Source organism: Fukomys damarensis, unplaced genomic scaffold (assembly GCF_012274545.1).
Source record: "Fukomys damarensis isolate Sample0158 unplaced genomic scaffold, DMR_v1.0_HiC HiC_scaffold_30, whole genome shotgun sequence".
Lineage (NCBI taxonomy): Eukaryota > Metazoa > Chordata > Mammalia > Rodentia > Bathyergidae > Fukomys > Fukomys damarensis.
In genome coordinates this window covers 16,605,008-16,677,096 of record NW_022900942.1, presented here as the reverse complement: position 1 = coordinate 16,677,096, position 72,089 = coordinate 16,605,008, and positions in this window count along the sequence as shown.

Here is a 72,089-nt window from a genome sequence, read left to right as displayed (position 1 = left end):
TATGCCATCACCTGAACATTAGACAGCCTTGACATTTTTTCTGTAAGATTAATTAGTCCACTACCTTTAGTCTCTATCTCAGGCAGTCTCTGGGCATGAGCAAAATGTTGACAGTCTACCAAAACATAACACCCACAGTCTGGAATCTAACAGTGAATATAGTCTTTCATTCCCACAGAAACCTACTGAACCTGTTCTTTACCAGCAGCTTTTCTATCAGCATTCTGGTCTTCTTACCTCAGATAAGAATCTCCCATCAAGTGCTACTTAAAGTATTTTAGGGCTTCTTTTCAGCTACATTTCCAAAACCTTCCCACAGAACAGTTAGAAAGGCTCTTGAACTGCATGATCAGGTATAGACATAGCAACAACCCCACTCCTCTGGGGCCAAAATCTGGCTTAGTTATTTTCCTCATTGCTGAAACAAAATATCCAACATGCAAAACACAAGAAGGTAAGGTTTATTTCAGCTCACAGTTTGTAGAGGATTCAGTGCATAGTCAGCAGGCCTCAAGCTAGTGTGGCATGGCAGTGGGGCACCGTAGAGAAACAGTACATGACGTGGGAAGCTGAAGGTAGCAAAAGACAAGCAGAAACAACAGAAGCAGCAGCAGGAAGTGATGGTAGCAGCCCACACACCCAGGGTCAGGGCACCCTTAATCCCAGCATCACACAGTCTACATTCAACTACCTCTGAAAGGCCCCACATATGACCACATGAAATTTTGGGGATACATCTAGCTCTAAGCCACAACTTCAGGAGAGTGAGTTAAGAAAATTGTAGGTTCAAGCCCAACCTGGTCAACTTAGCCATTTAGCAAGGTCATGTCTCAGTATAAAAACAAAAAGGAGCTAGGGATATAGTTTAATGAGAAAGTTTGGATTCAATCTCTATTTTTAGGCATGTAGTTAGAAATTAGCAGTCCTAAGAGACAGAGTGACTCTATAACAGAACACTTTGACAGTTACAGTTAAATGAAAAAACAAAGTTGTCAGTGTATAGTCCACTTATGATCATTTATTAGGTCTCAAACCCAAAGACACAGGGTCTCTATTTCTATAACAATGTATGCAGCATTCCTGGTTGCCATAGCCTACGGCCCAATGATCTGAAGAAAGGAAAGTTTTGTTTAAAGACCCTCTTGTCTTGGGCTGGGACCTAATCAAGATCAGAACTTCTTGTGTAATTTTCTTACATAATTAAGGCTTCTGAGGGAACACTGACTATCTAAAAGGGACAAAGAAGACATTTTTCAATTCAAAGAAAAGACAACCAAGAAAAATATCAATAAGTATTACAGTACCATAGTTCCTTGCAGCCCAGGAATAACTCTTGTGTATATAAAAAGATAACCAGATTTCGACATGATACTGCCTACCTTCTCACTTGAAGGCAAAAATATCTCTATATTTGCTTTAATAAACTCTATTTATACTTCTGTCCAGGCACCAATACGTCTCTACCAAGTTATTTCATGAAATACACAAACAACTCAGGAGCTAGAGGTAGATTCCTCCTGATGTCAGAAACTAACCCTGTCTCCTGGTGACATTTGGTAGGGGAGGAGATGGAATGAATTCTACATCTTCTTCTTGGAGAAAAAAGGAAGATGTATGTACATGTGCGAAAGATGAAAAGATCCTTAGATCCTTTCTGTACCTCTTGGTAAAATTCCCATGTTAGAAGTCATCTGTTTTCCTGCGGGTAGTTGCATTCCTTACTGTACCCAGACTCCCTTAACCCCCAGAAGTAGACACAGGAGGGCAGGGAACCAGAGAAGGTGTTGAAGAGGAGAGGTAAGAGCTTTGAGCCATAGGGTTCACCAGTACTTCAAAGACACAGAGAAGATTCTCATTTTTTCCTAAACCAGAACATCTAGAGAAGAATCATCTTCCCGCAGAAATACATCCTGCTCTTTACACCCCACACAGCAATTGTTTATTTAGTGTTAAATCATGTAACGCAGTTCAATAATACATTTACTTTAGTGAGAACTAAAAAGAATTACTTGTTAAACCAAAGGAATGATTTCTGGAGAGAAATGATAGTGGTTTTCTTCAATTAGATTTTCTATTTGCTGAGCAGAACTTTTAATTATGTATTTTTAGTCAATACCATTCTTTCATCTAGAGTTTTAAGCACAGTTTAAAGATAACACAATACTTATCTCATTATAATGACATTTTGAGTAGCTTAGCTTTATGCACATAGATTGTAGACTAGATTTAAATGTAAGGCAGTTTTGAGTAAAAAACTTGAGCAATTGTAGCTCATCTTAATTCAAAGGACATTTACTATATGTGGAATTGTTACACTGACCTGGAGAATCTGCATTACACTTGTGTTTTTGACTGTGGGACTCAATAAATATCCATGGAAAGCGTTTCCTCTGATTCATTATTTTTCTTATATGTTTTATTCCACCTGATATTTATCTGGGTATTACAGCAAAAGTTAGAGGGATGCAAAAAAAAAAAAAGAAAAAGAAAAAAGATCACCCTCCTTGAATATTCTTGAATATTCTTGAATATTTTTGGAGGAGAGCTGGATGTGTAAATATGACATTTTAAACCAGCAAATAAATGACTTATCTGAAAATTGAGAGAATTACTAAGGAAATATAAGATTTGTAATGTTTATATTCTGGGCTTATTCAAGAGAAGTTTATTAAACATAATGGTTATGTAGACATAGAGTTTATAAGTTTATATTTATTCAAGAAGAGGCAGATGAACAAATTAGAAAAAGGTCTGATAAAATGGAGACTGTAACAGTCTAATAAAATACTAGGAAATACTAATACTAATGAATGCTAATTAAATACTAATGAATTAAGTTATATCTATAATATAGTAAGAGAAAGACAGCAGATGTTCTTAAAAAGAAGATTGAAAGTAGTTTGAAAAAAATTCACACATTGTCCTCAACCAACTTATGATGGATGGTGAAGAGTGACAGTGTGAAATGATGGTGGCCATTACATGATTCTACGGTGGAGTCAGGCCAGGAGACAGGGATGAACAGATCATACATTTTATACCGTAAGCAGTTTTAAAACATGAACACAGCTGGGGACTTACCTCACTGGGTCCATGCCTGCCTCACAAACATAAGGTCCTGAATTCAATCCCCAGGACTGAAAAAATAATGCAAAAAAAAATCCACAAACATATTATACAAAGCCTAGAATTTCAGGAATTGTGGCTGGAAATTCAGGAAGGGCTTGTGATAGAGGTGATGAGATACCTTGTTCACTGTGGCCTGAAATTTTCCTCTACCTCAGAGAAAAGAAGGCGCTCTGGATGAGATTAATCAGGTTACTCCTAGTCAGAGGTTCATTAAAGTTTGATTGCTTTGAAGGAAGTGTGCTTTGAGGCAGGTGAGGGTGGAAAAAGATGGTTGGATAAGATTGCTATTCGCAAATATGGAGGTATTGCTGTAAACCTCATTAATATGTGCAATCATTGTGTGTCAAAGGACAAGAAGGAGGAAGAGAAAAAAGAAGAAGAGGAAGACATTGTGGCTACACCTGTAATCCCATCACACTGGAATACTGAGACAAGAGGATCTTAAATTCAAGTGGAGTCTTTACTTACTTAGTAAGACCCTGCCTGAAAGAGAAAGGAAGGAAGGAAGGAAGGAAGGAAGGAAGGAAGGAAGGAAGGAAGGAAGGAAGGAAGGAAGGAAGGAAGGAAGGAAGAAAGAAAGAAAGAAAGAAAGAAAGAAAGAAAGAAAGAAAGAAAGAAAGAAAGAGGATGTTGCTCAGTCCAAAAGCCCTGGGTTCAATCCCCAGTACTGCAAGAAAATGAAGGAAGGAAGGGAGGAAGCAAGGGCTTTGAAACAGGATAAAATGCAAAGAAACACCCAGAGAAGAGTCTCACTAAAATTTAATTCGAAAACACTGTTAAAAGTTTATATCAGGGGAAACCTTTATCTTGAGGAGTGTTGACCTTCTCAAGAGTGCCTCAGCATTGTAGTGCTGGTTTTTATTATTGATGCTGTCTTCATAATTTCTATGATTCATAGTGTTATTACCAGTCTGGGCTCCATGAGGCCTGAGTTCTTGCCCATTCTATGCTGTGGGTTTTGTTTGCTGCCTGCAACTAAGCACAAGGAAAACCCATGAAAGTGAAAAAACGAATTTATTTACAACTTGGCCAAATTAGGCAGGATGGTTGACCCCACACACACATACCAGTCATGTGTACAGGAGCACTCTGATTTACATTAAAAGGACAAAAGCCAGCTAATATTCACATATAAGTTAGCTAAATTTTGGCACAGACACTGATAGTATTAAATTCTCCCTGGGAGTAGGAGTTTACATTCACAAGAGGAGGAAGTTGGAGAAGTAGCTTGCCTCCAAAAGAAAAAATAAATCCTAATTTTTAGAGTCTATTGTGTTATTTGGGGTTAAAGTTTTAGATATAACCTCAAGATCTTATGAAACATTAATTGATCTTCCTGATTAGCAGACCCTACCTAAATGTTTCTTTTAAGGAAAATGTATTTAATGCTCCCATTGTGGTATCTATATCTATATCTATATCTATCTATCTGAAGGAATCATCATGGTGACTAAATAAATAAAGAAAAAGATATTAGAATGAGCAGCACCTGCACCTTAACAGTCCAATGGAGAACCAAAGTGAAAGGGAAAAAAAGCCAGAATTTCTTCTCAGGTCCTAATATTTAAGCAGAATTTATAACTAGATAACATTTTATTAATATTAACAATTATTATTAATATTAATTTTTTGGGGGAGTAACAGGGATCAAACTTGGTTCCTTGTGCTTGTGAGGCAGGCAGCAGAACCACTGAGCTAAATCCCCAGCCCAATATAAATGTTTTTTTATCACTAATATAAAAGTACTAATTATTGAAGTTAAAAGCAAGACACTGCTCCTCTATTTGTATAATACCAATTTCATAATCTAGTAATTCAATGAAGTGAGTATGTTTTTGCATACCCATTTTTCAAATAAGATTTGTAACTCAGAACTATTAAGTGACTTACATAGAAACAGTAAACTAGAAGTGGCCAACATTAGTCACAATGGTGGTGCCATTAATTAAAATGGAAGTACAGAATGATCAGTATTGGGGTTAATGATGACTTCAGGTAGACAGGGACCATGAAGGTGCAGTGATATGGGGTCACCACACTGCCAGGTGGCAGGGAAACTTGATTGAAAATCTTGCTGCAAAGTGACTCTCAACTTTCAAGTGCTATTTTTTTATTGGAAGACATTTTTTTTTTTTAGTAGCCCTGAATATTGAACTCAAAACTGTCACAATGAGCTATGCTCCCAGCCCATTTCTTAATTTCACGTTGAAACATTGGCTACAGTGGGTTTTTGTTGTAGATCATCATTGTTTTCTGTCTTTTTGTGTATGTTACTCTCTCTATATCTCCTATTCACCATAGCACTCTCCTCTCGCTCCTGCTCATTTTGACTTCCTCCTCTCTCTAGACTTAAATACACTTCTAAAGCCTTCCATGTTTCTCAGAGCTGTGTGATGGCATATTCTATGGTTTCACTGTGCACAGCTCCTCTGGTAACAATTATCTTTCCCACACTGCACATGAGTTGACTCGCTTGGACATCTCTTCACCTTTCCTGGTAAATGTCAGTCTCCTGAGAACAGATCTTCTATCTTGGGTACTTTTGATGCTCTGATATCAGAATGTTTTCAATAGTCACAGGAGATCAAATAAAGTTTTCTTTTTTTCTCATTGAGTTTATTGGTATTTTTTAGGTATACAGTGCAGTTACATTCATCATTGGGATCTTGTACCTTTACATGACAGGTCTTGGTTCTTGAATAAACATTTATTAAAAGAAAAATCTAGAAAGTCCAAGACTTGTTAATGCTGTAGAGATAATTTGGAAGTGGCTGAACTAAAATACCTGGGTTGTATGATAATAAAAGACTGAAAAGTAGACTTTGATTTAAAATTAGAAAAAATATCTTAATATCAAGGAAAATTCATATATTTAGATATCACTTTACATTTTGACACTTTTGAAAAGAGTCTTATCAAGATTACTTCACTGGTATATTCAGGAAGGAAATGCTCCCATGAGAATGATATAGCTTAATTGTGTTACACTGTATATACTTTTCTCTTTTAAAAATACCCTGTACTGCTATGTTGGTTTCAATGAGTAGAGTTAAAAGCAGAACTTTCAGGACTGCTATTTTAAGAATATCTTTAGCACACTATTCCACAGAGGTGTACCTTCCCACTCCATTTCAATGAAACTATGGAGTTTGGTATGGCAAGTAGTTCATAGTTAATTATGTTTTTCTATTCTGTGGGTAATGTTGGCATTATAACTCAGAGCTGAAACAGAAGGAGAGGAGATACATTAATTGTGATGGAGAAAAAATGTCCACCCCTGAAAATGGTAAGAAAATCAAGGATGACTTATAGTATATCAGTAAGACAGGATGGAATTTAGAGTATGTCATAAGCCTTTTTTCCATTAAATTTATTGGTACATTTAAGGCAAAAAAATACAGTTACATTCATCACTGGGATCTTGTACCTTTACATGATGTATCTTGGTTCTTGTTTTACCCCAAACCCCTGCCCTCCCTTCATCCCCTTCATCCTTCCCTATTTTCAAAAACTGTTTTCATTTTTTCACATTTTTTTCATTTTTTAATTTTCTTTCCCCTCCATTTACCACTTCCCTTTTTGCCATTTTCTTCCTTTTCATTATACCATTTGAACCTTATTTACCCTTTTAGTTTTTCACACCAGAGAAATTATTTGGTATTTTCTCATGTGTCCTATTTATTTCACTCAAGAGTATAGCCCCAATGTGCATCCCCTTAGCTTTAAATGTTTCTAGTTTCTCATTCTTAATGGCTGAGTATACTCCATTTTAAGAGAAAAATCACTTCTTCTTTATCCAGTCTCCAGTTGATGGGCATTTGGGTTGTCTCCAAGTTTTAGCTATTTTGAACTGTGAAACTATAAACATGGCTGCACATATACCACTATGGTATGATTCTTTTAATTCTTTTGGAAAGATAACCAGCAGAGGAATAGCTGAATCAAATGGAACCTCTAATCCTTGTTCTCTGCGGTATCTCCATATTGAATTCCACAGTGGTTGTACCAGTCTGCACTCCCACCAACAATGGGGAAGGGTTCCCTTCTCTCCACAGCCCTGCCAGCATTTCTTATTGGTTGCTTTCTGGATAGCAGCCATTTTTTCTGGGGTAAAGAGGAATCTCAGTGTTACTTTCATCTGCACCTCTCAAATGACTGGCAATGCTGAACCTTTTTCATATATTTATTTGCTGCATTTACTTCTTTGTCTGATAAATGTCTATTCATTTCAGATGTTCATTTTTTTAATCAGATCTTTATATTTGGGGGGCCTGATTTTTATGAGTTATTTATATGTTCTGGATAGTAGTCTTTTGTCTGAGTAGTAGCTGGTAAAGATTCTTTTTCCCACATTGTAGGTTGTTGCTTAGCTCTGTTGGTGATTTCTCTTGAGCTGAAAAAATTTTTTAGTACAATGAGATCCCAGTTGTTTATTCTTTGTGCAATTTCTCATGCAGCTGAGGATTGTTCATAAAGTCTTCTACTATGCCAATGTCTTTGAGAGTTCTACCTAAGTTACTTTTCAGTAACTTTAGTATTTCTGTTTTGACATTTAATTCTTTAATCCACTTGGATTTTAGTTTAGTACATGGCAAAAGATAGGGGTCTAGTTTTAATATTTGACAAGCTAAAATCCAGTTTTTGCAACACCATTTATTTCCTCCAGTGAGGATGGTGGGCTGCTTTGTCAAGAATCAAGTAGCTGACTATGTCTACTGTTGTCTGTGCATGTTTTAATCTATTCCATTAATCCTCAGATCTGTTTCTTTGCCAGTATCATCCTGTTTTTATCACAGTGGCTTTGAACTATAGTTTCAAGTTGGGGACTGTGATACCCCTGCCATATCTCTGTTGCCTAGAGTGGTTTTTGCTATTCTAGATCTCTTCTGGTTCCAAATGAATTTTTGAATTGTTTCCTCAAGTTCTGTGAAATATGTTTTTGGGATTTCATTGAAGATTCCATTGAATCTGTATAGAAGTTTTGGAAGTATGGCCATTTTCATTGTGTTGATTCTTCTTACCTAGGAGCAAGGGATAGTTTTTTTTCCATTTTCTTACATCCTCTTCCATCTCTTTTTTCAGAGTGCTATAATTTTCAGTGTAGAGATCTTTTGTCTCCTTCATTAGATTGATTCCTAGGTATTTCATTTTTTAGATGTTATTATGAAATGAATTGTTTCCCTAATTTCTATCTCAGTGAGTTCATTATTTGTGTACAAGAAAGCTATTGATTTTTGAGTATTGACTTTGTGTCATGCTACTCTACTGAATCTGTCAATTTAGTCTACCAGTCTTTTGGCAGAATTTTTTTTGATTTTCTACATAGAGTATCACATCATCAGCAGACAGTGACAGTTTAACTTCTTCCTTTCCTGTGTTTATTCTTTTTATTTCTTTTTCATCTAATTGCTGTGGGTCATGTTTCTAGAAATATATTGAACAGGAGTGGTAATAGTGGACATCCTTGTCTTGTTCCTGATTTTAGTGTGAAAGTTTTTAGTTTTTGATCATTTAGAATGATATTGGTTATTTGTTTTTCATACATAGCCTTTATCAGTTTGAGATAAATGCCATCTATTCCAATTTCTATAGGTTTTTTTATCCTGAATATGTGTTGAATTTTGTCAAATGTTTTTTTCTTTTTCAATTGAGATGATCACGATTTTTATCATTAATTCTGTTGATATAGTACATTACATTTTTTGATTTACATGTGTTGAGCAATCCTTGTATCCCTGGAATAAATCCAACTTGGTCAATGTGTATGATCTTCTTGATGACCTTCTGTAATCTGTTTGCCAGTATCTCACTGAGGATTTTTGCATGTATGTTCAATAAGGAAATAGGCCTGTTGCTCCCTTTTTTTTGGTTGGGTCTCTCCCTGGTTTTGGAATCAAAATTAATTCTTGCTTCTAGGAATGAATTTGGAAGTAATGCTGCCCTTTCAATTTCACTGAAGGATTTAAAGAATAGTGGTGTTAGTTCTTCTCTAAATGTATTATAGAATTCAGCAGTGAAGCCATCAGGACCTGGGTTTTTTTTTATGGTAATGTTCTAATTACATTTTTAATTTTGCTGAATGTAATTTGGGTGTTTAGATTTTTTTATCTTCTTTGTTCAACATTGGAAGTTCATATGTGTCTAAGAATCTGTCCTTTTCTTCTATATTTTCCAATTTATTAGAGTATAGGTTTTCGAAGCAGGTATTGATCCTCTGCATTTCTGGTGGATCTTTTGTGATTTCTCCTTTTTCATTCCTAAATGCATGAATTTGAGCCTTTTCTTTCCTTTTTTTGATGTGGTTAGCTAATGGTTTATAGATTATATTTATTGTTTTTGCAAGACCAACTCTTCGGTTGATTTTTTGTAGTGCTTTCTTAATTAATTTCTGCTCTGATATATATAATTTCCTCCCTTGTACAAGCTTTCAAGTTTGTCTTGCTCTTCTGTTTCTAGGAGTTTAAAGTTAAGTATCAGGTTTTTATTTGAGCTCACTCTATTTTCCTAGTATAGGCATTTACTGCTATGAATTTCCCTCATAGGACTGCTTTGATTTTTGTCCCATAAATTCCTGTCTGTTGTATTGGCAGTATCATTTAATTAATGTCTTATTAAGTTTCCTCGGTGAACCAAAAGTTGTTCAGCAGGGTGCTATTTAATTTCCATGTGCTTGTGTAGTTCGTGTAGTTTCTTATGCTATTGATCTCCAGTTTAGTTGCACTATGAATTAATAATATACAGGGGATAACTCTGATTCCTTTGTATGTACTTAAGCTTGTTCTATAAGCTAACATGTTGTGTATTTTAGAGAATGACCCAAGTGAAGCTGAAAAGAATATAAATTCTGATTTTCTGGGGTGGAACAGTCTGTAGACATCTACTAAGTCCATCTGTTCTAAGACTTGGTTCTGTTCTGTTATTTTGTTGTTGAGTTTTTGTCTAGATGATCTGTCTATTTGTGTGAGTGGGATATTGAGGTCCCCCACTACAATTGTATTAATGATTATTTCATTATCCATATCCATAAATATTTGTTTTATATAGTTGGGGTCATTATTTGGTGCATATATATTTACAATTGTTATTTCTTCCTGTCGTATTGTTCCCTTTATAAGTATGTAGTGGCCTTCTTTGTCTCTTTTAATTTTTTTTAAAATCTGTTCTGTATGCACAGAGGATAGCTATCCCTGCTTTTTGCTGGGCTCCTGTTACATGGAGAAGTGTTTTCCATCCTTTCACTCTCAGTCTATGAATTTCTTTGAGGATTAAAGTGGATTTCTTGTATACAGCATATTATTGGATTTTGCTTCTTAATCCGTTTTGCCAGCCTATTTCTTTTATTTTTTACTCTAAAATACAGATTTTTTATTTTATTTTATTTTTTATTGAGTTTATTGGTGCATTTTAGTATACAATACAGCTACATTCATTAGTGGGATCTTGTACCTTTACATGACAGGTCTTGCTTCTCATTTTTTTCCTCTTGTCCCTGCCCTCCCTTCACCCCCTCATCCCCTTCCCATTTACAAACACTTTATTTCCATCTTTTTTATTTTTTCTCACATTTTTTTCTTTTCCCTTATTACCTTTCCCCTACCCTTCCCACTTTCCCTACACCTTAACTCCTTTTCTTCCCATTTCACAGTGTTAGTTATCTCATTAGGATCTTATATACTATTACAGTTTATTCCTTTGATTGGTGCATTGAGGCCTTTAACATTGATGATTATCTCTTATCAGTTTTTCATTGTCATGTTATTTTCCTGTTGTTGGTTCTTTTATTTTTTCCCTCTCTCCCTTTAATTTCTTGCCTTGCCTTGTATAGATATCCTCTGTTGGCCTTTATGGAGTTATGGTCTTCATTTTCTTTTTCCATGACACTGTTTAGAAGTGTTTGGATTGCTGATTTGGTGTTTATGAAATTTATCTGGTGTTCTTTTTCATGAAAGCACCTTATTAGCACAACAGTCTAAGTTGGAGGCTCTTTTCTTTTACAATTTGAAATACATCTTTCCAAGGGCTGGGGATTTAGCTCAGCAGTTTGGTGGCCCCCTTGCAAGTGCAAGGACCTGAGTTCAATCCCCGGTACCCCCCCAAAAATATGTGATGAATACCTTAACTAGTTTGATTTAATCTTTTCACAACACATGATGTTGTATATTATAAATACACAGAACTTTTATTTGCCAATTATACCTTTTTATGTAATCACTTTCTTTTAAAGCTAATAGCAATTGAAAGAAGGAAGAGGAGAAGAAAGGGAAAAGAAAGAAAGAAAATAAATTCAAATTAGGATAAGAACAATTAAAACAAGAACAAAAGGGGAGAATAATGGAGATCAAGATGGGAGAGAATGAGAGAGAGAGAGAAGATAAGAAAAAGAAGATTAAAAGGAAACAATTGAGAAAAGAAAAAGATAGGTAAAATAAATGATTAAAGATAAATGAAACATATTACTTTGAAGATTAAAAATACAAATTGAAATAGAGGCCCTCCTTTAGGGTATGCTTCTGTTGAAACAATAGACAGCATGGGCAGGAGTGTGCACTTCTAAGCTAATTAGTCTCAGCAAGCCAGCAGATGTCCCCTGAGATTCAGCTGATTTCAGGCTGCAAGGCCCAAGTTGAGATCTCTGTCCTCCTGCTGTGTTGAGCTCTGCAAGATTCTACTGCAGTTTCCAGCTGTCTTTCCCTTGAAGTTAAACCAAGTTTTGATGTAAGGTTCTGGTCCCTCTGACTTACCAACTATTGTGGTGCGGCGTGCCTTTATCATAGAAGCCTCAGAGAGGCTTTCTTTCTCTTGTTTGCCAGGGGGTGAGAGGCATGAACACCTCTGTATTGGCACCTGTGTGGCTGGGCTCCTCTGTGTTTCCAGGTTCAAGGGGCATGGCTAAGCCTTTCTTTTTTTTTTTTTTTTTTTTTTTTTTTTTTTTTTTTTGGTACCAGGGATTGAACTTGGGTCCTTGCTCTTACAGGCAGGCCACCGAACCGCTGAGCTAAATCCCCGGCCCATAAGCCTTTCTTAAAAGAATTCTTTTTCCGAAAAACTTTAATGGAAGTCTTTTTCCAGGACATTTGGGCTCAGTCACCCTATATTTAGACTCTGCATCCCAAAAGAATTGAGCAGGACATAGAAGTAGTAAAAAATGGTAAAATTTATTAAAAGAAAGTATCCTCTATAGAGTGGCCAATGAGAAAAATTAACAGCAAGACTGACTCAGGATAACACTGTCTGTTCTAAATTTCAGATTAAAGTATTCTTGGGATAGTTCCAAGTAGGATGACCCAGAGATGGCAGCTGTTATTATTGATCATACTCCCTCAAGAACAGGGGCAGGCAGAACCAGAGATGGCAACAGCATTGAATTCTGGGATAATATTCTTTTGTTTGCCTAGAATTTTGAGAGTAGTCCAGGTGGTAATTAAGTGGGCTTTCTTCCAATCAGCTGTGAGTCTCTACACCCAGGTAAGAAGGGGAGTTTGTGAATTTATAAGGGGCTAGAGAGAACCATCATGATTGCTAAATCCCAGGGGTAGGGATCAAAATTTCAATGTTAATGATATAATGACTGTGCAGTTACCCTTGTTTGTTGTGGCAAAGTGGAACAGTTCAATGTTATAGCCAAGTGTTATACCACGGAGGCACAGCCAACTGTTAGTGTTACAATTTGAAGAATCCGATGGTCACTTGAAGAGGTGGAGAGAAACTTTATTATGCCAGCAGGCTCAGAGGAGTTTGTACTGGAAATCTGAGCATTCTACCAGAAATGAGAACATCCTTCTTTAGGAATCTATAGGGTAGGTGAGCATGCTCAATGAAGCAGGGAGGAGGAGTTATGGGACAGTTTTACAAGGGGTGGAGTTTAACAGAATATTCTCATAAGGGGATGGAGCTAACTGAGCATTCCTGAGAGGTCATGAATTTCATAGAGTTGCAAAACATTTTGATACATTGGGCAGGAGCCCAATCGCACAAACTGTAATATTTCCAAAACAAAATATTCTCTGAAAAAAAAATGGAGGCAAGGCAAGGTCCTTTCTTCTTGTATAGTACTGCTCTATAAGTTTACTCTGAAGCAGTTTGAACATGCTTCTTGGTCAAGGAAGTATGACAATGGCAGGATCATATATATTAGTTACTTCTGGAATATTAAGGTAATATGGCAAGGGTAGGACTATATTTATCAGATTCATGTCAGGATGTAAGGAAATATGACAAGAACAGGGTTCTCTTCTGGTCTCCAAGAGCCAGAAGAACCCTGCCTGTTGTAAGTTTAAGGCCAAGATAGCCTCATTAATTGGAATAATGGTCATGCTGCCAAATCAAGCAATTACTTAACCCATGCTATTCCTTACTCATCATTACTTTATCTAATTATTATTTTTTTCTCACTCCCAACCATTTTTATTTAATAAAATATTCCTATATTATGAGTGAAAAAAGTGAGAATTAAAAAGGGAAATGTACCAGTAGAAAGACAGCAACAATTTACAAATCTAACAAAAGAAAGAAAATCTGACCAAAAGCCCATATTCTAAATCATTATATTCAAATAGTTTTCTATGGTTTGATTGAAAAAAACTCATTTAAATTGCTGTTACAGCAGAATTATATTGAAAATATTTAGCAAAAGGTAATGATGGTCTTTTACTAAGCAAGTTCTTGCTCCTTCTAACAAAGTATTTGTTTCCACAGTGAATTTCTTGTCAGACATCTCCTAAGAGGAGCCTTGGGGTGGCAATCGTGTAAGTTGTTCCTCATGAATGGGAAACCCAATAGAATGTAGGTGAATTTTATGGTGATTCTTGGCAGTGTCAATTAAAGTCCACCAAGACTAAGTGAAAAAAGCACATGAGGAATAGGTAGAGGAACCTATAAAGGACTCAGGGTAAATCAACAAAAGTATCTAGGAAGAGAGTTTTGTTTTGGTTTTTTTTTTTTTTGGATCTCACTGACACAGACAATATCACTCTCAACAATTGTCAGCTAGGAGTTGTACCAAAAAAAGAGATGAGACTGGTAAGAGATATGTGTAGCATTGGGTGGTTCAAAACAATAGCTACTTACCAACTAGTAAATATTTCAACAGCCAGAACAGCTATCTGGTGGGCATCCCAGATACAGTGTGAAGGTCTCTTGTGTTTGACTATTTCTTTCTCATCAAGGAATATGTTGAGCCCCTTAGTTGATTTCTCTTTTGTTACAGTTAAGATTTATTTTCTTCTAAAGTTGCTTTCTGGACTCCAAACAGACTAACACCTAATTATCTTCTTACTCTTATGTGTAATTTTTTTTCAATTTTTGTACTTATCTCCACCCATATAAATTTGATTACAATGTAAAGGTGTTTTCCTGTAAGTAAGCTGTACTAACTGCTGGTTTCCTACTGAGAAATGCCTCCACTCTCTTCTAGTTCAACCTGTAGCTTTCTATTTATATATGCTTAGCTGACATTCTTCTTGGAATGCAGATGTATGGAGATTTAAATTCTGCTCCTACAGAATGGGTGGAATTACATTGGGGGAAGGGTAGCACATTATTCACAGAGAATTCTAAAAACAGATTCCCTCATTACAGATAAATGTGACAAGAACCACCCTGCCTATGTTACAGCTTTAATACATTGTCTGCCCCTTTATTTGAAGCAGCTCAGAAGTTTCTCAGTTGAAACTGATCATTGCACTCATGTTCTGGTATGTGCCACAAATAGTATCATTTGGGGTTGAATTACATTCTTGTAAAGCAGTTGAAAAATATCTAATTTGTGTCCCTTCTAAGCCTCCACCATATTTCTGCAGTCTGTCTCATATTGAATCATTTTTAGTTCCAATTTCAGTTCTTGGATTGATATAATTTAATTTTCTTGTTATAGTAATAGAGCCTATAATGTGAATAGCCAATTTGTTATGGTTTTGTTTGTTTCTTAGTTTGATATCTGCTTTCATCTTAAGCTCTTTTACTTCCCTAGTTTATAAACATATGCCTCTCTTCTCACTTTCTTAAGCTTGGATCCTTTCATTAGGATTCTCATTTTACTGCCCTGTCTCTCTGTTTTCTTTTTTTTCCCCATTCCCCTGACCTGTCCTCCCCCCTCCACCCTTCCCTATTTGCAATGATTTTCTTTCCATTTGTTTCCTTTTATCTTTCTTTTTTACCATTTTCCCTATCCCTCCCATTTGCTCAATACCTCTAGACAGTTTCTTCCTGTTACAAAATATCAATTATATATTTTGATCCTTATTTACACTAGTTTTCAGCTTGTTTTCTTTTTTTCAAATTTTTTGAAAACATTTCTTTTACAGAGGCAGTGAGTGAACCATGAGCAGACCAGTGAGAGGCAGAGCCAGGTGGAGCTTGGCTGCTACATGTCCCCATGCATTTAAGCAGCAAGCAGAGCCATGCACTCAGAACACCAGCCCAGCACCCTACCACCACCACTTCTGGCCTCCTCACTGCTGCAATACCAGGATCCACACCAAAAAGGCTGGGTGGGGGGTGGGGGGTAATAAGACCATTGTCCTGAGCTCCAGAAGATAGAGCAGAAGTGAACAACAGAAAGTGCATCTCTCAGGCTCCTTGATGAAAACTGAAGCCCACTGGAAGAGTGAAGAGAATCTCTGCAGTAAAGGCACTACAGACCACCACAGTTGGTAAGTTGGAGGGATAAACACCTCCCATCAGAACCTGGACTATCTTCAGGGAAAGGTCAGCTGGAACCTGAAGAGTTCAACCATGCATGAGGTTAGGAAGCTCAAATTGGGCCTTGGAGCCAGAAATTAGCCTTAATCTCAGGGATCTGCTGTTGGCTTGCTGAGACTAATTGACTTAGATCTATCTGCACACTGCTTCTCACATTGTTTATTGTGAAAGCAGATAAATATATCCATTTTTATTTTTTATTTTTAAAATCATTTTTCTTTTGCTATTGTTTTTAATTTTAATTTATTCTACTCTTATTTTTTTCTTTTTTCTTCATTTTCTCTCTCTCTCTCTCGCTCTCTCTCATTATTCTTCATCTCTCTTTTTGTTCCTGTTCTTGTCCTAATGTGGATTTCTTCTTTCTTTTTCTTTTCTTCTCTCTTTTTCCTTCTCTTCATTGTCATTAGTTTCAAAGGAACGTGAATACAGTTTCTAGTTTCCCTATCGTTACAGGTTGTTCAAGTCTTCTCTTTGATCTTTTGTGCTATATCTTCCTCTTCTCTTTAACAGTTTCCTAGAGTTTGTGTGATCTCACTGCATCCTTTGGCCTCACTTCTAACCTTCCCTTATCCTTCTACCTCTCTGTCCCTCTCTCCCCAACTCCTTCTAAATCCTCATGTAATGGGTAAAATTTCTATATTGCAGAGTTTATTCACTATAAACATACTTTTGGCTGTTCCTCATTTTTTTATATACTCACACGGTTAAAGGTGATAGATTAATAAATACTGCAAATTGTCATTTTCTAAGCTGTGTTTGATGCTATTTTGTTGCTGATTTTATGAGTAGTCTAAGGTATTGTGATTGATCTAAACAGTTGTCTATCCTGGTATAATGAAAATGAGATTGACTCAGAATCACTAGAGACTCAAAACTTAAAAGATCAGCTATGTCTGGAAGTTCAAACTATTAACTCAGGAATTAAACCAAGGGCCAACAACAAAAATAGATATGAGAAGATATTTAAGCAAGGGACAAACACAGATTTCCCACTCACCAAAGGAAAATTCTTGGGTAAACGAAGTGGAAAACTGATAATCAACCATCTGGACATGCTGCAGTGATAGCACAGGAAATAACAAAACATGACTGAGGCTCTAGAAATATTCAAAACAGAGATAATTTCTGAGATAACACAGAGATTGTGAGAATGAAAGACATGATTAGAGACTCTAGAATAGGAACAGATATAAACAATAGATGAGTTCAGGACCATGATAGAAGTCATGAATGCCCATCATAAGACAGAAATGGAATCCATGAAAGAGATTCAAACACATATCCAAGAAATTAAAAACTTTATCAGGCTGGGGGTTTATCTCATAGTAGCACTCATAGCAGTGTTTCTGCTGCCTATGTCAAAGGCACAAGGTCCTGAGTCCAATCCCTGGTACCAAAATAAATATATAAATAAATAAAAAACTCTATTGAAAGTCTATGTAACAGACTGAGACAATCTGAAGCCACGATATCAGATATAGAGGAAAGGATGGAGGTTAGTGATCATGACAATAAGGATCTCTTAAAAATAGTAAGGGAACAATGAGAAATCAGTCCAACAGCTCCTAGATAATATAAAAGACTGATAGGACTCCATGAGAAAGAAGGAGAAAGTACAAATGACATAAAAAACTGTTCACAGAATTAATGACAGAAAATTTCCCAAAGAGAGCAAAAGAATTTGACATACAGATAAGTGAGGCATACAGGACTTCAACTATCCATGAATAAGAAAAATCTACACATAAACATAATAATCAGTGTTCTGGAAACCCAACAAAAGAACAAAATACTACAAAAAGTTAGAGAAAAGAAACAAATTACATGAAAAGAAAAGCCCATTAGAATCTCAGCAGACTTTTCAACACAAACCCTCAAGGCAAGAGCCTGGAGTGAGGTATTTCAAACAATAAAAGAAAACAACCTCCAACCTAGACTGATGTATCCTGCAATACTTTCTTTCAAAATTGTGGGGAAATAAGACACTTTCATGACAAAGAACACCTGAGAGACTTCATGAATACCAAACCAGCACTCCAAACAATTCTAAATAATATCTTGAAAAAGACAATGAAGATCACAACTACATGAGGCCCAACAGAGCAAATGCATCAGGCAAGGCAACAAATTAAAGTGAGATGGTGAAAAAATTAAAAAGAGCCAACAATAGGATAATAACAGGATGATAATAAGTCAATACATATTACTTATAACTATCAGTGCTAATGGCTTCAATTCACCAATCAAAATAAATAGATTGACAGAATGGATTAAGAAGCAAAATCCAACAATATGCTATGTACAAGAAATGCAACTAGTTCAAAAAGAAACTCATAGCCTGAAAGTAAAAGGATGGAACACATATCTCCATGAAACGGGAACCCAGAAAAAAGCGGGAGTAGTAGGTTTATTTGCATACAAAGTAAATTTCAAAACAAAACTAATTAAGAGAGACAAATAAGGCCACTACATCCTTGTGAAGGGAACAATCCAATGGAAGAGATAACAATCAAAAATGTTTATGCACCAAATATTAATGCCCCAACTATACAAAACAAATATTAAGAGACATGAAAAACCAAATAAGCACTAATACAAGTCCTGTGGGGGACCTCAAAACTGCACTGTCACAATAGATCATCTAGACAAAAAAAAAAAAAAATCAGCAATGAAATCCTAGAACTGAGCTAAGCCTTTGAACAAAAGGACTTGATAGACATCTACAAAGTGTTCCACCCTACAAAATCAGAATATATATTCACTTTGGTTGCACAAGGTTATTCTCCAAAATAGACTACATGTTAGCTCACAGAACATGTTTAAGTAAATGCAAAGGAATTGAAATCATCCCATATATATTATCAGACTATAGTGAAATTAAACTGGAGATTAATAGCATAAGAAATCACAAGAAGCTTATAAACACATGGAAATTGAATTAACACTCTGTTGAACAACCAATGTGTCACACAGGAAATTAAAGAAGACATTAGACAGTTTTTGTAAATAAGTGATGATGCCAATAAACATGCAGAAATCTATGGGACACAATGAAATCAGTTCCATGAGGGAAATTCATACCAGTGAATACCCCTACACTAGGAAAACAGAGTGAGCTCAAATAAACAACCTAATGATGAATCTTAAGCTCCTAGCAAATGAAGAGCAAGACAAACCCAAAGCTCCTACAAGGGAGGAAATTTTAAAGGTCTAAGCAGAAATCAATACAATGGAGACAGAGAATAATACAAAAAATCAATAAATACAAGAGTTGGTTTTTCAAAGAATAAATAAAATAGATAAACCCTTAGCTGATCTTACTGAAAAAATGAAAGTAAAAGTAAAAGCTCAAGTCCATGGAATTAAGAATGAAAAAGGTGAAGTCACAAAAGATCCAGCAGAAATCCAGAGGATCATGAATACCTACGTCGAGAACCTGTACTCTACTAAAATGGAAAATGGAAGAAATGGACAGATTTCTAAATACATATGAATTACCAAAGTTATCCAAGAAGATAAAAAAAATTCTAAACACCCTAATTACAATCAGTGAAACTGAAAATGTAATTAAATATTTATCAACAAAGATAAGCCCAGGTACTGATGGATTCACTGCTTATTTCTACAAAACTTTTAGAGAAGACCTACTGCCACTACTCTTTAAAAACTTCAGTGAAATTGAAACGGAAGCAATATTTCCAAATTCATTCTGGGGAGCAAGTATTACTTTGATTCCAAAACCAGGAAAGAACCAACCAAAAAAGAGAATTAATAGGCCAATCTCCCTAATGAATATAGATACAAACATCCTCATTAAGATACTGGCAAACAAAATATAGAGGATCATAGAGAAGATCTTACCCCCTGACCCACTTGGATGTATCCAAGGGGTGCAAGGATGGTTCAAAATACATAAATTGATAAATGTAATACATTATATTAACAGAGTGAAGGTCAAAAATGATATGATCTTATCTATAGGTGCAGAAAAAGCATTTGACAAAATTCAACATCCACTCATGATGAAAACCCTGCAGAAAGTTGCAATAAGTTGTCCTTATCTCAACTTGATAATGGCTAATCAACAGCCAACATTATACTAAACTGTCAAAAGCTGAAAACCTTCATGCTAAAATCAGGAACAAGATAAAGATGTCCACTATCACCACTCCTGATCAAAGTACTTTTGGAAACATTAGCCACAGCAATTATAAAAGAGAAAGAGAGAAAAGCAATAAAGATAGGAAAGAAGTCAAATTGTCATTATTTACTGACAATATGATGCTCTACATAGAAGACCCAAAAAACTCTGCTAAAAGACTTGTAGACTTAATTGACAAGTTCAGTAAAATAGCTGGATACAAGGTCAACATTCAAAATCAAGTCTTCTTGTACATAAATAACAGCCTCACTGAGAGAGAAATTATTGAAACAATTCCTTTCACAATAACATTTAAAAAATGAAATATCTAGGAATTAATCTAATGAAGGAAGAAAAATACCACTACATTGAGAACTACAACAGTATGAAAAAAGAGACAGAAGAGAATATAAGAAAATGAAAAGCTATTTCTTGTTTCTCGGTAGAAAGAAGTAATATAGTGAAAATTACCATACTTCCAAAACTATTATACAGATCTAATGCACTCCGTATTGAAATCCCAACAGTATATTTCACAGAACTAGAGAAAACAATACAAAAATTCATGTGGAAACAGAAGAGACCTAGATTAGCAAAAGCAATTCTAGACAAAAGAGACACAGCAGGGGGTATCACAATTCCCAACTTGAAACTATGCTACAAAGCCACTATGATAAAAACAAACAAACAAACAAACAAACAAACAAAAAAACAGCATGCTACTGGCAAAGAAATAGACCCAAGGATCAGTGGAATAGATTAGAAGATCCAGAAACAACTCCCATTTTACACAGCTACCTCGTCTTTGACAAAGGAGCCAACTATCCTTACTGGAGGAAAGATAGCCTCTTTAATAAATGGTGTTGGAAAAATTGAATTTCAACTTGCCAAAGATTAAAACCAGACCTCACCATGCACTAAAATAAAATCCAAGTGGATTAAAGATCTCAATATTAAAATAAAAACACTAAACTTGCTGGAACATAAATTAGTTAGAACTTTTGAACACACTGGCATACGAAAAGACTTTATGAACAAATCCTCAGCAGCGTGAGACCTAGCACAAAAAAGCAATTTGATTCTCAACTCATGAAAAAGCTTCTGAACTACAAGAGAAACCACCAACAGAGCTATGAGACAGCATACACAGTAAGAAATAATTTAAGAAGCTGTTCCTTAGACAAAGGTCTACTACTTATAATATATAAAGATCTCAAAAAAAAAAAAGCAGACTCACCTAAATATATAGACCTGATTCAAAAATGGGCATCTGAAATGAACAGACATTTCTCAAAGAAGTAAAAGCAGCAATAAATCTATGAAAATATATTAAACATCACTGGTCATTTGAGAGATGCAGATGGAAACAACACTGAGATTCCACCTCACCCCAGAAAGAATGGCTGCTATCATGAAATCAACCAATAACACTGGCTGGGTTGTGGGGAGAAAGGATCCTTCTTCATTGTTGGTGGGAGTGCAGACTTGGGTAACCACTGTGAAAATCATTATAGAGATAACTGAAACAATGAGTATTGGAAGTAGCTTTGACCCAGCTATTCCTCTACTGCTATCTTCCCAAAAGAATTAAAGGAATCATACCACAGAGATGTATGCTCACACACACTTTTAGTGACACATTTTGTAATAGCTAAAAGTTGGAAACAGCCCAATTGCCCATCAACTGGATACTAGCTAAAGAAGTTGTTATTTTATAAAATGGAGTACTACTCATCCATAAAGAATGCTAAACTAGAGACATTTATAGCTATATGCATGCATATTGAGGGCATACACTCTTAAGTGAAATAAATAGGACACAGATGTGTAAATACTGAATAGTTTCTCTGGTGTGAAAACTAAAAGTGTGAATAAGGTTCAAATGGTATAATTGATAATGTGAAATAAAAAGAAAATATCTAAAGGAGTAGGGGAACTGGGAGGGGTAGAATGTAAGAAGGGAAAAATAGTAAGAAGAGAAAAGAAAAACATGTGAAATGGAAAAGCATGGAAACAAAGTCTGTAAATAGGGAAGCTTGAAGGGTACGAAGGGAGGGTGGGGGAATGGGGAAAAATAGTAACCAACATACATCATGTAAAGGTAGAAGATCCTGAAGATGAATATAACTGCACTGTATACCTAAAATGTACTAATAAACTTAATGAACAAATATTTATTTTACAAAATCAGTGCCTATTGACAGTCCATTATAAATCTTACTTTTGGAAATCCTTGGTATGATTTTATTGTTTTTATCTTAGTGAAGAATGTATTTAAGATTATCCTTTCCTATTTTAACATAGGTATAACCAGTCTTTCAATTTAAGGGTTAAACAAAAAATTCATTAACTTTTTTTGGAGAGGCTATATTTTCATAAAAACCTGATCAAATCAGCAGTGTGGACCCAATAACAGGGGCAAGACCAGAAGAAAAAACTGACAGAAAGTATTTTCTGTTCTAATTCTCCCATCTCTTGTGATAGCCAGCCCAACTCCATCTTGTGCCCAATGCCACCTTGTACCTGTGCTTGAACAAAGTGCTTCCACTTGAACAAAGCACCCCAAATCCCCACATCCTGCTTGGCAGTAAACTTGCTACAGTTGAGGGATATTTTGTAGCTCACCTAATGTGTGTGAACCCTCCCCGACACACACACACGCACGAGCACGCGCGCGCGCACACACACACACAGACACACACACACTAACGTGGAATGGTTCTGCTTCTGTAAGATTCTTCTTGCTTTCCCTTCAGCCCCCCCCCGCAACTAAGATAACGGTTTAAAAGGAGAAATTGAACTGTTGCCCATTGCCAAGGAAATTTCCGTGCACTAGCCCCTGTCAGCTAGCGGCTACAATAAAGGGCTTGAGTCTGGCACAGAGTGTGACACGTCTCTATTGTCTGAACTTGCCTGTCCATAGCACTATCAGCCTTGCACTTCCCATGTGAATTTGTATTTTATGCCATACACAAAATCCAGGGAGGTTTTAGGAACTAGTTATAGACAGGGGCTATACCATCTTTGATCATTGGAGGCCAGTTGTTTTCCCAGTAACTACTGGCTCATGAGAATACAACTGGGGGATAACTGTGGTGGGGGGGGGGACAAGCCCTGTTCCTTTTCCAATGTTTCTTCAACCTTGCTACATCTACATGGCAGAAGGGAAACCCAAATGCTTTTCTATCATCAGTGATTCTATAGTTGAACCTTCAATGTGGCCACACTCCAGGCAAGTTAGATATATACAGGAGAAAATTTGTTTTGAAAGTTTTAGTATATGTGCTGCCGAAGGGAGCACTGTTTTGAAAGTTTTAGATGTATGTAGGTTTTCCAGGACACCCATAGAGTCAGCAAGTTATAAAATACTTTGTGTGACACCTGGCTTTAAATTTGACTAAAGAGGAAAAATAAAAGACACCTTGATCCCTGGAAGACAGTTCTTTGGGCAGCAGAAAAAAAAATTCTTTCCACTTTTATTTTGCTGAGTATAATAAACGTTATATTATCTGCATCTTCCCAAATGGTCGTGAGACAGATGAGAACGTAGGTAGCAAAAAGCAGGAAAAAGGTTCTTCTTATACCTGCCATTGTGCAGTGCATCATCTGGAATGCTCACTCTCGTCCAGGATGGATGAATTAAGACACAATTCAAAAGTGGTACAGCTAAATGTGGTAAATTAAATTATGTTTGGCATTCATCTTTTGAATGTGAGCCTGATTCTCTCTCAGTCACTGGGGTTCTTTTAATATCTGTGCATCACAGTAGGTCATAATTCTCTCTCACCTGGGATGTTCATATGAGGGACACTAAGGAGATGGCTATTGTGATAGTTTTCTTCCATTATTCAGAAGGCTGTGGAATTCTGGATAAGTTAAAAGCGCAGTTACAATGACACAAAATCTCTAGAATGGAACACATCCACAGAATTGAGCTCCAGGACCAGTCTAGATCTCTTTGGACTTGTGTTTGACAACTCCCATAACAGCTCAATCTCTCCAAAGAGCCAGATAATCTAATACCACTTAAAGGCTGTAATGTATTCCACTTAGTTTAATGTAACTAACTTTGGGCTAATTTAATAGACTAACCAATTAAGTAAATTATAAATATAATAAATCCAATTCTTTGTAGCAAGAATCTCAAAACTTTGTATAATATAATTTAGTGAGATTTCAGAAGCAGATATACAGTGACAAAAAAAGAAAAAAACCTATAAAATGTTCTAAATTTGTGGTACACTTTGGTTATTTTCAATTTATGTACACTGGAACATTCCAGTTATTAAGAGATTTTATAAAAAATAATAAATAATGTATAACTTGCAGGGCATGGTGTAATCCCAGCACTTGGGAGGCTGAGGCAGGAGGGTTGCTGTGAGTTTAAGACCAGCCTGGGCTACATAGTGAGTTCTAGGTCAGTCTCAACTACAGAGTGAGACCCTGTCTCAAAAAGCAAAACAAAACAAACAACAAAAAAGAATGTATAACAATAAAGTCAGTCAACCAAAACTTGTTTTTATAATTATAATCTTATTGTAAAAGTATAATTTATTAAAAATATTATTATAAAATTTTATAGATTTCAAGGAATTCTTATGAATGGTAAAATTATTCAGTTTAGCTTCAAAGGTAAGTCAACATATGTTTCTATATCAAATTTGTCATTTACACTTTAAACAAATGCATTTCTGAGTGATCATATTCTGAGTTATTCTGTTCCTGCTCAACTATTTGTTATGGATTAGATTAAAAGCCCTCCCCCCACCCCCCAAAAAACACACACATGAAGGCTCCTATGTTCAGAGCTGGAGATTTTGGAAAGTTTTTATATCATGGTAGAATGGATCTCATCCATGAGTTAATACTGATAATCTCATAGCAGAAGGTGCTGTTAGGAGGTGAGACCTGCTGGGAGGAAGTGAGTCACTGGAGATGTGACTTGGAGGGATACATTCTTGTCCCCAGCCTCCTATTTCCTGATTCTTCCTTGGTTCTCTGCTTGTTTCCTACCATGAGGAGAGCAGCTTTCCTCTGCCATGCATTTCCACCATAATATTCATCCTTTGGAGCCAGAAATCTATGGAGAGAAACCTCAGAAACTATGAGCCCAAATAAGCCCTCATTTCTCTAAGTTATGTATGTGAGGTGTTTTACCACTAAAACAGAAAAGGACGAATATAAATCTCTTCCTTGTGTTTATATTAACCCAAAATCTGTTGTCTAATGGAAGATTGATAAGGCTCTATTAATTGATTATTTGGGATATGTCATTTAAAAACGATTGCCCTTTTTTACCTTTTATTGTGATGACTTATATCTAGGTGTCCCCCAAAGCCTCATGCACTCATAGGCAGATCTTTTGGAAGATAATTAGATCATAATAGCTTATAGCAGACTTACTGTTAGAAGGTGCCCTAGGCAGAAGGGGTGAATCACTGAATGAACACATCTCCCTCCCTGCCTTCTCCCTTCACTTATTCTGCTTTCCCTCTGCCATGACACCCTGATTTGCAGCCACCCAACTAGGGACTGAAATGTCAGCCAAAACAAACCACTTTCCTCTTTTAGGCTCTGAGTGTGAGGTAAACAAACAAAGTGACTAAGACACGTTTTGTCCAAGGTATTGTAATAAAAGAGAAGAATCTGAACTTTCTTTAAGATAAGTGAAATGTTTTCATTATGTAACATGATTGAACAAATGTTATGTCCTTATTATCTGTTGTCAATGTTTTATATATATATATACATATTATTATTATTAAAGTGTTCAGGTGTTATCTTTTATGTATATTGTCCTTATTAATTTCAATCCTATTTTAACATAAATATATATTGAACAAAAGATAGAATATTTTATGGTATGGTTGTGGGGAGTTATTTTATATCATAATTAACACTAAAAAAAGAATAGATATCAGGATCCCTGAAAAGATACAAAATCTTTGAAGGAAATATTATGAAACAGGGCAAATGTTCCATAAAGAAGTTTAAAGAAAATTTATTCCTTTATTTTACAGTAAGAAATATAAATAACTTTGTTTTTTTCGAAGCTACAATACTTCTGCTAGTTGTCTACATTGATTTCTTTAGAAAGTATTCTCTGTTGCAGACTTTAATCTGAACTCTTTTGACAATCATTGTCATTTTTATAGTCATAACAAGAGTCAAGCTCAATTAGGCAAGGACTAATTAATAGCCACTTCCATGCTATGCACTAAAAAAGGTGTTGACAATTAAATATGTGTGTATATATATATATATATATATATATATGTACACAAACTTGCTCTAGTGATTCTCTGAATCTACTACAATTTTTCCAATAGACCATTTCAGTGTAATGTGAAACTATAATTTGAAAGTTTACCCAGGCATTAACAGAATAGAAACCTCACCAAACTTGAGAGATGTTAGAGAAAGCATTTTGAAAGAGAAAATGCCTGGTATATGTTCTTTAGAAATGAAGCGTATGGGGCTGGGTATTTACCTCCGTGGTGCTGCTGCCTGTCTTGTGAGTGCAAAATCTTGAATTTGATCCCTGGTACCAAAAAAAAAAAAAAAAAAGAAAGAAAGAAAGAAGGAAAGAAAGAAAAGTATAGTGACAGTAGTAGAAAGTGAGTGTCTTTCTTAGAACAACACCAAATATGAAAATAAAACAAACACTAAATAGGTAACCATTTCCTTAGCAAGAAATGTTTGCTAAAGCAAATAAATGGCAAATCAAGTTAATTAATTCAGTTATGTAAAGTACTTCTATCTTCTATCATTAGCATATATTCATCATTTTTATTAGTGTTCAATTGTCTGGTTATTCGGAAAGCAATGTAAATCAGAGTTAACATCTTTAAATAAACACCAAAATATTTATTTAACAATATTTTACAAATACTACCTCACTACCCCTCATATTACTCCTGGGAAGTACATATCATTGTGCTAATTTTATAGCTAAGGTAATTAATAAATAAGAAGTCTAAGTTACTTTACAGTAAATGTGGTTTACCTTTCAAATACATATCAGAGGGTTATATTCAAGCTTAAGAAGTCTCTCTCAGGTTCTTTCACTAAAATATCATATTTTATATTGAACATCCTAACTCACAATAAGATGGATAGATGAAGTATAGAACAGGGGCTAAACAATTATCTGGTGCTAGATAATAATTCCTAAGATTGGCTATGACTCTCACAGGCCGAGAGGAGCTAGGTATAATAAATGCAGTCTATGAGACAAAGAAAATTGATCAGAATTTCAAGTGTAGTCAACCACATTGGCTCAGATAGTAGCACAGAATAGACTTTTATAAGCAGTAGTGCCAAGTTATGATCATAAATAACCAAGAATGGACTTTATCATGTTTTAGCTTTTTGAAACCAGAAGGCAAATACATCTCCCAGGTTTTTCCTTAACATCTGGCCCCATTCATTTTTGAAGCTGTTTTGAATCTATTTTCTATATTATTTTGTCTTTGTGTAAACTAATGAGATCTTTTGTAATCTTGGTTACTTATTTTATGTTTGTGTATAAATCAAAGACTGAATCTCGTATTTACCTATTTTTCTTCTCAGATTTTAAAATAGTTCTATCCATGTTGCTTATACAGTGAAATTATATCATATGGATCTTTAAATTAGGTCAATGCAAAAAGAAAGAAAAAGGGGAAGGACAGAAGGAAAGAAAGAAGAAAAGAAAGAAGGTAGAAAAGAAAGAAAGAGAAAGAAAGAAGGAATATCTGAAGAATGAAGATGCTTCTTACATTCTGATCTGGTGTGCCTGCCCTAGAGTCAATATGAGAGAGGACAATTGAATCCATGTTTATTTTGGCCAGGCCTAGACTTTGTAATACGAGCATCTCATGCTTTCAATGTGATTGTACGAACTTAAACATACATACTTTTCTTATAGAATATCCTCTAAATTTAAGAAAAATAATTCATTGAGAGCCCAGTAAAAGTACAGTAATATATTCCAATGTTGGAGAGAAAATGGATGCTTCAAACTTACTGAGAAATCCTATGTTTGTGTTCAATTTTGAGATTTTCTGGGGAGTTGCAAGGAAATGCTAACTTTACACAATTCTCTCTCTAGGAGTCACTTGTGGATGTTAACTAATGTCACTGTGATTGGTCTTTACTCAACTAAATAGCTCTCAGGTGAACTAACAGAATGGACAAAAGTTAAAAGTTATGGTGGGAATAAGGACAGTATTAGAGCTATTTGTTGGGGAACCTAGAGATGTCTGAATCTGGTTTATAAGTAATGGATTACTCTTACAATTTTTCAAACAGATGTTTGTAAGAAATAAAATGGGTCCTAACCAACCTTCTTTTACATTTGCTTGTGTTATGATACTCCCTAATCAGACTCCAAGTTTAGCCCTTTTGAAGTACACAGCTATAGTTTGTTAAGTTTACAATCTCAAGCCAAACTCAAAACTTCTATGGGACAGGAGACCTAAGTGATGATGAAAATAATTGTTTGAGTGTTAGAAAAAAAATCAAGATGGTTGACCCTACAAGACCTTGACTCTGTTTCCTGATCAGCCCTGATAAAGGCTACAGGAAGAGAAAATATAGAAAAACATCAGATGCGATATTTTTATATATAGTATATAGCATGCATTTCCACAATCATCTTCCTAGACTATGTGAAATCATGAGGTTTCTAGATGCGCGGCTACAAAAACAATTTAGCTCTAAATTATTTCTTCACTCTAAAATATCTATCTTGATTTATTTTCTGTTATACTAGACTTGGTAAATTGTGAATAGGCTGCTAGTAAAGAGATACTTTTCTAATCCAGAAATGCCTTAATTACTTATAGTTGAAACACAATAACCAATAACCACATGTTAAAGCAGGAAAGGTTTATGTTTGTTCACAGTATGAAGAAGTTTTAGCCTATAGTCAGCTGGCTCCAAGGCAAGGTGGTGTGGCAGAAGACATCACAGAGTTTAAAGAGCTCATGGCATGGTAGGTTGGAGGCGCCAAGCAGTGAATCTCCCTTTCCATTTATTTTACATCCAGGCTACAAACCTACTGGTTAGTGCCACCCACACCCAGAACCATGCAAAAGTAATCAGTGTGCTGATCCCATTTTTATAGTCCCATACTTAATATTTACAGACCCTAGATCTAGCCACCAGTGAAAAGCCCCACCTATGAACAATGAGGTTTTGGAAGGATGTCTAGATACAAGCCATAGCAAAACATGAACTATGACTTCCCTGTGTTTCTAATATTGCATGTTGTACAATAAATTTCTTCACTATTTCTGTGTGTATTTGTTGTCAATACTGGTTTGGAATTCCATGACTACAAAGAAACTGGAAAAACTAAAAGTTTTGTGAAAATAACTCAATGATACAATGAAAGTATTTGATAATGGAATCATCTAATAAAACTAAAAACCATCCATAATATCTATAGAAAACATAAATATAAGTGATATGTCACCTTTTCATGGTGATATATCTTTTTGTATATTTACCTATGACCTCTTTTCAAATTTTAAAGCAAAGATTTACTCAGTTACCTTAGCATCATATAATAGGGGAATTTTGGCAAAGATTTAAGTAAAGAAGTGAGGTGAATAAAAGGAATTTTAAGATTAGGAATACCACCCTACATGTTCTAAATCTCTGCATTGGAAATCTGGCAGTAACTCTGTGATCCCACAGACTGAAAACTTTCTTTTTATTTTACACATTTACCTTATAATTTTTTCATACCAAGCACTTCATCATATAATATGGGTTTAATTGGCCAAAAATAAATAGATAATTTTTCAGTTTTTCAATTTTTAATTTCCAAAATAATAATCACATTTGTCTAAGCTAATGTATTTAGAGAGGACTTCAGAGCATTGACTAATGCTCCTGATGTAGGCATAAACCTGCTGAACAGAGCTGAGGAAATGGTGGTGGATATATCAGGGCAACACAGGCGGAAATAACTGTGGCAAAATGTAGAGCAGACAAGGAAATTTACCAGTACACTTCCCTTTGTTATTTACATATTTGTTATCTAAACCCTAACTATGAATTTGTTGTTAGATTTTATGAAAGGCATTTAGAGCTTGGAATCGTCTCCTTAATAAGTTTTGATTTTGCAGCCTTATCACTTTAAAGGTTCTGTAGCTTTGGTAGAAAATCTGTGTATGTGCTCTTTGACTTTGTGAAGTTTAGGGTTTAGACTTCTGTGAATTTTAACTCTACCCCTTGCTGATTGCTAAATGCTGTATTAAGTTGCCAGGGTATGTGACTTGATAATAGATTAGCAAATTCTTTTTGCTGAAAAGCTGTTAGCTTATTACGTTTTTGGTGTTTTGTATACTGGGGATTGAACTCAGAACCTTGCACCTATGCGGCAGGTGAGGTACCACTGAGCTAAATCCCTGGCTCTCTAAGCTTATTTTGTGAGATTTTGTATCACTCAAGGAGTAGAAGCTGAATCCACTGTTTTACATTTTTGCTGGCCCACTCTTGACATTATGCCCTTGATGACTCTTTGCCATTCTGAAAATGCTGCTTCATTTCTCTCAACAATGTGCAGAAAACCAAGAACTTAAATATCAAATAAGCAAATATCATAAAATGTTGCTAACTTACAAAAGCTGAAGTTCTTTATTTCTCCCTTTCATCTCAAGCTGTATTCCCAAAGTGAAAGGTACTGCGTAATTCCTTTTTGAAGAAAGTTGATTTAATAATTTTAAATTCTGCATGTGATATAGCCAAGATTTCTATCTTGTGAAGCTTCCAAATCCAGCCTTTCTGTACTGCCAAACCCTATCCTAATAAATGAATAAATAATAAATGAAATACCATTTCACTGCGAAGATAGATTTTTAGTTTTATTCTGATCCCTGGTTGCAACTCTGTATAAAGCAATTTAGATCACTACTTAAATCACAAATTTACTTTCTAAGCAGCATTTGTTGGCTATGCTTGCAAGATAATAAACACAGAAAGATTCTTTCCTACAGATTAGATTGCAATGTATTTGAATTTATGAAGCTGGTTCCTCACTTTCAAAATGAACCAGGTGGACTAACTTATATATAAGTTCCCTGCCAGGATCAAAATGCCATGATCATTTGATTTTGTAACGCAGACAAATTTTTAAGCAAAAGGTGCAAAACTCAAGCAAAAGTTGAAGTTAATAGAAAAGGTTACTTTTATTCTCAACAGTTTATTAATTTTTTTCTCTACTTTAATAGACCACCATGTTGTTGTTTTTTTAGAGCTATTGGTGATTTTTTTTCTCTGAAACCTGCTTTAAAATATTGTTTCCTTCAGACATGGGATTTAAAGCAGGAAAGTCTTCAAGATACTAAGTGATCAATTACCAAAGGTACACTTTCTTAATGGAGAAATAGTTTATGGTAGGCAGAAAGTAGCAAAGCAAGCAAATGACAAACTACAAATAACTAGCAGCAAGCCTCTTTAAATCCCTTATGCTGTATTCAGGCTCTTCACCCTTAGATTGGGAAGCACGCACCACCCTTAATTCTAGTATTGCACCATGAATCAATTACACACTCTAGATCCAGTAACCTCTGAAAAAGCCAAATCTCTGACTTGCATTAGTGTTTGAGGGCACATGTAAGCACAAGACATAACAGTTAACTCTTAAAATATGATCATATTAATGGTTCATATCCAATTATACTTAGGTCTGAAAATATAATTAGAGACATCCTTGACTTTATTAGAAAATTAGTTTAAAAAATAGGAGACAATGTAAAAATGGAAATAAAATGTTTGTAAATGGGGAGGGGAGGAGGGGGTGAAGGGAGGGCAGAGACAAGGGGAAAAAATGAGAACCAAGACTTGTCATGTAAAGGTACAAGATCCCAGTGATGAATGTAACTGTACTGTATGCCTAAAATGTACAAATAAACTCAATGAGAAAAAAAAGAAAATTAGTTTAAATTGGAAAGAATTTTGGAAAGAATTTTTTGTAGGGAGAACATAGTAGTAGATTGTATACAAACTTGTGACAATATTAAGATGTCATCTAATTATTAAGATAGTACCAAATATGTAGTTGTCAAAAATCACAAAGCAATCATAAATAATTTCAAGTTTATAGACAATTGTCAGACATGAGCAAAACTTGAAGAAGTTTAAGACTACAACTGCACTTGGTTACATTAGATTGTACCATGATTTACTATTTAAGATTCTAAGTTTTTACACCTAGGTTACTATTTGCATAAAATAAATAATTTTATTTATAAAACATTTCCACTGTCTACCTTTTTCAGTAAAAAAGTAAAAATAACATTTTCCAGGATACTGTTCCCTGGTAAATTAAAAGAACATAAGCATCTTCAAAAGACAAGGATATGTGATTAAATATGTCACAGATGAGAATTCTGTTTCCTCTGATAGTGGACACATTAGTATGCTTATCAGAAAGTTCCATTAGCATGTGCACACAAGAATTTAATTAGATTATTTTTCCATCCCAGGAGAGAGAGAGAGAAAAGATTTCAACTGAGACACAGAAGAAAACAGAATTGATATTTTAATAATTATCCTATTCCAACAGATAAAAACTGGTATTGTCTGGGACAAACCAAGATGTGTTCACGCTACGCAAAGTTAATCACTCGGCAATTAGATTGGCATATAGACAAAGGAGAACACAAATGGGAAATGTTAAAAGAATGATATTATAAGACAGTCATAAATATTAACATATAATGCTTAACTTAAGCCATATACTTTGTTTTGGTTTAGCGAGTGCTGGATGAAATTTGTCCAAACAGTAATCTGTGAGAAAGCCTGAACTAACTCCTGGATATATTTGTTGTTATTATTGCTTTTTGGTGGAAGAGATATTTTGTTTTCTTTCTTTTTCTTTATGCACACACACACACACACACACACACACATCTCCTACTGGATTAAAAAACTCTCTTTGAATGACCTGAATAAAATTTATTATATATGCATTCTAAATTTCAATAGTTCTTTTTAATTTTAAAGACTACCATGCTTTGAATGTGGTTTTAGTATGTGCCACAAAAGTGTGTGTTTTGTAAGTTTCTTACCAGCTTGGTGGTGCTGAGAGTTAGTGAGGATTTTATGAGGTAGAGCCTAGTAGGAGATTCTTGTCATGTGGAGGTCATGGTCCTTGGGAAGAATTAAGGTCATTTTCATGAGCCAGGGAAGCAAGTTGCTCTTAAAGAGCTATGGGTCCTTGTCACAATGCCATCCACAGTAAAGTAATGCCCCCCAGAGGCCCTTCACAAGAACCAATGCCACATCGACTGGATTTCAGCTTCTGAATATGTGAAGTGAGCATTTTTCTTATTAAGCTACAATGTTTCAAGTATTTTGTTATAGTAATGCAAAATAGATTAATATAAGGACGAAACAAAAAATATATTGTCTTGTGAAATGAGCTTAGACACATTCTTACCTTTCAAATTATCAGTGTAAGTTTCCTATCCTAGAAGCACATAAGCCAAAAACTTAAAAGTTCAGAATAAAAACTAGGGCATTTCTCTGCATAGATGTCTGAAATATGGATGGCCTATTCATAGCATTTTCCATTATAGATTTCAAAGCTATCTTAATAGCTTCATAATTTGCCAAGTTCCATATGCATAGAGTCATTTGTCATTCCTTGGCAGTTGTACAATTATATACTCTTTATATCTAGGGACATGCATCCAACCACTAGCTAATATTAAATTCAATATGCTATTCAAGTTAGATTGTTCCCGGCCACAATAACCAAATGACTGATTAAAAGCAACTTAAGCAACAAGAACATTTATTATTTCACTTAAAAATTCCACTGGTGATTTAGTCATAGGAAATTTTTCAAGTTTATCCTTTGACTATGGATTCTGCATTTCTTCTTGAAAGTCCAGAATACTGATTGTTAACCTAATTCCCATTCCCATAAGAATCAACATAATTCAGCAATTACAGCTTCAAAGGATTTATCCAAAGGAAGGTAGGAAGGGAATTTTTTCTTTATGAGGCACTTTTTATCAAATACAAACATTTACTAGCAACCCAATAGCAGACTTACTATATTTTATAAGCCAAAACTGAATCCATAATTACCATAAATTATTTACTATAAAAATGTAATTATATTACTACAATTCCACTTTTCTATCATGATTGGTGGTAAAAAAAACTTGCATTTTGTCAGGCAGAATTTATGAATATATGTAAAGTTCTATATCAAGGATGAAGAAACAAACCATTACTGTGGTTGTAGGTTGAAATCCACCTAACAGTTTTTGAGTATTTACTGTATTTGAGACAATTTGAATTTGTTCGTATAATTTATATCTCTGAATCTGCACAACTGCACTAATGTTTATCCTCATTTAGTACAGTTATAGAGTATGTGTTACTAACTCTGACAATTTACCCCAATACGGTAGCATATGATGAAAATTCCACAATGATTCACATTGTAGTGTTCTCTGTGAAACAGAAGTAATCATGCTGAAAATTATAACCAAGGAACATGTCCTATGAGAAGAAACAACTGCAGAGGAGTAAAGTTTTCATGTTGGTGTACTGGTTGTTTCTGTTAAAGAAAAAGACAGTATTATTAACCTAAAGTAAAATGACTAGCTATTTCAGAATTAGAAGAAATTCTACCATCCACAGAACAAAACCTAATTCAATTTGGAAAATACTCTAATATTCTGGGAAAGAAAATTATATTTTTCATGTTCATTGCTGGTTAATTTGTGGTGGATTTATTTATAGGATTAGGATGACTAGTAATTTTAGTTTGAAATATAGTCCTCAACTTTTGATAGGTGGTCATGATTTTGACATTAGAATGGTGCTTAAGCAATATACACTTCAGTACAAACTGTATTTTGAATTTTGATATTCTCTGTGGCTAAAGATCTGTAGCTCAATATTATATTACATGCCAGGCACCACAGCCAGCCACTGGGCCTAGGCAGCTACTCAATCAAGAGGGTAAAGAGTTATTATTCCACAGTGCACTGTGTTATAGAATGATGTTCTGTAGGTTTAATTAATTTTAGACTTACAGTATTTTGAGTTTATGATGGGCTTACCAGAATGAAAACATCATATCAGAGGGAGTATCTAGTAGGCTGATGAAAAAGAGGCTGGTTTTTCTCTATTAATATTATAAATGTTTCTTCTCTTATATGAAATTTAATAAAATATTTTCTTATATTTTGAATATCTATAGAAGGCAAGTATTATGTATTCTAGCATAATTTCCTTAATGTTGATTCTATTATATCCTTGAAAACATAAAAGAGCAAAATTTCTTCACATTTGTAAGAATTGAGATTCTTGGGAATCATGTTAACACCTATGTCTACTGTCAGAGTATCTTATTACTACTTTGGATTTAAATAAGAGCCAGTCTGTTTCTTAATAACCCATGATCCTATTTTAGACACAGGTTCAATATCCTTACAATTTCTGATATTTTACTTCTTCCAAAATATTGCTTCAGATGATATCCTTGGCAACTAAAACACTCTTGAAATGTATTGGGAAAATCACCAAAAATACATTATTTCATCTTGTTAAAAATAAGAGGAATTTGAAATAATGAACAATTAAATTAATTTGAATAGGTACTGTTAATGAGTTGTGTGGGAAATATCTTCAAGTCAGAAGCAATAGTTAACAGTGGTTAGGTTAATCCAGTGTTAGTATAAATATTTTATACATCATAGGCTTCTGTATGGAAAGACACTGAGGAATTACCATTCCCTTTATTCACCATAATGTTTCTATTTATCAGAGTGCTAGAGATGTTTTCCTTAAAACTGAACTAGAGAAAAAATGTTAACCTGGTCATGAGTTTCTTTTTTTATTTCACTCTGGCATCTCCTCGAGTAACAATTTTGGTTGATGATTGACATTTATTTATGGAGTTCTATTAACATATGGATATTTAGGGGTCATTTCAGACTTGCACAATCTCTTTACCTGCTTAAACTGATATATTATTAATATATTCTAGCTATTACCTTGGGGTTCATATGTTGATATGAAGGTTTGCCTCTCTGTAAAACTTATGCTTATTCAGTTTGATAAGTTAGATTTAATATGCATTTTGGAAACATGAGAGCAAACATTTGAGGTACCCACTAAATTCTGTTTTTCAACACTACACAAATAACCTCATTCTCATTTCATTATTCCTCTACTGAACTCATGTCATATCTTTCTCTTTTGAAAACTGTTAGTCAAAATTGTCTTCAAAGAGATATACCATTTAAAGCCAACTTATGCTGATGCTTTTTGAAAGCTCTTGCAGTCACCAGTGTGAGTAGTGCTTCTTCGAAAGAGTAATCCCTTTGTTCCCAATGGAATGATACTGTCAGATTCTTTGGGGAACAGGCTGCTGATGGGATCACTTGCACAACTCAATCAGAATTTATAGAATTCTAGTAGAGGAGCAGATACGCTCCTGAGACACGCATCTATGGTCAAAGGGAAGAATAATTTGCATGGGAATGAAGGGAAGGATGCTTAAAGCATTTGTTTGGGATATTGTTGATGAACATTTTAAAATTTGAGCTTCAGTTTCTAGTTTTGGTTTTTTATTTTACAATGCTCAGTTGAAAAATAAAATTGCTTATATTTGTCATACACCAAATGATTTTCTGTACGTATACACTGCCAAATTATATTATATATCCATCAGTCTTCCTACTTGCCTTAAGTGTATGTACTTACCGTTAGGACACTTGAGCTGTACCCTTCCATAAAATGTCTAGAAAACATTAGGATTTTATTAACAGCAGTCACCACATTTTATAAAATACCCAGAGTTTATTTATTTTAAAACAAAAAGTTCATATCCTTTGACTAATATCACCTTAATTGGTCCGCCAGCTATTGTTATTTTGCTATGGAGGATAATCTCTCTTAGATTTTTGCTTTAGTTTTTGGAGGTGTCTTTTTGCTTTTTTTAAATGTTATTTTGTTTTCTTCTGAGTGCTAAGGAGGGAATCCAGGGCCTCATTGAATGCTAGGAAAATAGTTTACCACTGAACTACATTCCTAGCTCTGAGATTATTTTTATCAACTGTTGGATAGCTGCAGATAGGACTTTTGTATTTTAATGGAAAATATGTTATAATCTTCCTTACTACCACTTATCAGGTTCCGTATCTGAACTTTGTCTTTTTGAACTATTTTGTACCTCTTTTACATTAAAAATAATTGACAGATACATAAAATATAAGTTGTCTGGTAGAGATTTAGATGACTCAACTTTATTCTTGTGGGGACAGGTGTGCTACTTATATTGTGTTGAAGAATATTACCTCTAAATTCATACCCACTTAGAACCTCAGCATGCAACCTTTGAAAACTGGGTCTTTACAATAGGTATTATTTCATTACCTTGAGATTAAATTATATTTTATTTAGATTGGGCCCTGATGCAAGGGCTGAAGTTTTCATAAGAGAAAATTCAAGGAGATGAAAGGAATAAGCCCATGTGAAGACAGAGGCAGAGAGTATACAATCCATGAAATACCAGTAATTTCCTGAGGTTAGTCACCAGAGAATTGGTGAAGCTCAGAAACATTCTTTCCCAAATTCTTAGAGGGAATATGAGTCAATACCTCTAGATTTCAGATTTCTGAACTCCAGAACTGTGTGAGACAGAGAATTTCTGTTGTTTTAAATCACTGTGTGTTATCTTTCCCTGGTAATTACAGGAAACTAATAGATGTCTACAAGCCAGGTTTTTCTTTTCTTTTCTTTTTTTGGTACCAGGGATCAAACTTAGGACCTTGCGCTTGTGAGGGAGGCATGGCACCACTGATCTAAATCCCTGGAAAGATATCTATGATATTATATAATTTAGATATTATATTCAGTAGACTCTTCATTTACAAACACAATTTACTCACAAGGGCTATTTCTAACTCAAGTTGATCACTGAAGGCTCAGGCTCCTCTACACAGCTTTAAAAGTCACTGTCCTGTGTACTGGATGGCTTCAGTCTCCTTAACCCCACACAGGAAGGGATGTTGTAAAGTTCCTTCCAGAACTCGTAAAAGGTTTACTCTGTAACTGACATCACCTGGAAGCACAAGTGGCCAGCATTTGAATTGTAACTCAAGACTTTGTTTACAAGTTAAAACTAAATTTCTGATTATAACCCAAATTGTTTGTATGTAAAGCTGGTCAAAACTTGAGGGTCCAGTGTAATTATATAATATTGGACTAGATTCTGTTTTCTTACTCAGCTTTTTATTTCTTACAAATTTTTTATTTCAGTTTTACTCAATATATAGTTTCAACTCTCTAAATTAACATTTCAAATTTTTCTCCCTTCGGCCTGAGTTGAAAACAACAGCAAAATCTGACTCTTCAGATTCCATCTGGGACTCTAAGTTGCTTCTTACCAAGAGTTTTCCCCTTCAAATATGAAAAAGCCTTGACAGCTGAAGCCCAGGGCTTAGGAAAAACTTGAAAGGAGTCATCACACAGTACTCCAAGCACAGGTAAGGTTTCTAGCAGCAATTCACCTTCTGGGTCACTAAGAAGGAATGGCAACCTGTTCAGACTATGCATGCCTTTTTCAGAGTAGGCACCAAGAACATGGGCAGACATCATGACCAACATAATCACCTTTTTGTTGGATATATTAATTATACAGTTTGTTCACTGTACATTGCACTCATTACTGAAAAATTATACCGTAATCCATAAATATACATAGTTATGTGTTAGTTAATTTAAAGCAAACAAATACCCAAAAGGCCTCAGATTATGCACAACTTCTTTGGAATCCAGTGGAGTCTTAGCTTTACTCTCGGGATTCATATCTTGGTTGTTTTCTTCTTCAATTTGTAGAGGTTTCAATGCACAAAGCAGAGCAGCCAAGGCAGAGTAGCCTTGTATGCAGAACAGAAATAGTTCATGGCATGGCAGGAAGAAAGCAGCTGCAAGCAATGAGCCTGCCTTCTCTTCCTTCCCTTTATATTTCATCCACGATACAAGCCTATTTTTTGTACCACCCCATCCATGGAAAGCTTCACTTTTTAGTAATTGTGTTGCCCACAAATATGTTAATTCCATAAGTACAGTTATCACACCCATAATCCAACAGGACCCACTCATGATCCATCACCCTTCCGAAAACCCCAATTATGAATGCATGAAACTTTGGGAGGACATCTTGATATGTCATACCAATAGCCAATAAGAATAACTGAGGCACTAATTCTCTTTAATCTGCATGATCTCTCCCTAGATACCTATGATTATTTGAAATCTTCAGTGATAGCTGTTTAATCTGTTTTAAATAAAGGAAGAAACAGCAAGATTGAATTTCACCTGTGACTTGTGCTCCCAGGAAACATCTAGGGGCAGTGACAATTGAAGAATGTTCCACCCTTTCATTTTCTTGGAAACGGCTAACCACAATAGCTGCCTTGTTCCACATGACAGACAAAACTAGCTGTCCAGACATTCTCATCAATCACTCATGTGTTTACCTACCTTTGTAGAATGCTAGGCTGCCTTCACTTTTGGAGACATTATTCATTAATATATTATCATCTTAGACTACCCTGGATAAAATTATCTTAATTATTTGATGAATTACATCCATCGCACTTCAGAAAGAATAAATCTGAAATCAGCCATTAAAACCCAGAAGAAAACAAGTACCTGTGTGGCCACACTCCCAGCCTGTCCTCCCCTGTTTTTCTCATGAGATTTGATTAATGTTTTCAATTTTTGCATCCCAGTTCAATGTTTTTAAGTTATATGATCTGAATATATTCCAACCAGTATAAGGCTTACATATTGCTACTTTCATACCTATAAATAAATAACATACCAACTAATCTCTTTAGTTTTAATTTTTCATTGTTTTGTACAAATAGCTGTGGGCATTTACATTTCATTTACATTTACTGATATGTATTAAAATGCCAGAAATTGTTTACCCACTTCTTTGTAAATGTGTATTTATATCATTTGTGCTTTTGGCACTATAAAAAGTGCCATTTTGAAGATTTAAATTCATGCAGTTCTTAAATATTTGTGGAATATACTTGGTGAAATTGCCAGTTTGAAAAATATGATGAAAATTAAACTTTATAGTACTGTCTCAAATGTTGTCTAAATGATCTATCTACTTACAATTCCAATGTAAATATTTTAAGACAGTCTACTGATCATGCACTCTGTACACTGAAATTAACTTCTTAACAATTGCTAATCTAATTAATGTATATATACATTAAATTGCAATTCCCTAGTTATTTGTGAGTTTATTTTGATACTCTACATTGAAAATGCTTATAATTAGATTTTCTGTGTTCACTTTTGACTTGTAGGAATTCTTTAGGCATTCTTGAAAAATAGCCTCTGGTAAAGTGTCTGTTGAGTTATCAGCCTAATGTGATACATTAAGAAATACAACTAAAATAAATCCTTAGGGCCTAGTGACAATACAAGCTTGTTTCTTGGGTGTAACAAGCATCTACTGTGGTTTAGCTGTGAGATTCTTTTTCAAAATATTATAATTCCAAAAGTAATACTAATGAATACCTTTTTGGAGGATGATGTTAGGTTATAACAAAAATTTAAAAATTGCATAATGTAGTTACAGCCATCTTTAGAATTGACAATAATTATTTCCTCTCATTCTTTAGTGGTCAAAGCAAATCAAACAGCTAGATATCAGTTCAAAATATTCAAAAATTCCATCCCCCAAGATAACAACAATAAATGATTTAAAATAATAATATAATGTGTTACACGTAGTGAAGTTATCACTGAGTTAATTGTTGTCTTCTCACTTTCTTGACTAGAATTTCTTACTTTGAGGAAAATTAAAGATTCATAAAATTGAGTGAATTCTTGATTTCAATTCTGTTGGATATATCCTGAGAAGTGGATACTGGATCATACAGATGTTCTTTATTTCTATATTTAATTTTTGTCCAAATTCCCTACTTTTTCCCTAGTAATTACAGCATTGACTAGCCCAGCAACAGCATCTAACTGTTCCAATTTTCCCATATCTTCTGCAATGTTATTAGTAGATGTGAGTTGCTTATTTGTTATGGTTTTAATTTGCATTTATCTGATAAGTAGTGATTGAGCATCTTTTCATAGAGTTGAGAGACATTTCTTCTTGGGAAAAAATGTCTACTTGAATTCTGCACTTTTAATTCAGTTATCTGTATATTTTGTTATTGTTAGTAGTGGTGGTGCTGCTACTGTTGTTAGTTTTGAGGGTTTTTGTTTGCTATAGAGTTGCAGCAGATTGTCATATTTTTGCTAACATATTTTGAGTTATATATCTTACAAATATTTTTTCTCTATTTCATTATTTGTTCTTTACTCTGCTGTTTCCTTCACCATTCTGAAGGTTCTTAATTTATCATTCCACTTATCTATTCCTGTTCTATTTGCTTGTGCTTTTTATGTGATAAGCAAAAACAACAATAATAATAATAATTTCTAACACTAGTGACATGAAATTTTTCCCTTTATTTTCCTCTGGGAATTTTAGTTTCATATCTTTTTTTTTTTTTTTCTTGGTACCAGGGATTGAACTCAGGTCCTTGCTCTTGCAAAGCAGGCACCAGAACCACTGAGCTAGATCCCTGGCTTATCATGTCTTATATTTTAATCTTTAATCCATTTGAGTTGTTTTTTGCGTTGGTATAAAAGACATGTCTAATTTCATTTTTCTGTTTTTAGATATATAGTTTCCTAGCCTTCTAGTTTAAGAAGACTATTTGTTGTAGTCAGGATTTGCAAGGGAAATAGATTTAATATGGGACACATCATTTATAGGATTTTTGTAATAGTCACCCAAAAAGTCAAATTCAGAGGAGTGCAAGAAATTTAGTCACACACTAAGGACCCAAAGAATCCAGCTAAGGACGTGGATAGCACAGCAATGCCCCACAGATGTCCAGTTTCAGACCTAGAGTCCTAGGCAAGGTCCTTCATGAGTGCCGCCAGTGGCCTCGAGCCCATGGTAATAGTTCATGCTTGTGCATAGTGAGGATCTGCACTAGGAAGGCCCAAAGGCCCGTGGTGGAAGACAGAAAACTTATACTAGTGGGGTGAAGGGTTTGTGCCAGCAGGCTGGAGAATCTATGTTAGAGCTAACAAGTGATGCTCATGGTGAGTATCAGAGCTCCCCAGATAAGAACTGCCGCCATTCCCAGTGACAATGAGGACCCAAATTTCTCCTCTTAAGAGAACAGCCAAGTTCACATCAGGAAAACCAACCACAGCAAATTTCTCCTAGAAGATCAATAGCCCATCATCTTCCCCTCCAGTTCTCTTTTTATGCTGTTGATAACAATCTTCAGGTGGGTCTTCCATGCCCAAACCATGCTGATTCATGTCAGCTGAGAGTTCCAAGTTGACTATTAGTTAATCCACCACACTATTCTTTCCCCATAGTGATTTCTTGGCATTCTAGGAAGAAAATTATTTAACATCATATGTGCAAGTAAATTTCTGTGTGTCTGTTTTGCTAAAGAATATAGTGTTGGACTATTTAATGATGATTGGGATGTTTTCACTGCTGCAACACCAGTAAAGAGATTATTGTGCTTTGTGTCTCTTGTTTCTCAAAACTCTCGTAGTCCTTCAATCAGGCCAGTTGTATAAAAAAATACTCAGGTCAAGCATCATTTTAAAACCTTCCTTCACAGCTAAAATACAAATCAGATTTTAATGCAAAAGGTCAGACAATAAATGGTAGGCATTCAAAAATAATTAGAGGGAAATATTGTTCAAAAAAACTACTAGTAATCAGACACCTGATAAAAAGAAGCAAATCTTTTCCCTTTTGAAGCTGAGACTTCTTTCTTTACATAAGAAACATGCTATCCCAGGAATTCATGCTAATGGAATATGGTTGCATACAATGAGCCTAAATCATAAGATGGGAGAAATACAGGTTTGAAGAGAAGGAACCAACTCCAGGGACTACTTCAGTAGATGGAGAAGAGATATTAAGAAATGAGTAAGAAGTGACTCTGACCCAAGTTATGAAAGATGACACAAATTGATCTCTAATTTTAACATGAGAATCTTCTGTAAAATGAATCTAGGGCTTTCAAAACTGGTAGTTTCAAAACTGTGATGGCTCAGAAAAGGGAAATACTTTGCTTGGCCTGTAATTCCTACAGTACCCTGTACGCCCAGTGTTCTGCATCCTCTCTCTTCAGTGTTCATCACTATCCATTTCTGGAAACCACTGTTATGAAGATACGCTGCTGTCTGAGTGGACCCTCACAGTTCCTCTCCTGTTGGATCTTCCATTTATATTGACAATCTTTCCCTACCACCCAGTATGTGCTAGCCTCTAGGCCAAAAGTAAATGAAGTAATATCTTCACTGTTGAGCCGTGTAGAACTAAAGATATATGCACAGTCACATTCTGTGTAATAATAACATGTACATACATAATCAATGTATTATTTCCCTTCAACAAGCTAACAAAATTCTGTAACTAAGCCTAGTTACAGAAAGTTGGAGGAAAAATTATGTAACAATATCTGAAGGAATAGTAAGATTTACAGATTTATAAATGTGAGAAATGTATCCAAATGATGCCTCTGGATTAAAGATCTGGTGACATCACAAAAGCTAATGTGAATGAAATACTTTATGCAAATCAAGATTTATGAATGTTACAGTCAGTGGTAAGGAATTATTCTCATTAGGGAAAGCAGGCTCCAGGATAAAAAAGAAATTTTAGAGGAACAAGAGGATGCTGGTAAGCAGGAGGGAATTACAATGACCTATGCAAGCATTTATCAAGACAAGATCTGAGGATATGTATTATCTGTGATTTTTTTTGTTTGTTTGTTTCAAGAATGTAATTTGTAGTTTTAGCTTTGATTATATATTTTGGATCATTCTGATACCCATCTTACACCCAACCAATGACATATAATTTAAGCAGGTGCCATTGGCATAGTAATTAAAATGACAAAAATTCCCAAGAAATACCACTTGAATTGTCACAAGCTATAGAGGAAATGAAAAAGGCATAAAAATCAAAATAATGTATTTACCTCAAGTGAAGGTCATATGGTAAGTACAAGTGAAAATTTCAAAGAAAATCCAAGCAAACAAAATGATTGGAAAGAGAAATATATTTTCCCTCCCACATGTTGGAGTATGTTAAAATCTAAAAATGCAGTGGACAGAATGAAAATAGAAATATAGTAGAAATGATTTAATTTCAGCAACATATTATTAATCAAGTTAAAATAATACTTTAGTTTCAATTTTTTTTTTTTTTTTTACTCATTGAGTCTATCAGTACATTTTAGGTATACAGTACAGTTACATTCATTATTGGGACCTTTTACCCAATAATAACCAACATGACAGGTGTTGGCTCTCATTTTTTCCCCTTGTCCCTGTAGTTTCAATTTTCATTGATAATTTATTTCACTAGTTTTCCTTCACTAGTTTGTCCAGACATGCTAAGATCAACCAACCCCCATGATTACATTTCCTACTCTGTCAAAGATATTTAAACATATTTTACATAGACTCACTGAATTCCTTGCATCCCATGGTGAATTAGCATAATAAAAGAGATGTAAATTATGCATTTCATACAGTTCAAATGCAAATTGTGAATTGCACAGTTCACAGGATGGACTATCAGTACTCAGCCTGTCAGAGGAGGGACCAAGCAGCTGTAGGTCTCATCAATTAGACAGCCAACTCCAGGGATGGATAAAGCCATTAACAAAACTCATCCTTGTAATTCTGTATGGTCCCTCTTTGTACCAAAATTTGTATCGGGGTTCACTATAGGAAAAGAGGAACAAATTTAACGTAAAATAAATACATAGATGTCTATTTATGTAATGGTATGTGATTATATATAATAGATATAAGATATAGATCATGTGTATATATGATATATGTATTAAAACTAGACTAAACTTATAAACTAGACTTTTGATGGCTTCCTAAAGAGTAAGGTGTGGAAATATACAAAAAGACCAGCTGTGTGCTAGGCGGCTAGAAGATCCAGTCTAAAGTCAAAAGTCTGGATCTCACTGCAGATTCTTGTGCAATTCTTCATCAGAAATTTGGAGTGTCTGTGCTGGAAGGCTGAAGATTCTGTGCTCGAAGGCTGAAAGATCTGCCTTGAGAGCCTGGAGACAGATGTCTGAAGGTGATAGCCAAGACACAGAAATGATATTTCTTTCTTCTGTTTTGTTTCTTCTATGCTATGAGCCTATTGGTTGTTACCTACATTAGGCTTTCCTCTTTTCTAAGTCAATCACCTAGGCACATCCAGAACTGTATTAAACCCATCATTTATGTGTTTCTATTACAGTTCATACCACAGTTAAGTATCACAGTGTAGATTGCACCTAGGGCCTTTGCACTGTACTAATCCTCAGAACTTTTATTGATTGATCGATTCATTGATTGACAGGATCTTACTAAGTCACTGAGTTGCCTAAGATCAGTTCGTACTTCTGATCCTCTTGCCTCAGTTTCCTAGAGTGTTGGGATTATAGGTGTGTGCCAAAACACTTAACTGTCAATAGTCAGTTTAAATCGTAAAGTTTGAATTTTAGAAATGTGTGACTCATTGACTTCTTTCCCAATGTCCACTCATGGTTAGAGAATTATTTATATGTCTATTGAAATAATTTTGTGATTTTTATGTGATTCTATTTATCTGGTATATTACATTTATTAATTTCTATTTGGTAAACTGTATTTGCCTAACTGGGATGCAATTGACTTGGTCATGTTGTATAATCTTTCCAGTTATTTGTAAGGGTCCTTGCCTCATGTTGAAGATTTTGGTATCTATGTTTACCAAGAATAACAAGTCATATTTTCTTTTTTATTAAGTTCTTATGTCCTTTTGGTATTAGGGTAATACTAGCCTCATGGAATAAATTTGGAAGAATTCTTTGCCATGCAATTACATGGGAAATTTTAAGCAGTACTGGCATTAGTTCTTTTATAGAGCCCTACTATGTTAATATCAGTGGTAAACCAATGGAGCCCCAGGATTTCCACGATTTGTAAAATTTTTGATGCCACATGAATTTTACTGCTTATTATTGATCTGTTCAGGGTTGTAAAATCTTCTTGGCTCAATTTTGGTAAGTCATATACATCTAGGAATTTATCCTTTTCTTTTAGACTCTGCAATTCATTGGATTATTTGCTTTGCAAATAGTTTCAAATAGATCTCTGAGTTTTAGTGGTATGTTGTAATTTTACCATTTTAATTTTGTTTCACTTTTTTTAAAATTTCATCACTTTGAAGAACCAACTCTTTATTCATTTATTCTTGTATTTTTTTAATCTTGATTTCACTAACATACTTTGCTCATTAAAAATTTTTTCCTTCTAAAAGTTTTGTTTGGATTACTCTTGTTTTTCTAGTACCCTGACATGGACCATTGCTTATTTATTTGTGATTCTCTGTTTCTCTTATATAGGCACTCATACCTATAATTTCCTTCTTAGAATTACATTTGTTGTGTCCTACAGATTCTGATTTTTTAAAAATTTTTATTTGAATATAGGAAATTTTTAATTCTTCACTAATTTTTTCTGTGACCCATTGATCATTCAAAAGTGAATAATTCAATCACTATGTTTATGCATATTTTCTATAATTTCTTTGGCTGTAGTTTTCTAGATTCATTCTATTGTGACCTTATAGAATGCATTAGGTTATTGATACGTGCTTTATTGCCTAAAATATAGTTTATGCTGTATACAGTTCCATGGCTTCTATAAAGATATGCATTCTGCTGTTGTTGAATGAAATGCTATGTAGATATCTGTTAGATCATTTTTTCTGTTATGTACATTTACTCTGATATTTCTTTGTTGATTCTTTACCTGGTTGACTTGTCTATCTGTGAAATTCAGCTGTTGAAGTCTTTTATTATGATTATATTGGTGTCTGTTGCCATTCATAACACACAGTTTTTGTTTTATGAAATTGGGTATATTGACATTTGGAATATATACATTTACAGTTTTTTTTTCTCTTCTTGATGAATTGTTGCCTTTACCAATATGGTGTGACCTTAATTTTCTCTTGCCAGTTTTAGTTTTAATCAACTGTGTCAGAAATTAGATTAGTTACTTCTGCTTTCTTTCAGAGTCCAACTCTTGGAATCTCATTTTCAATACTTTAATGTTCCTTCTGGGTATCTTCATGGATGAAGTATGTCTTTATAGCCAACATATAACATTTTAAAATTTAATATGCCAGCCTGTAACTTTTAGAGCACTAAGACCATTTGCATTGAGTATTATTATAGAAAGGTGTGCTTTCTAATTTTTAGTGCTTAATTACTACTGCCCTTTCATTTTACTCTCCCAGTGAGATTTATTCTTTATTTGGCTTCATGGGTAGAAATATTGTGCTTGTAACTGTTTAAAATTCCCTTAAATATTTTCGGCAGAGTTGGTTTGATAGTCACAGATTTAATTTATCACTATCAAGGAAGGACAGATTTGAAGGCAATCTGACTAGACAATTATTTTTTCTAAATACTTGAACAACTTCACTCCAAGTTCTCCTGGTCTTTAATGTATGTATTCAGAAATCTTCTGTTATTTGGATAGGTTTGCCCTTAGAGGTGTTTGCTCCTCCTAACATCTTTCATTGTTTTGTTGTTCTGAGCTTCTGGCATTTTGACTATAATGTGTCCTGGAAAAGTTATTTTTGGGTCATATTTATTAGGGCTTTTAAATGCCTCCTTTATCTCAGTATCCATATTGTTCTCTAGATTCATGGATTTTTCTGCAATGATTTTATTGAACAGCATTTTCTTCAAAATTAGGAATGAGGTCAAAATGTCCACTCTCACCAATCCTGTTCAATATAGTACTCAAAATTTAGCCAGAGAAATAAGGCTTGATAAAGAAATAAAAAAGATTATGAATGCAAAAGATAGAAGTCAAATTATCTTTATTTGTAGGTGATATGATTCTTTACACAGAAGATCAAAAATATTCCATTGAATAACTTAGGTAGGATAAGCAAATTCAAAAAAAGAAGCAAGATGCTAAATCAACCCACAAAAAATCAATAGCCCTTCTATATAGCAATAATGTACCCATAAAGAAATAAATCAGGAGAACAATTTTATTAGTGATAATTTCCAAACAACTAAATCTGTAGGAAAAAAACTAACCAAGGAGAGAAAGAACTCAGGAATGAAAATTACAGAACTCTGAAGAAAGATATAAGTGTACTTAGAAATGAAAAGATATACTTTATTCTTGGATTAGCAAATTCTTGTTAAAATTGCCATATTATCAAAACAGTCATTCATTTTTACATATTTGATTTTTTATAAAGGTTCCAAAAATATATTTGACAAAAAATCGATTTTTTATAAATGGTGCCAGGAAAACTGGATGGTCATGTGCAGAAGATTGAAAGCAGATCCATACCTGCCACTCTATACTAAACTCATATCAAAGTAAATCAAAGAACTACATATTAAAACAGAAAAATTCAAATTTTGGGAAGATGATGTAGGGGAAACACTGGAAGACACAGGCACAGGTGATACTTTCTAAACATAACTTCAACAGCACAGGCAAATGAGCAGGTGATCAAGAGATGGAGAGAGAAGTGGAAGAGGGGACAGAAACATAAAAATATAAAGAGGGTCATGTGTATGCATCAATAGCCCACAAAAATGTGATCATTATGTGTCACTAACATGAAGTAAAAATAAAGAGGAAAGAAATGAAATGGGAGAAGAGTATCTAAAGATGGAGGAAGGAGAGAGAGAGTGATAAGAATGAAGAAGAATAAAAAGAATCAAGATACTTTAAGTATATTTACTTACTCAGTAAGATAAATGTAAACATGTAGAGCAAACATGCACTGATGATTTTTTAATTTAAAAATAATTAATATATGAAAGTACATCATATTAAAAAATATACACACAACAAAGGAAACAATCACCAGAGGGAAGAGTCAACCTATGGAATGGAAATAATTTTGCCAGCTACTCCTCATAAAGAGAGCTAATATCTAGAAGGTATAGAGAAGTGAAAAAAATCAAAGTAACCCAAACAAGTTAACAGTCCAAAAATGGGCAAATAAATAAAAAAGACACTTCTAAAAGAAGCAGCAAAATTGGTCAATAGAAGCAAAATATGTTGCTTACCTTAAGTTATTAGAGAAATGCAAATCAAAAACAAACATGAAATTTCATCTTACCCCAGAGAACTGAGAAAAAAGAATTCTTTCACATTTGTGGTAAAAATGTAAATTAATTGAACCACTATGGAAAGCAATATGAAGTGTCTTCAAAAAACTAAAAATAGAAATTCCATCTAACCCAGAAATACTTCTTCCTCCTGGTTATAATTCCAGAAGAAGTACAGACATCATACTGTAGTAATATATGCACACTCATATTATGACAGATCAATTTGCAATAGCCTACCTCTGAAAATAGACTAGATGTCTGTCAATAGAAAAGTGGACAGGGAAAACAGGGTATATATAAATAATGGAGTACTACTCAGCCATACAGAACAATGAGATTATATTATTCATAGGAAAATGGATAGGAATTCAGACCATAATGCTAACTGAATAAGTCATAATAGAAAAGTAATACCACATTACTTTTCTTATAGAAGAAGCCTAAATATAATTTAATAATTGAGTAATATAAGTATGTCAGAAAGCAGGACATATTTCCATAGTTAATGAAATCTCATCAAAAGCATAGAAAGAGACTTATTGAATGTAGCCTTAAAAATTTGAGCATCCAAAGATGAATAGAGTTTAATTAACTGAAAAACACTGGAAGAGTTCATAACGATAGACAGAGACAGAGACAATGAAAGACAGAGAGAGAGCAGGGAGGAGAGATAAAGGAATGGATGCAAAAAGAAGGGAAGAAAGATATTGCTCAGTCTTTACCTAGAAATACATTATTGTCATGAAATTCTGTAAGACAGCAACAACAACAAAAAAAAACCACAAAACTTTTAAACTGAAGATTTACAGGTTTAAATGCCTATACCGGATAAAGTAAAAAAGAATTTGGCTTTTTAAGTTGAGCTTTGTTACTTTAGTATAAACATTACATGGAATAATTTATTTTGGCTTAAGAATGTATAATAAAAATTTGCAAATGTTAAAGTTTCATAACATCCAAGAGAATATAGATTCATTGTATTCATATAAATAATTTATCACTTTCTAAAATTATTTAGCATCTAGGAAAGATTTGTTTAAAAAATAAAAATTTGAAGTGCTTTAAAAGGAAGTAAATTTATAAGCACTAGTAGATATGACCTCATGTAACATGACCTAACTTAAACTTTACACAACTGTGTACTTGTATCAAAATATTACATGATAATTCACTAATACATAAAATTTTTATGAATTTAGGCATCAGTTGACTTTTTAAAGTAAATAAACAGTAAAATGATTAGCATATGTAAACACAATGAGATCAAAGAAAAGATAACCATGTTGTAGGTTTATAAATTAATGATAATATTTGCATGTGACATTAAAATCATCAAAGAGAACATGTACCTAACCACTCTTCCAGCCAGTTTAGTGTTTCTGTTTTAATATTAAGGTCTTTAATCCATTTCGATTTTATTTTCGTGCATGGTGAGAGAAATGTCTAGTTTTAATCTTTGGCAAGATGAAACCCACTTTACCAGCACCATTTATTATAGAGGCTATATTTCCTCCAGTGCGGGTGTTTGGCTCCTTTGTTGAAGATGAGTTGGCTGAGTGTGTCAGGAGTTCTTTCTGTATCTTATAATTTGTTGCATGGGTCTTCAGGTATGTTTCTTTGCTTTTACCATGCTGTTTTTATCACAGTAGCTTTGTAGTATAGTTTCAAGTTGGGCATTGTGATACCCCCTACCTTTGTATTGCCTAGAATTGCTTTTGCTATTCTAGGTCTCTTCTTGTTCCAAATAAAATTTTGGATTGTTTTCTCAAGGTCTGTGAAGTATGTTCTGGGATTTCTGTTGGGATTGCCTTGAATCTATATAGCAGTTTTGGAAGTATGGCCATTATCACTATATTGATTCTTCCTACCAGGAGCAAGTGGTGTCTTTCCATTTTTCTGATAAGAAAATGTGTTTTATGTAAAATGAAGTACTACTCAGCCATAAAGAATGGTCAACTAGAGACATTTATAGATAAATGGATACACACTGAGGCAATACTTGTAAGTGAAATAAATAGGACATATATGTGCAATTACCAAATAGTCTCTTTAGTGTGAGAAACTGAAAGTGTAAAAAGGACTAAAAGGTATAAGAGATAACGTGAGATAGGAAGAAATGGTTCAAAGGGGAAGGAGAGGAAGGAGTAGGGGAAAAGAAACAAGAGAATGGAATTAATATGAGAAAAAGAAAAAACTGGAAAAAAAAAGCCTTGGTAGATAGAGAGAGCTTGGAGGGCTTGAAAGGAGGGCAGGGGAACAGTTGAAAAACAAGAACCAAAATGGATTATGTAAAGCTGCAAATTTCCAATGATGAATGTTATTATGTCGCATACTTTAAATGCACCAATAAAATTAATTTTTAAGAAAAAGAACATGTAGGTCTGTACTACTGTAGGTTTTTTTTTGGTACCGGGGATTGAACTCAGGTCCTTGCGCTTGCAAGGCAGGCTACCGAACCACTGAGCTAAATCCCTAGCCCCTACTGTAGCTTTTTTGCTGTTGTTTTTATTTATTTATTTATTTTGTGCCAGGGATGGAACTCAGGAACATGCACTTTCCGGGTAGGTGTGGCACCTCTAAGTTCCAGTATTTTTACTCTTTGAGAGGAAGTGTTGAACAAGTCTACAGGAGACAGGTTTTATGAGCCTCACTTCCCATTTGGGATCCAAATAGATACATACCAAAGATCTTCCTTCTTTTCTCCTTCACATTCCTCTTTCTCAACTCTTGCTGCACTTTTTGAAGACAAACATCCACAGACTAATGATTGTCTAGGTATAAATACATAGCAAGTAATTTAATAAAATGGAGAAACAGAGAAGCATCCCCTTCCACTAAGATAAAGACCTACAAGTCATGGAGTGTGAGAGTTGGGGGGGGGAAATAAAGTACCTGAAAAATACTTTTCTGGGAAAATCTAGGCATGTCTTCAGCTTGCCTGTTGTTGTGAAATTTTCTCACTTAACGAAGATTTTTGCTTATCCCTTCAGTCCTTATTAAAGGCTTTCTGTCTACAGGAGTGTTATACACCACTATACTGAAGTTAGACAATATTTGGAAAGGGTTTTCCATCACAAACACCAAGGGAATTTAAGAAACCAAAAAATGATGTTCACTTGAATACTGGCTGGAAAATATTCTGTTGCCTTCCCAATGTGCAGTTCAGAGTAATCAGGAGTCTTGGTTTTACTCTGCTCCTGCAGTCCTTTAGTCTCCTGGCCAGAGTTTTCCTTACAGTTTCAGATTCCAACATCTCTGACAAGGAATTGGAAATAAATTTAAATTCCAAACCCAGGCTCTGTCATTTAGAAGCTGTGTGTTTAGAAACTGTCTTTATTTTTCTAAATAACTTTCCTTATCTAATAAGTAGTGTTAATAAGAGTTACACTTTCAGTCAGGCTAATGGTACTTGCTTATAATACCTTCACTTCTGGATGTTCAAGCAGAAAGATGACAAGTTCCAGTCCAGCCTTCTCTGTTTAGCAACTCAATGAGATGCTGTATTTCAGTTTATTTTTTTTTAAAGGAGGCTTGGGATGTTGCTGACTAAAAATATCCTGTACCACACACTAAAAGTCAACTAAGACAACACATTGAATACTTTAAAGTAAGCTGCTGCCTATATATAACTTTAGTAATAGTGTTGTTACAATTTTTACACTATATTGTGATATTTCTTATTCCTAAACTAATAGCAAAGTCATCAAAAAATTGAGTAAAATATACTTTCATTTCTGAAAAATAAGGATTTAACACTAGAGTAGTGAATAAATTTATAAGTGAATGAGTAAATGAATCAAACAATGAGCTGAAAAAAGTTCCTTCTAAATTCCTTTGAGTTATGGAATATGACTCAAAAATCAAAACATTACATTACTCTTATGGCTTGTGCCTGGATGTCCTCCCAAAGCCTCTTGCTGGTTTAGGCAGGACTTTTTCAGAGGTGGCTAGATCTGGAGCACGATTCTGGGATCAAGGGTTTGTGACTACTAAATTAGTCCACTGAATAGTTTGGCATAATTCTGTGTTATATTAAGGGTGCTCCACCATGGGTGGGAATGCTTAGGGCAGGTAACCTGAATAAAATATAAGTGACAGTAAAAGGACTAGTCTTGCAGCTTGTTGCTTGCCTCTTGCTGTCTTCTGCCTTCCTTGCTTTGCCATGAACTGTTTCTACTCTGTGATGCCCCTCTGCCAGGCTTCCCCGCCTTATATCCAGCCAACTATGAACTGAAACCTCTCTAAACTGTGAGCCAAAGTAAACCTTTCCTTCTTTAAATTTAGGTGTCAGGCACTTTGTCTCAGCAAGGAGAAAATTAAGACAACTGCCTTGCATAAATAAGTTTCAGCAAAGAAAGAACTCAAAAACCTTAGAATTTAAAGTTGTTTATAGTAGTCAGCCTTTCTTGAGAGAAAATAATTAGAATAAATTAGTTCTAGCTTTAGAATAAAATTAATTTTATTAAATGAGGGAAATATTTTCTGTTTGGTTAAATGAGATATTTGTATGAAAAATAACAAATCAGTAAAAATTTATAAAATATTACCATATATACCTTCTTATCTAAAATTGTACTCTAAATAATTAATGTAAAGTTGGTATAAATTTTCCATGCTCTTTATTAGTTTTAAGAGTAATTTCACTCTCACTAGAAAATAAAATTAAGTGTAAAAGGATATACATATGTATTTATATATATGTAATTGTGTGTGTGAATTTATTATATATATACATATACATATACATATGCATAAATAGAAAATATTTACCTATATATAGACAGAGAAATAGAGGCAAAAACAGAGAAGTGATACAGGCATAATTGACAGATATATACATATAGAAGTAGATGTAGATACAGCTATAGATAAATGTAGACATGCAGATAGTGAAGAATACTTAGAAGCATAGTCTTCAGTCAATAAAAGTGCAGTGATTCAAGCAGTGTGCTTGTACGTGGGAGATGCTACATTGCTGAAGAACAATATCTTCCATCAGTGCACGAGTACGTGGGAGATGCTACATTGCTGAAGAACAATATCTTCCATCAGTGCACGTATATCAACTAGACTGTGCCTTGGGCCAAAACAGAAACCTGCAAAGTATTGGTTAAAGCAAAGTAATTTAATTTTGTTGTAGGTGGCTCCTTGCGTTGGTTCCATTGCTAGAGACCATAGCCAAAGCTTTGATTTTCCTCACCCTTATCTCATATTGCCATCTGCTGTGACTTCACCTCTCTTCCTCCAGTATTGTGTATTCACAAAGACATAGAAGGACAAAACAACAATAATAAGAAAAATCAAAGGGAGGAAAGCAAAAAAGCACATGTTTCTGAGGTGCTCCCTTCTGAAGAGCTTTCCCAAGAAGCCCAATAAAACTCATTTCACTTAACAATACCTGGCATCCTGCTCTTACTGCGAAGACAGTTGGGAAATGTAGTTTTATTTATTGGGCAGAATATCATCTCTAACAAAAATTTGATACTATTAGAAAATAAATAGTGATGTGTAGATGTAGTATTGATATTTTATAGCCATTTACATTATTCTTGATATTGCTATATTTTACTGATTCAATTACCATATAAAACACATCAACAGCATTATTAAAACTGAACCCTCGAAAAGTCATCAACGTTTTAAAAAATCAATAGACATTTGTGGAGTAGGATTTCAACAAAGTTGAATGGGAGTACACAGTTCCCACCTCCACCTCCCAAAACCCTCCCCTATTGTTAATATCTTTCTTCAGTTAGGTATGTTAGTTTTGACTTGCTGGGTAGACACTGATGTGTCATAATTGATCAAAGTTCATAGTGCTCATTAGAGTTTACTGTGTTGTAATAGTATGTTTTTTGACAAAAGTTTAATTATATGTATCTACTTATATGTACTGTACAGAATTATTTCACTACTATAAATATACCTGTATTTCACCTATTCATTTCTTACTTTATCACTTTACCCCCACAAACTTTTGAAATTTTTACTACCGTCATAAATTTGCCTTTTCAAAGTACACTTAGAATCAAATAGTTATATAGCCTTTTTAGATTCACTCCTTTCATTTAATAATATAAATTTAAAGAAACTTTATATGTTTTTGTAACTTGATAGTTGATTTCTTTCTGGTACTGGATAATATTCCATTATATGACTGACTATATTACAGACCTACTGAAGGATATATTAGCTTTGGGAAATTATGTCTAAGGCCTCTAAAAAATATAGGTGCAAGTTTTTATATGGACATAAATATTTGTAAACTATTTAATTGTAATCACATTGTCTAACAAATTTTTATAACATTGTCAAAAATGGTGCAAATCTGAAGTGTTCCAGAAAACTGCATTTTTGTATTTAATAATTGGAATTCACTTTTCCATTAATATAAACTTTTATTGCTTGCAAAAATCATATCCCTTCATAGTAAAAATATATATGCAGTTACCTATTCAATAAAACATAACCACAAAATTTTTCTATTAAAATTACTTTCATAGCTATTTTACTTCCTACATTGATATTAGTGTATACATTTAGAAATATACTTTTGATGCATCTTTGATATCATTATATTTTACTCTAACACATTTCAATTTTGTTTCTCATTTTTCCTAAATTTGTCATGCTAACTTTACATAAAGATCAGCATCTCTTTCTCTTCTTAAATCTTCCACCAAATATATCTATATTTCAAATTATTTTTGTATTGTCTGTTCCAAATCTCTGAATTCTACTCATTTAATTCCATAGACATCAAATCCAGTCTTTCATCCCCTCTTGCATGGCCTCTCATGCTCTGGCATCCCACCATCAATGTTTTATTTAGTTGTGTACATCTCCAAAGTATTTTCTCATAGACCACTTTCAGTTACATTGCATATAATTTCAAGCTTCGGCTTATACTGTCTTTTCCTACCTTTTTTCAAGTCTAACTTCTTCAAATTCTTCAGCTATGGATGAACTTTCCTAATTGCCAGGTCTCCAAGTATCCTATGAACCTTCCAGACCTCTTCTTTCTGAATATCTGTAAGTTAGTTTATGCCACACACATACATAATTAATATCTTATTTTTGCATTATTTTCTATTTACTTTTGTATGTTCTTCTTCTCACCATAATGAAGTGCACATAGCATCTTGTATATCATTAATAGCATGGTATAAAATCAATAATTATTATCTCTTTAGTTCATTAATTCTTATTGAGTATATGTATGATAATATAAGCTGTGTTTTTGTCATCTGCATTTTCATACCTAGACAGTAAGGCTCATACTTTATATTTATCTAGAGTAAATCCTATTCTAGATCCTGCAAACAATTTTTATCCTGATGAATGAAGAGTCCAATTCAATAATTTTTCATTCAATGATTATTTTGCTTTCATGTAAGTACACTCACCTTTTCTAGCACCCTTCCTCATCAGACATACTGCTGAATTGATTACCTATGGTAAAATGTACTTCTGTTCCAGTATTCTACATTTCATGGAATAGATTGTTTTCCCTGAAAAAGTCAACTTTGCGAAAAAATAGACCATAGTTCTCTTGATCAACACTGTTTCTTTGGTTGTTTAGTGAAACATCACTATACACCAAATAACATACCATTAAATAAGTTGCATCTTTCTTAATACCTGCACCTGAGCTTTTGCATTGTTGTTTGGACTTTCATTAACTATAGTCTTCAATTCCTGTTTCAATAGACCTGGAGTTTGATTTGATTTGGTTGAGGATTTATTAAAAACAGTTCACTTCAACTTGCTCTTTCCTCCTATGCATACCTTACAATTGATTTCTTTCAATTTCTGGAGCTTCAATATTCAATGAACATTTCACCTCCTTGCCAATAGAGCCATAATTCAGATGGCAATTTCAGTTAAAACAAAATGAATATAGTTTTATCATGGAGTTTAAAGCAAACTGTGGCAATTTTAACACATTTTCTATATATATTTCTATAAATATTTCTGTATTTCAAATTTGATCACAATTGAGCTAACCTTTGAGCAAATTCAATTTGAAATTTCTGAATTTCATTGTACCTATTTACATTAGGTACCCTTAGATACATCATAGACCTTTTCATAATGAAATATGATTCAAAATAACAAGGAATTTCTGAGCTTAAGTGTATCTCAACTTGACCTTCATGATGCACTAATTCAGAATTTCAATATGTTCTCAGGCCTTTAAGTTATCTCATAAATTCAGTGTCATTTTTATTTAATTGTATATTAAATACAAAATTTTGATAAAATATTTCTCTTTTTCATTTCTTCCTTATTCAAATGTCAATGACATTTTTTATAAAATATGCTTAGCTCTAAAAAGATCTCTCTATCTGGCTTTCTTTGCTCACAATCACATTTGCAAAAAATTAATTCAAAAGATAAATATGAACAATGACCATTTTCTCCATTGCTTCTTGAATTCTCTAAGCCTACAGCATGCCCAGTAGATTTAAGATTCTTGAATGTTCTCTTCAGAGTGACATACTAAATCAGTTTACATGTTTTTTGCACTTTAGCTTTAGCTTTAAAGATATTTTAAAAGTGGTTTGCATTCTAAACTATGCATTCCATGTCATTATGACAGGATTTGCATTATAGATGATACAGACAGAAGGAAAGCAGAACAAGCCAAAACAAATAAAAGCATAGAAGATTTTAAATGCCAGGGGAAATAAAGTAGATGTAACCTCTGCATTTCTTTTCAGAAGGAATGTAACTCTGTAATAATGTTTTAGGAAAAACAAGCAATAATCCCCCCAAAAAAAGACTTGAAATTGTATTACACTGCATTATTCTCAAAACTTTTTGGCATATAAAGCAAGAGTAAAGATATAAATCCTCCAGTTAACATCAAATACCCAAGCATCTAGCACCAGCATTTATCAGTATTTACACAGTTTTTTAATGCTGTTTCTATTGTATAAGCCTTAGAAACCTGTCAGAAAAATAGGCATTATTGAATTCTTTCTTTTTAGCAATAAGATAGAGTCTCAATAGAATTTTTCATCCTTAATGTTTCATAGCACAAATCTCGTGGGCTAATTCAGTATGCTTATATAACATAGATTTCCTAAAAACTTCATGACTATCTTTTAGGAGTATCATATATAAATTGATAAACCTATACTAATAGTCTTTTGAAACATGCCAAAAATTATCTACTGTGGATACACCAATGACATGAAAGCAAAGATACCAATCAACTTTCCCTTTCCAGCTTTGGAGCTCTAAAAATGTGATGAAAACATACAGAGTTTGTCATGTTTCCATTCTGATGGCATTATTACTCTCCAGCACTCCTTCATAATTAAGAATTTGGCTAATGATGATGCTTACAAGGCCTAATTTGCAGTTTCTTTAATATTTATCCCCCTCAGAAAAAGAATGAGAATGCTTTTTCTGTTGATAAAAGAGGTATTTGCAATGCATTTTATCTGAATGATTGGCATTTTTAATTCATTTGGTCATTTTTATTGTTACATAGGTGGAATTCATTCTACAATGTAAACCTTAATTTTTGGGAGGTTACTATTCTAATGCATATAGGTTGTATAAAAAGACATAGTGTTTTAGAGACTGGTTACCAGCTATACTGACTCGTGAGACAGAACACCCCCACAGAAGCAGTCACGTGAAGCAGATTTATCAATATTTATCATTCATGGGTAGACAGCAGCAAGCAAAAAGAAAGTTTAAGATCCATTGCCAGTCAGTCTCCTAAGGATCAGGAACACCGCCAAGTAGATGAACTCCTGTCTCTACGTGCCTTATTATAGCTGAGGACTTTGGAGAGCACCACACTCTATGGAGGTCTCCAGTATCCTAGGTTATAATGCTGAAGGACATTCTGCTTCGGGAAAGGAAGGGACAGAATGGCCACCTTCTTCAAATTCCAAAATATTCGACAGCTCTTCTTAAGAGCAACAAGCAAGAGATGCAGGGAGAAGTGGGTTGGCACGGCCACCCAGAGAGTTGTCCACGGATCTCAACAGCATTCATGGTCTCTCCCACCCCATGCTCACTCCGTGACACCAAATCTAAGTAAATATTCATCTATAGGCATGTTTATTTTTGAAGTCTGCTTCTAAGGTCTGTACTAATTTTATCACTATAAATTTCAGTATTTATTTTATCAAAAGCTAGATTGTATGGATAAGGATAATAGTTTTCTGCTATTGCCATACAAAATTTCCATGCTTTTAGAAACTTGGCACAAAAATTTATTTCACTTGTTTATAGGCCATAAGTCTGTATCTCAGCTGATCTGCCTACTGTAGGATTTACAAAACCAAAATCAAAGTGTCAGCTGACCTGGGTTCTTTGCCAGAAACGCTATCAAAAGTTTCCTTCTAATCTCATTCAGGTTATTATCAGGTTAGGGGCTGAGGGGGCTGCCAGCGAACAATATTCTCGGCTTCTTGACTGCCCAAAGTTTCTGTTTCATGCCTTTCTCCTTAAAACCCAGCATCTTCCCCCTTCTGTAGCAACTCTCCACACTTCACTTCTGACTCGAATGTGAGAAAAATTCTCCTTCTTTTGAAAAGCTCAGATGATTTAGATTGAGTCATCCCTGATGAACCAATCTAATCTCCCCAATTTTTTATTTTTAATTTAATCACATCTACAAAAATCCATCCTGCCAGGCAATATATTTTCAGGATTGAGGCACTGAAGTGTGACCATCTCTTGGGAGCCATTCTGCTGCCCACAGTCAGCAGTTTATCTTACTAACAACTGATAGATGACATATAGCACTGCCTAGGCAATTTAAACTTGGTAAGACAGATACACAATTATCAGAAATGTGTAATAGCAAAAAAATACTAGTTCAACATATTTAATTTTTAACTGATATTAATTTCAAGTCTGAAATATCAGTCTCCTTTTAGTTCATTTGAAATAAATAATTTTGGTATATTTAATGAGAATCACAATTACTTCATACAAATTGGCGCTAATTGATTTGATAAATTCTCAACTGGATTGGACCCTGAGCATTTGCTCTGTGCTACATTACTAGCCATTCATTCATTCATTCATTCATTCTAGATCTTGATAATTCACTAATTTGCCTGAGCCAGACTCCAACTTATGATCCTCCTGCCTCAGCCTCCCAGATAAATGGCTTATTCTACGAAGTTAGTCCAATTGGGCCCTACGTGACTCCCGGGAGCATTTCTGTCAGCACACAAGTTACAACAACCTCTATTCCAACAGTGACAGCAGACAACAGAGATGGCCTGGGAAGCTGTGAGGCTCAAAATGAGATAATGTAGTAGCCAAGGTCAGGTTGATTCTCACCCAAATTCTGTTCCCAAAATTGAAACATTCTTTACTAAAAAGACAAATTTAATTATAAACCACAACCTAGGCTATGTCTGCTCTGTTCCTAATTCAAGAATCCTTAATGCCTTGCCTGCATTAACAATGGATCCATAGCAACTCTACAGTAGCCCCTTTCCCTCAGTGTGACTATGATGTCACCAATGAATATCAGCAGCTTTGGCTGGCCAGGGTCTTTTACTGATTGCCTAGCACTGGCCATCCTGGATCCCCATTTCTCTCTTTGAGTTTCTCTTCTTGCCTTGTTCTATAGCACCAAGCAGGAGATTGGAATGTGCCTGGGGGTTCTCCAGTACTTGTGTTCCTCTTTCCTTTTCTCTGAGTATTAGTAAAGAAAACTTGGCTTAAATGGGAAAAGCAGACTCTTAAGAAGTTATCAGATTTTTGAAATTCAAGCTTATAGTACTTTGGAGCTAAAGGATGAGAAATCTCAAGTTTTAATCTATCACCTGATCATCAAAGACTCATAGTCAGCTGCTTTGTTTCCATGTGTATATTTAATATATGTCTTCACTTTGTTCACATCATGTCTAAACGAAACTTTTGTTTTACCAGGATTCCTACCTGATGCCTCTTCACTCCCATCTAAATGGTCTCCAGATGGTTGCCCAAGGAAAAATAAAAAGGATATTACCACTAACTCTACTAAAGATAACCATAGCCTTTCTCTAATTCCCTTTTATCTGCTTACTCGTTACTACATACTATAGAAAACAAGACACAAACATTGCTATTTCTGAATGCGGTGAGAGATTGACATGTGATGAAGTTCTGAGAAATGAAACAAAGAACTGGAAATGCTTCAAGACTTTCAAGGTGGATTTTGTGATCTTGATCAGAAGGGTAGGATGTAGCTCGACAATTTTTGGGTGGAGGGTGATTGAGACAGCATCTTGGTTCATGGTTTAGGCTGGCCTTCAACTCACTATGGAGCTTAGGCTGGCCTCAGACTCATGGTAATCCTCATGCCTCTGCCTCCAGAGTTCTGGGGTTGCAGGTGTGAGCCACTTAAGCATTAATTTCTTTCACCCTTTCCTCCATTCAGTACATGAATATGACACACAAAGTTATGACTGATTTTACATAATGAAGAGGCAAGAAGTTTATGAGGAAAAGTTCTACAGTGTAAGATTCAAAAGCAACAAAATGGCTTGGGCCTTTGATGGCTTTAATACATAATGGAATTATAACCAGCAAACACTGTATCGCTTCATTTAAGACTCAGTGCAGGGGTTGGTCACCAAGTAAAAATTTAACAAAAACACCTCCACTATCAATATAAAATTATACTATGCCTACCTTGTGTGATAATGGAAAACAACAAAAAAACTTACTTCTCCTTTAAAAATCTCTATTATAGATTTAGTTGTTAGAAATGTTTTACCATGTAATGTCTGACAACTTCCCCAAACAAATAACAGCTTCTTCTTTTGCAGAATTATGTTGGCAGAATTTAAGAAACTAATACATATAGTAATATATAAAACTCTTTATTCTACTCCATCTATATGTTAGATTATTTTGTATTGAAAGTAGCTAACATAATCACTTTATTTCTGACAGCATATTTATTATAATGATATGCTAAAAAGTATGAAATCAAAAGACACCTCGTCCTAACCTGACAAATTTATAGGCTAACCAAGCCTAGAGTGACTATGAAATGATATTGGAAAAGTCATAATTTCCTTGAGCATTTAGAAAAAAAATGCTTTTCATTATCAGCTGAGTATTTATAAATCTCCCAGGACTGGGTTATATTTAATCCATCAGTAACCAAGTAATTGTATCATTTCCCTGAACATAGTTAACTACTGTGCACAACCTCTGTGGCTCTTTCCGTTCTCATGAACTCTCTTCAACCATCCTTTAATATTTTCCCAATGTTCAGCATAATTTTCATCTGCACATTAACTCAGCTTCAAGGCAGATTGAAAATCAACATTCTTCTTGAATGTATGTCCAAAATGGCTTTTCTGATGCCACCCTTGTAAAAGCTTAGTAAGTCTAGTGTGGTGCAGAGCTCTCCCATACAATTTCTGGTATATTTCCTTCTTTCAAGTTAAATGTGACATAATATATGTAAAACAAAGCACAGAAACAATAAAAAGGAAATAGATGAATAAAAAATGGTTAAAATTTAAAATCCCTCATGCTTCTGAAAAAATTTAATCAAGTTACTCTTATTTTATATAGAATAAAATAAGTTCTGATGAACTGAAAAATTAAATGTAACAAACACTAAAAATGTTGCCACTAATTTATTACTTACTGTCATATAAATTGTCTTGTGGCATTGACATTTTAAAACTCTATAATAATTTACTTCCTCTAAATCATACACTTCCTGAGCCATGCTATATTTTGGCCACTGCCAGCTCTAATAGTAGAAGTTGTTACCTACTTAGAAAGATAACCTCGGTTTTGTCTAAATTTGATCAACTTTGCCTCATTTAAGTCATTTTTCCCAAAACGCAAGTTTTTTGTTATAAGACAGTTAACTACTAATTCTGAAGGAGTTGCATTTCAAAAGTATCATAGGTAATACTCAAATTAGCAGTTCTAAAATTCTCATTTTCGAAAAATCCCCCCAAAAGAAACAAGTTAGAAATAGTAACACAAATTACAGGACAGCAGCTGAAAGTCCATAGACCAAGGAACTAGGGTAGCCTGTACAGCACCTCTCTAGAATCAGATCTCAATAACTGAGTCCACAAAATGAAGGTGGTCAAACAATGACTGGTGGAAGTCGTGCTGCGTGCTGCTTCCTCCTGCTCCACGCTTCTCCTACCCAGACAGAATGTCTGTCCCTTACTGAAGGTGGGCTCTGCAATATTTTATGGAATTAATACAGCACTCCCCTTCTGTCTCACTGTTTTCTTCCTTTATTTTTATAGACTTCACAGACCTAGGGTGGATTCTTTGTCTACTTTTGAAAGGGATGCAATGAATGATATTGGAAAAACTGGACTTCAACTTGCCAAAGATTAAAACTAGACCCCGATCTTTCATCATTCACTAAACTAAAATCCAAGTTGATTAAAGATTTAAATTTTATAACAGAAAAACTAAACTTGCTGGAAGTAAGTTGGGTAGAACTCTTGAAGACATTGGCATAGGAAAAGACTTTACGAACAAATCCTTGGTAGCACAGGAACTAGCACAAAAAAACCAACAACTGAGATCTCATCATTAAAAAGCTTCTGTACTGCAAGAAGAAAAACCACCAAATAGAGCTAATGGACAAGCTACATTGTGGCAAAATTTTTTTACCAGCTGTTCCTCAGACAAAGTTCTACTATCTAGAATATATAAAGAATTGTTAAAAATCAGACCTCCCAAATATAAAGACCCAATTCAAAAATGGACATCTGAAATGAACAGACATTTCCCAAAGAAGTAATAGCAGCAAATAAATAAATTTTAAAATGTTAAACATCACTAGTCATTCAAGAGAGGCAGATGAAAACAACACTGAGATTGCATCTCACCTCATAAAGAATGCTGCCATCAAGAAGTGAACTGAAAATAAATGCTGCCAGCATTGTGGGGAGAAAGGAACCCTTCTTCACTGTTGGTGGGAGTGCAGAATGGTGCAACCACTGTGGAAGTCAATATGGAGTTAGCCCAAACAACTAGGATTAGAAGTCCCATTTGACCCAGCTATTCCTCTGCTGGCTATTTTCCAAGAGAATTTTAAAAATCAGTCACAGTGATATATGCTCAACCATATTTATAGCAGAACAGTTTGTAATACCTAAAACTTGGAGACAGCTCAATTGCCCATCAGCTGGAGACTGGATAAAGAAGATGTCATGGTTTTGTTTGTTTGTTTGTTTATAAAATGGAGTCCTACTCAGCCATAAAAAATGATAAACTAGAGACATCTATGGCTAAATGGATGCATATTGAGGCCATACTCTTAAGTAAAACTCATAGGATACACATGTTTAAATACCAAATACTTTCTTTGTTATGAAAAACTAAAAGTGTAAATAAGGGTAAAAATGTACAATTGATATTGTGTGATGGGAAGAAAAGGTCTAAAGAAGCAGGGAAAGTAGGAGGGGTGGGGGAAAGGTAAGAAGGGAAAAGAAAAAATATGAGAAAAGCAAAAAAAAATGGAAACAAATTCTTTCAAAATAGAGAAGGGTGGAGGGGGTTAAGGCAGGGCAGGGTAATGGGGAAAATATAAGAACCAAGATCTGTTATGTAAAGGGGCAAGATCCCAGTGATGAATGTAACTGAAATGTATACATAAAATGTACCAATAAACTCAATGGGAAAAAAAGTATATAATTTGTCTTCTATTCTCAACTTCTAGCTGCTGAAACTATCCATGACTTACTCTTTTCAGGAAATCAAAGGATGCCAAGGAACATGTGGGAAATAGAAAAGAAAATATTTTGGAACTAATTGGTATAATTGATGTATCCATTCCCAATAATATTTTTGCATGTGTTCCCACTTGGGCCTTGCTGCTGCTGTTGGATCAGAAGAGGAATGTTACCACCTATAAGTGCATTTCTGTGAGGTGTGGAAAATTGAGTTCTACAACTGCATATGGTACATACCTCTTCAATTTACTACTCATATGGAGCTTATATTTTCCTAAATTTAGACAATTTAATATGAAAATAGATTGTGATAGCTTTCTTAGTATTTTTCTAGTTAAAATTAATGAAGTGCTGTTAACTTAGACTTACATGCCATGAATCATTGTGTTTTGAAGAATTTCCAAATCCATGAGGAAAATGAATGTGTTGATAAAACACTTGTTGGTCCTACTACACTTCCTAAAAAAGAATTTCATATAAATTCAGCCATAAAGAATTAGAAATTAGATTAATTCATAGGAAAATAGATACATATTTGGGATATATTCTTAGTGAAATAAATGTCACACATGAGTAAATATTGAATAGTTTCTCTGGTGTGAAAAACCATAATAGTACATAAGATCCTAGTGATATAATTGACTATGTGAACTAGGAAGAAAAGGGCTAATGGTGTTGGGAAATTGAGAAGGGTAGGGGAAAGGTAATAAGGGAAAAGAAAAAAATATGAGAAAATGAAAAAATGGAAATAAAGTGTTTGTAAATGGAGAGGGTAGGAGGGGGTGGAGGGAGGGCAGGGACAAGGGGGAGAAATGAGAACCAACACCTGTCATGTAAAGGTACAAGATCCTAATGATGAATGTAACTGTACTGTATACCTAAAATGTATCAATAAACTCAATGAGAGAAAAAATTCTGGATTTACTCTTGCTAAAAGAGAAAATGATACAAATCATATCTGAAAGTAAAGAACTAATACACTACTTTTGAATTTCTTGCCACCAGGGTAGGAACCCATTTCTTTAAAAAATCAATTTCATGTCCATACCTGTCCTCTAGCATCTCACTTTAGCAATTAAATTTTCTGATGTGGAACACAGTTAGGTTCATTTTAGAAAGTCAAAGTGCTGCCTCATCATTTGAATTTTTTTTTTTTATTTATTGTGACAATAATCTCTTCAAAGGCTTCCATAGGGTTTGGCTGAGCTTTACCTCTATGCAGCCTGATGTTTCTATCTTTGGCCCTGGTCTTTTAAGGTGTTTTCCTACTCTCTTCTCTTTCATTACTGACTGACAGACCTATTCTTTCTATATCATACCCAATGTCTTTTCATTCTATAGTTCTCTGACGGTATATTTACAAACTATTATTTAAGTTTTTCAAAGCAGTTTGGCTAGACTCTAAATCTTCAATTTTGTGTCTTATCCCCAGCCCTCTGCAAGGTCTGTCTACATGACTAGATTTCCCAATGACGATCTGCAATAAAAAAACTATACAAGGCAGTGGTATCTGGAAATAACGTTGTACCAAAAATGTTTACAAAATAAGAAAAAATATACAATCTAAGGCAAAATATCAATCTATGCATTTGTTAAGCTTTTCTTACATACCAAATCAAATTCCTGAATTTGGGGTCATTTCATTCTGACAACAAACACATTGGGTGTGAAACATGTGAGCTTAGCAGTAAAATAAGCACTGTATTATTATAATCAGGTAATTATATATATATATATATATCACTATATACATGATGTTTTATATATATTTGAAAAAATATATATACACACACACATACATACAATTTTATGTATGAATTTAAACCCAGAAATATTTGGCAAGACCTCAAAAAAAGAAACAAATACTAACAAATATCTCTAACTCCACTGCAGATCTATTAAGTAAAAATGCTAAAAGTGATGAGCAAAGAAAGTACTAACATGTAATTTAAAAAAATATATATTTTGATTTGATTATGTAAGGCTAATAGCAAAAAGAGTTGCACAAAAATGATAAATGCTGAAATCTAGCCCCTAAATCTATTTTATGTGCATAAGAGAACCGAAAGAAATTATTGTTCTGTGAGGAAAATTACAACTAAGCAAGAGAGAAAATCCTATCTTTGTGACATTGCACTGATATCAGAGATTTCAGTGCTAACTCATAGAGACTGATAGGTGGTGGGGGTGTGGAGGGAGAGAGGAAGGATATGTTTCAAGATCCTCACCCACATATTTGAATTAGGTAGCATTAAATCTTACAAATGCAGTATGTCTGGTCACAAAAAGAGTCTCAGGTGAATAACCTTTCTAGACCCAGTTGGATAGTATCTGAATCTTCAAATTTTAATTCAGTTCTTTCCTGCCAGGATACAGCCAAGAAAAGATGCCAGGGAGGTTATCCTCTCACCGCAGCCAACCATTCCACACCTCCAGTCCTCACGGTTTCACTGTGCCTAGCTGATTCCAGTTCTCAGTCATCTGGATTTGAGGTTTCAAGGTAGGACAAGACAGGCACTTTTGCTTATCCCACTCAGTCTTCTGCTCAGAAGTTCTTTGTGGCTGCTGTTTCCTCTGCTAAGCCGATACACATTCTTGCCCCATCACTGCTCTGTTTCAGGTCTGTACATACGGCGGCGCATTCCCAGCTGCTCCTGCTTTGCCTTCTGCCTCATCTTTACTTTCTCTGCTTCTCACTGCCCTTGCACATGCCACGGTGGACTGGATCTGTGGTGCCTCCAAGCTAGTTCAGTTCATGAAAAGCCCTTATACAACTTTTGACCTGACACAGTGGAAAAGCGCATACCTTTCATGTCTCCTGTGACCACAAGGTATATAGTTAAGTATTTTGTGTGTGTGATTCTAGAACACTGTGGTTTTGAAACACTGGGAAACAATTATCAAACTATAGAGGTTGTTCCATTAAAGCTCCCTCCTTCTGGGTTGTAGTCTGGAACCAGGAATTCACAGTACAGCAACTTTTTCAAAATATCTTTTCCAAGCTGTAACTCTTTTCTCAGGCTTTCTATTCTCTTTGGTAAGCACAATAATTGCAGTGAAAAAAAAACTTTATGATTCTTAAAAATTGGTCTCAAATTAATTCTCTTTTGCAAAGTTGAATCTGTGCTTCGAGGTTTCCTAAAAAATTAAAGAATAAAGTGGTCTCATTTAAAAAAATGACCATGGTACATAAGATCCTAATGGTATAATTGACAATGTGAAATAGGAAGAAAAGGGTTAAAGGTGTAGGGGAAGTGGGAAGGGTAGGGGAAAGGAAATAAGGGAAAAGAAAAAAAAATGAGAAAATGAAAAAAATGGAAATAAAGTATTTGTAAATAGGGAAGGGAGGAGGGGTGAAGGAAGGCCAGGGGTATGGGGAATAAATGAGAACCAAAACCTGTCATGTAAAGGTACAAGATCCCAATGATGAATGTAACTGTACTGTATACCTAAAATGTACCAATGAACTCAATGAGTAAAATAAAAAATGGCCATTAGATTTTAAATTGTGCTTCTGCAAGGTACATTTTACAGAGTTTTTTCTTTCTTTCCAATGAGGTGTTTGTTAAGTATTTAAAGACTCTGAAACTAAAGAATTAAAATAAAAGTACTGTATATTATTTAGTGGAGCTTGTGAAACTAAGCATTTTGGCAAAATTGACCTTACCATCAAAACTCAGTAAGAAGATATGGTAGCTTATAAAATCTAGCATTATATGATTTTCTATTTATTTTATGTCCTAAAATGAGGATAGTGTTTTTTATCATTATGACTCACGCAAGCCGACTATTGTTAGTGAAATATTTGGAGATAAAAAGCTTTTTGAAAACATTATTTCCTTCTTCCTTTCTAATTCCAAGGCTGTACATCATTATTTTAATTTTAGGATAATTCTTAATGATTCTTTCAAATAGTTTTTATGTTTGTTTCACATGTGGTACTATTTAGTTCATAGTAAATAGGAGTGACTTTCTATGTTAATTTTTAAATGCCTGTAATTAAAGTTTATAATAAAGTCTCTAAGCTATAGAAAATTATGAAGGAGAGGATTTTGTGTATGATATAACGTCACATATTCCAGCACAGTGATTTCCTAGACAGTGATACATTGCTGCCAAAATAGCACTGTAAAAATTGAAAATTTGAAAAATGACAAAACATTATAGAAGAGAATCATGAGGTTAAGTGAGCTGGTTAATCTAAAGTGAAATCACCTCACTCTAAGTGAAAGACACAGCTGTGTGAAAAATGAACATTAATTCTGAACAAGTACTGTTCATCAAGTATAGTTCTCATGACCTGGGTTGTAAAACTGCTTGCTTTTATGAAATTTTTTAATATTTACATTGTTCTGTGATAAAGAATTTTGCAGGCCCCATACATCAAAATGTGCAATTTTCTAGTTTGTAATATAATAGATTATGGAACTAAGGGAAAACATATTTTATTGGTTGACTGGCACTCTTTTTTTCTAACTCTTAAAATACTTTAAAATATGCTGATTAAGTCATAATACAACTTAAATTGAAGTACTATAAGGAGAAATTTCATTATAAACTTTATTTTTGCAAAGATAAGATATGCTGGAACTTTGCTTATTTTCCCAGGGTTTAGGATGTTTCATGTCCTGCAAATCATATGTCAAGTCATAGTAACAACAGAGCTCGACTTAGAAGGGCATGGAATATGCTGCTTCTTAAGTTATGAGATTTTTAGTAAATTAGATCCCTGCTTTCCAAATATGTCATCCTGACTTGCTCAATGATGACTGAAATTTCTCCCAGCATGGCCAAATCCGTTCATGTTAGAGTTAATTGACAATCTTAAACTGAAAGTAACTCTTGCAAGTTTAAATGAGAGATACTGCATTCTTTCCTTAGTTCGGATTTCAGTGAAGAAAGTAGTGAGAACCTGAAGGGTTTGAACACCTTGATAAAAGATGTTGTTCTCATGCTAAAGGAAAGAAAGAGAGATTCTTAGAAGGTTCCCATCTTGAACATTTTTTTGTATTGGCTTTGGAAGTCTGCCTTATGTCACCCATACTGTGACTGCAAGATGGATAGAGTGTGCTACAGAAATGGACCGTTGGGTGATTAAGACTATCAATGGTGATTATAGATATGGATCATTCAAGAAGCACACATATATTCTTAGCTGTAGAAGTTAGACAAATTGTGTATCATCACTGTCATCCAGTCTTTATCCATCTTTTAGAAATTACTATAAATAATATTGGCTTCTGAGGACAAGAAAGTAATAACTTTCTTAGAGTTATCTTAAAAATGAGAATGAAGAAGTGACATTTAGAGTAACAATGACACTTCTGTTCTTTCTATATTTCATTGCATCTCTTTTCCCTAAACTCATTCCTACTATATTTACTTACATGAGTTTCAATATGTAGCTATATATTAAACAACAAATAAACATTTTGGTATGATAAATGCTGCAGAGTAGATAAAAATAAGTGAATTATGTCATCTGTGCTGTGAAGTATTTACTAGACTAGTTGGGCAAAAGACAGACTTCTGACTGCGACACAAAATGGAATCGTTTTAAAATTTTATATCTACATATATAACTTAATATTCAGTTGCACTGTAATATTCAAACCTGTAATCACCAAGAGCACAATTTTATATTTCTAAACAGGGAAACTAGAAAACAGAGGCTTAAAGACTTCTCTCTTAATTATTTTATGTGCTGTAAGAACTTCATTCACTTGTTCAGGAATTATTTTCTGAACACTAAAAATGTGGTGGAAATATGCCATTGCTAAGTTATGAGTATAAATGCAATATCCCGCATGGCCTGAGATTCATAATCTTTGGGGAACACATAAATGAACATATAAAGACATAACAGTACAAAGAGTGCTATGTTAAATATATGCATGACCTGAGATGTATTTGGACCACTGTACTAGCTTTTCATAGCTGCTATTACAAATTACTAAAATCTTGCAGACAACTTACAAGATAAATTTATTAACCATCCATTCTATAGTTTATCATTCCGAAATGGATCACCCTGGGCTCAAATCAAGGTATTGTCAGGTCTCTGTGGAGGCTTTAGGGGAGATTCAACTTTCTTTCTTTCTCCGCATTCTCGAGGGTGGACAGAATCTTTGGCTCGGCTCATTCACCTTCAAAGCTAACCATGTGACTCGTCCGCTCGGCTTCCGTAGTGAGCTCCATCCTTTGCATCCTTCTTCACCTTTTATGGTCCCAGGTTAGTTATTTTTCTCCCTTGCTGAGGCAAAACTCCTGACACCCCAAGTTAAAGGAGGAGAGTTTTATTTTGGCTTACGGTCTGTAAAGATTTCACTCAGTAGTTGGCTGCCTCGAGGCTGAGAGGCATCTCAGAGGGGCATCACAGAAGAGGAACAGTTCATAGAATGGCAGGCAAAAGGCAGCAAAGCAGTAAAAGACCACCAGAGGCAGCCTTCCTCCTGTCCCTTTTATTCCCTTCAGGTTACCCACCCCTTCAGCAGGGAGTACTCACACCCAGGATGGGGTATGCTTGATTCCAGCATTGCACACTTAATCTTCGCATCACACACCCTAGATCCAGCCACCTCCAAAAAAGCCTCACCTATGACCACATGAGACTTTGAGGAACATTTAGATACAAGCCATAACAAGTTCTTTGCTATTATGTTGTGTCCACAGAGATAAATATAGCATAATATCCCTATTTTAAGATCGCAGTTACCAATTGAATTCCATCTACAACCTTAATTCCTTTGCTCCACGTAGCCTAACATATACCACTTTAAAGATTAGGGACAAATACTTTTGGAGGACTAGTATTATGCCTACCACTAATAGAAACAAGGAAGTGAAGAGGATCGAAGCACACATGAAAGACTTTACAGCAATTAGTCTTGAAATATGAAAGGCAACAAAGTGCTATGAGAGTACCGGAGAGGGAAAGATCAACAATCACATTAGTATGTCAACGTGGTGAAACAGAAATTAGCCCCCCTGGAAGCAGAGCTACACATACTCCTTCAGCAGGCAAGGGCAACGCAGAAAATTTTCGTGGCATACCTATGAGAAAGAAATCAGCCTGGGCATACTTTCTTCTGCTTTTATAAAACTTACTGTATTAGCTTTTCTGTTGCTTGGAGGAAAAAATGATCTGACATCTACAACTTACAAGAGGAGAAAGTAATT